This window comes from Zonotrichia leucophrys, chromosome 7 (assembly GCF_028769735.1).
Source record: "Zonotrichia leucophrys gambelii isolate GWCS_2022_RI chromosome 7, RI_Zleu_2.0, whole genome shotgun sequence".
In the NCBI taxonomy this organism is placed as follows: Eukaryota; Metazoa; Chordata; class Aves; order Passeriformes; family Passerellidae; genus Zonotrichia; species Zonotrichia leucophrys.
Window position 1 is genome coordinate 1,906,976 of NC_088177.1, and position 72,089 is coordinate 1,979,064.

The 72,089-nt window shown below is 41.1% G+C and overlaps 1 protein-coding gene across 3 annotated transcripts; it reads right to left on the reverse strand.

The window, feature by feature from the left end:
* Window positions 1–12,966: 12,966 nt before the first annotated feature.
* On the reverse strand, window positions 12,967–55,863 carry LYPD6 (LY6/PLAUR domain containing 6). Of its 3 annotated transcripts, none has more exons than XM_064718296.1 (5): window positions 55,761–55,863; window positions 24,490–24,649; window positions 22,170–22,268; window positions 15,257–15,387; window positions 12,967–13,488 (listed from the first exon to the last, which is right to left on the reverse strand). In XM_064718296.1, exons 2-5 carry the CDS (start codon window positions 24,605–24,607, stop codon window positions 13,303–13,305), a joined length of 534 nt encoding a protein of 177 aa, XP_064574366.1. In that variant the 5' UTR covers window positions 24,608–24,649; window positions 55,761–55,863; the 3' UTR covers window positions 12,967–13,302. The 3 variants fall into 3 exon arrangements, with proteins under 3 accessions (XP_064574366.1, XP_064574365.1, XP_064574367.1); XM_064718295.1 differs by lacking the exon at window positions 55,761–55,863 and adding an exon at window positions 51,104–51,257; XM_064718297.1 differs by lacking the exon at window positions 55,761–55,863 and adding an exon at window positions 40,415–40,481.
* Window positions 55,864–72,089: the final 16,226 nt, after the last annotated feature.

Genomic DNA, 72,089 nt, shown 5'->3' on the forward strand with positions numbered 1-72,089 from the left:
AGGAAGGTTCCAGGCTCCAAAAACAATCCCTGGGAGCAGCAGGGCAGGGATGCCAAGGCTCCTGGAACACCTGGAATTTCAGAGCCTTGCACTTTGGCTCTGGGCTGGAGCCATGGAGCAGATTGGGGGCTCAGCTCAGGTAGTTTGGGGCTGTTTTCATGGAAAAATGGGAATCCTGCAGGATTTATTCTGTGGGAATGTTCAGCAGCTCAGTCTGGTGAGGATCCAGGGATTTTAACCTGATTTTTGCTGTTATCCCAGGCAGTTTGGGACCCTTTTGCAGTGGGAATCCTTCAGGATTTATTGCAGCTCAGTCTGGATGAGAATCCAAGGATTTTAACCTGACCTTTGCTGTTATCCCAGGCAGTTTGGGGCTGTTTTCCTGGAAAAATGGGAATCCTTCAGGCTTTATTCCATGGGAATGTTCAGCAGCTCAGTCTGGTGAGGATCCAGGGATTTTAACCTGATTTTTGCTGTTATCCCAGGCAGTTTGGAGCCATTTTTATGGGAATCCTTCAGGATTTATTCCCCCTCATTCCAGGTCAGGATCCAGAGATTTTAACCTGATTTTTGCTGTTATTCTGGGATTACAGTTTTGGAGCCATTTTCATGGAGCAATGGGAATCCTGCAGGATTTATTCCACCTCATTCCGGGTGAGAATCCAGGGATTTTAACCTGACGTTTGCTGTTATCCCAGGCAGTTTGGAGCCATTTTTGTGTAGCAATGGGAATCCTGCAGGATTTATTCCATGGGAATGTGCAGCAGCTTGGTCTTACTGAAGATCCAGGGATTTTAACCTGATTTTTGCTGTTATAACAGTTTTGGAGCCATTTTTATGGAGCAATGGGAATCCTGCAGGATTTATTCCCCCTCAGTGTGGGTGAGAATCCAGGGATTTTACCTTGACCTTTGGTGTTATCCCAGTGAGTTTGGGACCCTTTTGCAGTGGGAATCCTTCAGGATTTATTCCCCCTCATTCCGGGTGAGGATCCAGGGATTTTACCCTGATTTTTGCTGTTTTCCCAGTGAGTTTGGAGCCATTTTTATGGGAATCCTTCAGGATTTATTCCAGCTTATTCTGGGTGAGGATCCAGGGATTTTACCCTGATTTTTCCTGTTATCCCAGGCAGTTTGGAGCCATTTTTATGGGAATCCTTCAGGATTTATTCCAGCTCAGTCTGGGTGAGAATCCAGGGATTTTAACCTGATTTTTGCTGTTATCCCAATGAGTTTGGAGCCATTTTTATGGGAATCCTTCAGGATTTATTCCAGCTCAGTGTGGGTGAGAATCCAGGGATTTTACCCTGATTTTTCCTGTTTTCCCAGTGAGTTTGGAGCCATTTTCATGGGAATCCCTCAGGATTTATTCCCCCTCAGTCTGGGTGAGGATCCAGAGATTTTAACCTGACCTTTGCTGTTATCCCAGTGAGTTTGGAATCATTTCTGTGTAGCAATGGGAATCCTTCAGGATTTATTCTATGGGAATGTTCAGGAGACTGGTCTGGGTAAGAATCCAGGAATTTTAACCTGATTTTTGCTGTTTTCCCAGGCAGTTAAGAGCCATTTTTGTGTAGCAATGGGAATCCTGCAGGATTTATTCCATGGGAATGTGCAGCAGCTTGGTCTTACTGAAGATCCAGGGATTTTAACCTGATTTTTGCTGTTATCCCAGGCAGTTTGGAGCCATTTTTATGGGAATCCTTCAGGATTTATTCCATGGGAATGTGCAGCAGCCTGGTCTGGGTGAGGATCCAGGGATTTTAACCTGAATTTTCCTGTTATCCCAGGCAGTTTGGGACCCTTTTGCAGTGGGAATCCTTCAGGATTTATTGCAGCTCAGTCTGGATGAGAATCCAAGGATTTTAACCTGACCTTTGCTGTTATCCTGGGATAACAGTTTTGGAGCCATTTTCATGGAGCAGTGGGAATCCTGCAGGCTTTTATTCCCCCTCATTCCGGGTGAGGATCCAGGGATTTTACCCTGATTTTTGCTGTTTTCCCAGTGAGTTTGGAGCCATTTTTATGGGAATCCTTCAGGATTTATTCCATGGGAATCTGTAGCAGCTTGGTCTTACTGAAGATCCAGGGATTTTAACCTGATTTTTGCTGTTATCCCAGGCAGTTTTGGAGCCATTTTTATGGAGCAATGGGAATCCTGCAGGATTTATTCCCCCTCAGTGTGGGTGAGAATCCAGGGGTTTTACCTTGACCTTTGCTGTTATCCCAGGCAGTTTGGGGCTGTTTTCCTGGAAAAATGGGAATCCTTCAGGATTTATTCCATGGGAATGTTCAGCAGCTCAGTCTGGTGAGGATCCAGGGATTTTAACCTGACCTTTGCTGTTATCCCAGGCAGTTTGGGGCTGTTTTCCTGGAAAAATGGGAATCCTTCAGGATTTATTCCCCCTCAGTCTGGGTGAGAATCCAGGGATTTTACCTTGACCTTTGGTGTTATCCCAGTGAGTTTGGGATCCTTTTCCATTGGGAATCTTGCAGGATTTATTCCAGCTCAGTGTGGGTGAGGATCCAGGGATTTTAACCTGACTTTTGCTGTTATCCCAGGCAGTTTTGGAGCCATTTTTGTGTAGCAGTGGAATCCTTCAGGATTTATTCCATGGGAATCTGTAGCAGCTTGGTCTGACTGAAGATCCAGGGATTTTAACCTGATTTTTGCTGTTATAACAGTTTTGGAGCCATTTTTATGGAGCAATGGGAATCCTTCAGGATTTATTCCAGCTCAGTGTGGGTGAGAATCCAGGGATTTTACCCTGATTTTTCCTGTTTTCCCAGTGAGTTTGGAGCCATTTTCATGGGAATCCTTCAGGATTTATTTCCCCTCATTCCAGGTGCGGATCCCGGGATTTTCCCTGCTCCCTTTTCCCTGGGATTTCTGCTCTGATTCCAAAACCCCTCCCTCCCCTCTCTCCATGAAATCTCTGTTATTCCAAGGATTTTATTCCCATTTTTTTCCTTCTGAAGGAGATTAAAGGAGTTGAGAACTGCAGTGTGTTGTGTCTTTTTTGCAAAATTCACATCAAGGGCTCTCCCTGCACACTTGGGGGAATTTTCTTGGAAAAATTGGGGAATTCTTCACAGGAATTGTGAATATTTGAAGATTTGATGTTGTAATTCCAGTTAAATTTGGGAATGTTCATTTTTGACTTTGGGTTCTTTAAATTTTGTCCTGTAAAGGCCAAAAAAAGCCATTTTCCAGTGGCTTTTCCTGAGGCGGAAAATTGGGAATTTTGCCTTCACCTCATGAATATTAATATTTATAAGAGTCATATTGTGAACATTAATATTCATAATTTTCGTATTAATGAACAATAATGTTCATAATATTCATATTAATGAATAATAATGTTCACAATATTCATATTAATGAACAATAATGTTCATAATATTCATATTAATGAATAATAATATTCATAATATTCGTATTAATGAATAATAATATTCACAATATTCATATTAATGAATAATGTTCATAATATTCATATTAATGAACAATAATGTTCATAATATTCATCTTGATAATCAATAATGTTCATAATATTCATATTAATGAATAATAATGTTCATAATATTCGTATTAATGAACAATAATATTCACAATATTCATATTAATGAACAATAATATTCACAATATTCATATTAATGAACAATAATGTTCATAATATTCGTATTAATGAACAATAATATTCACAATATTCATATTAATGAATAATAATGTTCACAATATTCATATTAATGAATAATAATATTCACAATATTCATATTAATGAACAATAATATTCACAATATTAATATTAATGAACAATAATATTCACAATATTCATATTAATGAATAATTATATTCACAATATTAGTATTAATGAATAATGTTCATAATATTAATATCAAAGAATAATTATGTTTTATGTCAGGGTTTGAGGGGAGCTCCAATTCTCGTTATTTTCCTAATTACAATTTTCTCATTATTAATCCCCAAATTATCTGCAGCTGTTCCAGTTGGGTTTTCCTCCCATCACAAGAGCCAGGCTGAAATTTCTCCTATAAAATCAAACTTCAGGAATACAAAATAAAATCATAAACTGCAATAAAATCAGAAAAACAATACTAATAATAATAACAACAATTAATAACAATAATAATAATAATAATAATAATAATAATAATAATAATAATAATAATAATCTGGAGGATTTTATTCCAAATTTTCCATCCCTTTGGGAGTTCACTGCTTTATTCCTGATGTGCTCCTGTCAGGATTTCCAGTGGATATTTTTATATAAATTTGAAATAATTTTAAAATAAATAAAAATAATTTTAAAAATTTATATAAATTTATATTTGATATAAATTATATATATTTATATATAATACATGTTATACATACATATATATTTACATATATATAATGTATATATTTATATATTTATATCTATTTTTATTAAGCTATTTATATTTATATATTTATATATTTATATATTTATATATTTATATATAATTATATATAAAATATTTACAGAAATATTTTTATATATTTATATCTATTTTTATTAAGCTATTTATATATTTATATCTATTTTTATTAAGCTATTTATATTTATATATAATATTTATAGAAATATTTATATATTTATATCTATTTTTATTAAGCTATATTTATATATTTATATATTTTTATATATATTTATATATATATGAAATATTTATAGAAATATTTATATATTTATATCTATTTTTATTAAGCTATTCTTAACTTGGGAGAGAGCAAATAAAGTGAGATTTAAATCAAATTAATACTCAACATTCTGCCAGGTGGAAGGAATAAAAATCCTGCAGAATAAATGTGGAAAAACATTTGGAAAAATCAATGTACAGTGGTGATGCTCAAATAATTGGGAATAATTAGGGACTGATAATAATAATACAATAATAATTGTATTATTAGGGAAATACAATTTTTATTCCTGGGACTGGATAAATGTAAATTCTAAAAAAATAATATTTCTTTTATATAAATATATTAATATATTTATGAAAGTATAGATCTCATATAAAAAAATCTCGTGTGTGTATATAAAATATGTAAATATCTAAAAATACATATATATATATATATAAAACACACTGGAAATAAAATTTCTATGCCTGGGACTGGATAAATGTAAATATTAAAAAAATAATATTTCTTATATAGAAATATATTAATATATTTATGAAAGTATAGATCTCATATAAAAAAATCTCGTGTGTGTATATAAAATATGTAAATATATAAAAATACATATCTATATATAAAACACACTGGAAATACAATTTTTATGCCTGGGACTGGATAAATGTAAATATAAAAAAAATAATATTTCTTATATAGAAATATATATTTATGAAAGTATAGATCTCTATAAAAATTTTAAAAAATATTCATATTTAAATTATAAAAAACTTATGTCAATATATTAAAAATAATATCTATATATAAAAAATATATTATATAAACTTCTATAAATATAAAATTATATTATAATAAATATACATTCAAAATGTAATATCTATAATAAAATGTATTATATGATATAATAAAATAATAATATATAAAAATAGAAAAGATATATATGTAAATATAAAAAAACCTTTATATGTCTTATGTTAAAAATATATCATTAAAAAATATATATACAATTATATATAAACCTTATCTATAAATATAAAAGATGTATATTGTTTTTAAAAATAGATATATTTGAATTTATATTTATATTTATATTAATTTATATATTGTATATGTGTACATATGTATATATAATATATAAAAATAGAAAAGATATCTTATATATGTAAATATAAAAAACCTTTATATGTCTTATATTAAAAATATATCATTAAAATATATGTAATATACAATTATATATAAACCTTATCTATAAATATAAAAAAATTATATTATTTATAAAAATAGATATATTTAAATTAATATTTATTTATATTTATATATTTTAGGTGTGTATATATGTATATATATATGTACATATATATACATATACATACATATACATACATATATACCCATATAAAATATATAAATATTTTTATATATTTTATATGTGTGTATATGTATATATATGTATTTTTAATATATTATTTAAAATATATATAATATACAATTATATATAAACCTTATCTATAAATATAAAAGATGTATATTATTTATAAAAATAGATATATTTAAATTAATATTTATTTATATTTATTTATATGTTTTATGTGTATATATGTATATATATGTATATATATACATATACATACAAATATACACATATATACACATAAAATATGAAAATATTTATATTTATTTATATATTTTATATGTGTGTATATGTATATATATGTATTTTTAATATATTATTAAAAATATATATAATATACAATTATATATAAACCTTATCTATAAATATAAAAGATGTATATTATTTATAAAAATAGATATATTTAAATTAATATTTATTTATATTTATTTATATATTTTATATGGGTATATATGTATATATATGTATATATTATGTAATAAATTAACATATATACATATACATACATATATACCCATATAAAATATATAATTATTTTTATATATTTTATATGTGTATATATGTATATATATGTATTTTTAATATATTATTAAAATATATATAATATACAATTATATATAAACCTTATCTGTAAATATAAAAGATGTATATTATTTATAAAAATAGATATATTTAAATTAATATTTATTTATATATTTTATATGTATATATGTATATATATGTATTTTTAATATATTATTAAAAATATATATAATATACAATTATATATAAACCTTATCTATAAATATAAAAGATGTATATTATTTATAAAAATAGATATATTTAAATTAATATTTATTTATTTTTATTTATATCTTTTATATGTATATTTATTTATTTATTTATTTATTTATTTATTTATTTATGCATTTTGAGTCTTAAAAATACCAGAATTTAATAGAGCAGGAATAGGAAAAAATGGATTTCTTTCAGGTTTTTTGTCTTATCCCCAAAAAACCTGGAGTTGAACCACCTTGAAGCAAGAAATTCATTAATTAATTTATTAATTAATTACAGCAGAATGAAAGGCTGCAGTGCAATTATTTAGGATTGCTTTGGTGACCTGCAGAAATTCCATTTCTTTTTCTTTTTTTTTTTTTTGCCTGCTGATCTTTGCTCCCTGTGTTTAAAATCCAGAAAATTCCAGGAAAATTGAGAATTCCTGAGGTGAGAGGAAATGTGTGGAAAAGGAAATGAGGGACTGAGGGGATTGAGAAAATCAGGAAAATTCAGAATTTAGGGACAAAACACGAATAATCCTTACAGGCAGGAATCCAAGAAATGCAAGAATTTAACTCCAACCTGTTCTTTATTAATTCCTGATATTATATTGATTATTAATTCCTCTAATTATATTTATTAATTATGGAGCTGATCCACAGCAACCCTTGCCTGGTCCCTGTCTCCTTTTCTTTATGTCCCAGCAGCCAAAAAATCCTTTTTTGGAGAATTTTATTGAATTATTATTTATTATTTAATATTTTTAATATTTTATTATTTAATATTTTATTATTTATTATTTAATATTTTAAATATTTTTAATGATTTAATATTTTATTATTTATTATTTAATTTATTATTGAATTATATTAAATTCCCCCTGTAAATAATGAATATTCCCATATTTTCCTCCCGTGGAGCTCCAGGTATAATGTATCAATTTATTTTATATATATTATATTAAATCCCTGAAATAATGATATTCCATATTTTTCCTGTGAACTCAGTATAAATTGTATCAATTATTATTTTATTATTTAATTATATTAAATTCCCCCTGTAAATAATGAATATTCCCATATTTTCCTCCCGTTGAGCTCCAGGTATAAATTAATTGTAGAAATTATTATTTTATTATTTAATTATAATAAATTCCCCCTGTAAATAATGAATATTCCCATATTTTCCTCCTGTTGAGCTCCAGGTATAAATTGTAGAAATTATTATTTTATTATTTAATTATATTAAATTCCCCCTGTAAATAATGAATATTCCCATATTTTCCTCCTGTTGAGCTCCAGGTATAAATTGTATAAATTGTAGAAATTATTATTTTATTATTTAATTCTATTAAATTCCCCCTGTAAATAATGAATATTCCCATATTTTCCTCCCGTTGAGCTCCAGGTATAAATTGTAGAAATTATATTATTATTAATAATATATCCTGTAAATAATGATTCCCATATTTCGTATAATTATAAATTATTATTTTATTATTAAAATACCAATTATTATTTATTACATTGTATAAACTGGTATTGGTAAGTTTTGGTATAAATTGTTTTATAGATAGATAAATAAATAAATAAATTTTTATATATAGATATATGATAATAATTAAAATATATAATAATTTTTATAGATAGATAAATAATTAAATAATTAATTATTAAATAATAAATAATAGATAGATAATAAATTTTATAATAGATAAATTGTTTTATAGATAGATATAGATACAAATCTGAGGAATTCCTGTTTATTTTGGGATCCCTGGATTCTGATTTTCCTCTCTGCTCTGGAAAATTTGGGATAAATTTTTTTATAATGAACACAATTCCTGTTTATTTTGGAATTCCTGGATTCTCTTTTCCCTCTGTTCTGGTAAAATTCCATATTTTCCATCATTTTCTCCCATTTATTGTTTTTTTTTATTTTTTCCCTGGCATTCCCTCTGGAATTATTTTATCAGACACCTCACAGTGAATATTTAAATGGAACATTTTTATTTATACAAATGTACAACACAATTTACACCTGTTAAAAAACAATTCAACATTTCAAAGCAAAATCCTTATAAAATAAATATAAAATATGGTGCAGCTCAGCACTGGGGGGGTTTGGAACCCCAAATTGCTGCAGACACTTTAATTTCATTTATTTTAAAGGAAAATCCAGGGAGACGCCAGAGGAGGGAATTTTTTTGGGGAATCTCCAGGTGGAATTTGCATAGAAAAAACAGATTAAAACTCCAAAAACCAGAGATGGACAGCAAAATTCCAAGTTTGGCTGAGGGGTGAGACCAAAAAAATGTTGATTTTATATTAAAAAAATCATTCAAAACAAACAGCGGTGAAGGTGGATTTTTATCAAGATGTTTATCTATAATTTATATATAAAATAGAATTATTTTTAATAATAAAAATAAACACACTGAGCTTTTCCTTGCTTGGAGAAATCCCCTGGAATTAAATGAAATAAATGAATTTCCAAGAAATCTCCCTGGAAATTCAATCCCAAGGCCACAAAATTCAGGAGAGCCCCATCCATCAGCACATTCCTGATTTTCCAGAATATTCCACATGGATTTCCCTGTAATTCCCCCCAAAAAAAAGCATTTTGAGCCTTAAAAATACCAAAATTTGATAGAGCTCAAGTTACCTTGGAGCAGGAATAGGAAAAAATTCACTCCTGGAAGAATAATTAATGATTCTTTTAAAAAAAATTAATTAAAAAACAGTTTAAAGCAAGTCCATGACACCCTGCTTTTATTACTGACTTTGCAATACAAAGTTGGTTCTTTTATAAAAGTGATGTAAACCATTTTTTAATATATATATTTATATTTATATATATTTTTGAGCATTTATTTTTGATCATTTATATATTACAGGCTCACTGATTTGCAAAGCTGGCAAGATTGGTGGATTTTGGAATTTTTTCCAGCATTTCCAAACCCTTCCTTTACCTCCAAAAATAAATAATGGTGTGAATGGAAATGAGGAATTTTGGGCATTTCTCTGGTGGAATTTATGAATTCCAGCATTTTTCTGCTGGAAATGAGGAATTTTAGGGATTTTTTCTGGTGGGGCTTGGAAATTCCAAGTTTTCCACTGGAAATTAGAATATTTTTTAGGGATTTTTCTGGTTGAATTTGGGAATTCCAGTGGTGTTCCAACGGAAAAGAAGATTTTTTTAGGGATTTCTGTGGTGAAAATCCTGCGATTTCCTGCTGGAAATGTGGATTTTTATGGATTTCTCTGGTTGAATTTAGGAATTCCAGCGATGTTCCACTGGAAATGAGGATTTTTTTGGGATTTCCCTGGTTGGAATTCAGGATTTCCATGGTTTTTGGCTGGAATTAGATTCAGGTTTTTTAATAGGATTTACTCTGGTGGAATTTAGGAATTCCAGCAGTTTTCCCCTGGAAACACAAATTTGTAGGGATTTATCTGGTGGAGTTTAGGAATTCCAGTAGTTTTCCCTTGGAAATTCGAATTTTTGGGGATTTCTCTGGCGAAGTTTGGGAATTCCAGTGGTTTTCCCCTGGAAATGTGGATTTTTAGGGATTTCTCTGGTGGAATTCCAGCAGTTTCCTGTTGGAAATGTGGATTTTTAGGGATTTCTCTGGTGGAATTCCAGCAGTTTCCTGTTGGAAATGCGGATTTCTCTGGCGAAGTTTGGGAATTCCAGTGGTTTTCCCCTGGAAATGTGGATTTTTAGGGATTTCTCTGGCAGAATTCAGGAATTCCAGCTGTTTTCCGGGTGATGGCATCTCCTCCTTTGCTTCCTCGCTGCCCATCCCAGAGGAGCGGGAGCTCCATCCTGTGTTAATTAGGGCGTGTTAATGAGCCGGGGGTTAATGAGCTGGGAGTGCCAGCGGGCTGTTCCTGAGGGAACGCGGACACAGGAACGCTTCAGTGCCGGTTCTTGGCCGGGTTAGGCCGGGCTTTACCCGGGTTAGGCCGGGCTTTACCCAGGTTAGGCCGGGCTTTACCCGGGTTAGGCCGGGCTTTACCCAGCTTAGGCCGGGCTTTGCCCGAGTTAGGCCGGGCTTTACCCGGGTTAGGCCGGGCTTTACCCAGCTTAGGCCGGGCTTTACCCAGCTTAGGCCGGGCTTTGCCCGAGTTAGGCCGGGCTTTACCCGGGTTAGGCCGGGCTTTACCCAGGTTAGGCCGGGCTTTACCCGGGTTAGGCCGGGCTTTACCCGAGTTAGGCCGGGCTTTACCCGAGTTAGGCCGGGCTTTACCCAGGTTAGGCCGGGCTTTACCCAGGTTAGGCCGGGCTTTACCCGGCTTAGGCCGGGCTTTACCCGAGTTAGGCCGGGCTTTACCCAGCTTAGGCCGGGCTTTACCCGGGTTAGGCCGGGCTTTACCTGACTTAGGCCGGGCTTTACCCGAGTTAGGCCGGGCTTTACCCGAGTTAGGCCGGGCTTTACCCGAGTTAGGCCGGGCTTTACCCAGCTTAGGCCGGGCTTTACCCAGCTTAGGCCGGGCTTTACCCAGGTTAGGCCGGGCTTTACCCAGGTTAGGCCGGGCTTTACCCAGCTTAGGCCGGGCTTTACCCAAGTTAGGCCGGGCTTTACCCAGGTTAGGCCGGGCTTTACCCAGGTTAGGCCGGGCTTTACCCAGGTTAGGCCGGGCTTTACCCAGGTTAGGCCGGGCTTTACCCAGGTTAGGCCAGGCTTGGTGCCTTTCCAGCCTCAGAGGTGTTTCCAGAATGGGCCGGGATTGTCCCCAGAGTTCCTGCAGCGAGCGGGGACACAGAGCGGGAATTCCGCGGTCCCAAACCCGGGATCAGCCAGAACCGGGATGGAGTGAAGGAGTCCAGGTTGGCTCAGCTGGGCCAGCGTGGCGCTGTCGCTGTCACTGTCCTGTCACTGTCCTCTCCTTGGCACTGTCACCATCCCTGTCGCTGTCGTTGTCACCATCACTGTCCCATCCTTGTCCCGTTGTCACTGTGGTTGTCACTGTCACTATCCTGCCGTTGTCATTGTTACCGTCACTATCGCAGTCCCTGTCCTGTCGCGGTCTCTGTCACTGTCACCACTGTCCCGTCCCTGCCCTGTCGTTGTCACCATCACTGTCTTGTCACTGTCGTTGTCATTATTACCGTCCTTATCACGGTTCCTGTCCTGTTGCCGTTTCTGTCACTGTCATTGTCACCATCACTGTCCTGTCGTTGTCATTGTTACCATCCCTAACACCATCCCCGCCCTGTCGCGGTCGCTGTCCCGTCGCTCTCGCTGTCGTTGTCATTGTTACCGTCCCTATCACCGTCCTGTCCTGTCATAGTCCCCGTCCTGTTGTCACCGTCACCGTCCTGTCGCTGTCGTTGTTACCGTCCCTATCACCGTCACTGTCCCGTCGCTCTCGTTGTCCCTGTCCCTGTCTCTGTCCCGATCCCTGTCGCTGTCCGGTTGCTGCTGCCGTCTCTCTCGCTGTCCGGTCTCTGTCGCTGTCCTGCGCTGTCCTGCCGTCCGTCCCTGTCACTGTCGGTCCCTGTGGCGTCCTGTCTCACTGTCGCGTCCTGTCACTGTCGCGTCTCTGTACTGTCGCGTCCTGTCGGTCTGTTGTCCTGTCGCGGTCTCGTCCTGTGCGTCCCGTCCGTCACTGTGTCCCTGTGGCGGTCTCTGTCTTCACTGTCGCGGTCCTCCTGTCCGGCTGTGCTGTCCGTCCCTGTCCGTCGGTCTCCGGTCTCTGTCACTGTCGCGGTCCCTGTCCCGGTCGGTCCTGTCGGTCTCTGTCCTGTCGCTGTCCGGTCCGTCTGTCGGTCCTGTCCCGGTCCTGTCCCTGTCCGCGGTCCTGTCGTCGGTCACTGTCCGTCGCTGGTCCGTCCTGTCCTGCTGTCCTGTCGCGCGTCCCTGTCCCGGTCTGTGTCCCTGTCGCGGTCTCTGTCCTGTCGCTGTCCGGGCCGTCCTGTCGGTCCCCTGTCCCGGTCCTGTCGTCCGCCTGTCGCGGTCTCTGTCCTGTCGCTGTCCGTCCCGCTGTCAGGTCCCTGTGGCTGTTCATGTCGCTGTCGCGTCCGTCCGCCGGTCTGTCCCTGTCGCGGTCCCTGTCCCCTGTCGCGGTCCTGTCCCTGTCGCCGTCTGCGGTCCGGTCCGCCTGTCAGGTCCCTGTGGCTGTCTCTGTCCCTGTCGCGGTCTCTGTCCCTGTCCCGGTCTCTGTCCCTGTCGTGGTCTCTGTCCCGGTCCCTGTCCCGGTCCCTGTCCCTGTCGCGGTCCCTGTCCCGGTCACTGTCAGGTCCCTGTGGCTGTCTCTGTCACTGTCGCGGTCTCTGTCACTGTCGTGGTCCCTGTCCCGGTCTCTGTCACTGTCGCGGTCCCGGTCCCGGTCCCTGTCGCGGTCACTGTCAGGTCCCTGTCGCGGTCTCTGTCCCTGTCGCTGTCGCGGTCCCTGTCCCTGTCGCTGTCCCGGTCCCTGTCGCGGTCCCGGTCCCTGTCGCGGTCAGCGTCCCGCGGCCGCGGCCGTGAGCCAGCGCTGTGCCAGCAGCGCCAGCCCGAGCGCGGCGGGGCCGAGCGGGGCCGGGGCCGCGGTGGCGCCGAGCGGGGCCAGCGTGGCGAACACGGCGTCCGAGGCGTTGCGCGGCAGCGGCAGGTTACAGATGCTGCCCTCGCAGCACGACGTGCACACCTGCACCGACAGACAGACAGACAGACAGGCAGGGAATGAGGGATTCCGGGCAGCAAAATGAAGGTAAAATAACGGTGCATTTGCAAAGGAGCTCCCTGTGATTTATTTCTCTTTTTTTCCCCCCTCCTGCCACTTTTTAAAAAATCCATCTCTTGAGAGAACATGATTTTCTCCTTTTTTTTTTCCTTTTCCTTTTTCCTCCTCCCTTTTTTAGCATTCCCAAGTGAAACTTAATTTCAGCTGAATTTACCCTCTGACCCAGCCAGACTTCTGGCACACTCTAATTACTCCATAAATTATAATTTCTATCATAAATATGATATAGATGATGGATAAATATTAAACGTATCATAGAATACAAATATACAAAATCAATTCTAATATATATATTGTATATACAAATATATATATACAAATATATACAAATCAATTATATACTATATATATGCAAAATCAATTATATACTATATACATATAATTATGCATTATATATACACTGTACATATTTAATATAATGTTACAATACATAATGTAATGTAATAATTGTGCATTGTTATATGTAGTTCTATATTTTTTATATTATATATTACATTTAATAGACAGTATTTAGTGTCTATACTATATTGTATGGTAAATTGTGTATATATACTTCAATACACATTTTACATATATGTAAAGAGATATATTTTTATAAATATGAAACATTTATAATATATTGTATATACTGTATCATTATATACTATATATCATGTATTGTATACTATTATATATTGTTACATATTACATTCAATATATTGCATATATTGTAGATATATGAAATACGTTGTATATTGTATATAATGAACATTATATATTATATACTCTACAATATCTATTGCATTTTATCTATTTTTACTATATGTTTTATATATTTTTCTATATTATATATTTTATATAACATTATTTCATGTTTCATATATATTTTAATATTATATATTGTGATAGATTTTATCCTATTTATATTTCTATATTTTCTACTACATTATATGTAATATATTGTCTCTATTATATATATATATAAAATATATGTAATATATTGTCTCTCTCTATATATAATATATTACATAATATATATAGCACACATTACATATTATATATTACATACTAATATATGGAATATATATTGTAAATTGTTATAGATTACATTATATCTAAAGTATTACAGTATACTGTATATATTGCATATACAATATGTATATATGTATATATATGTAATATATTGTCTCTATTATTAGATATATATATAATATATTACATAATATATATAGCACACATTACATATTATATATTACATACTAATATATGGAATATATATTGTAAATTATTATAGATTACATTATATCTAAAGTATTACAATACACTGTATATATTGCATATACAATATGTATATGCATATACACATATGCATATACATATTGTATATGCAATATATACAATATGTATATGCATATATACATATACAATGTTTATATGTATAAAAATATATACATATACAATATATATATTGCATATACATATATATGCATATACATATATATATAATTTATACATTATATATACATTGTACATTTATTATATACAGTATATATACTATACATCTATAACATATATTATAATACCATATTAAATTACATTACATCACGTTAATTTTTTCATTTTTATCTGTATCTGCACATCCAATATTTACAAAACAACCCCTAATTCTGTCATTTTTCTCTGTTTCTCCCACCTTGTACTCCTCGTGGCGGATGTAGGTGCAGCCCGTGCTCAGACACTCCTCCAGGGCCACGCAGCGCTTGGTGACAGACACGCTCTCCCCGCTGGCCCTCATCATGTGCTGGCTGAAGCAGTACCTGGTCCCTAAAAAAACACGGAAAACTCTTTAGCTGCCCAATTCCAGCAGGAGAAATAGGAAATAAATCTTCTATTTTTATCAAATAAAGGAATTTTTTCAAAAATACCAATTTTTGGTGTATTTCTTGTAGATCGTGTGCTGGCTGAAGCCTTGTCTCTAAAAAATGAAAAATACTTATCTGCCTAATTCCCATTCCCTGAGAGTCCTCCAGCAGGAGAAATAGGAAAGAAATGCTGGATTTTTATCCAATCATGGGATCTTTAAAAAATACCATTTTTTGATGTATTTATTGTAGATCATGTGCTGGCTGAAGCAGCACCTTGTCCCTAAAAAACACGGAAAACTCTTTAGCTGCCCAATTCCAGCAGCAGAAATAGGAAATAAATCTTCTATTTTTATCAAATAAAGGAATTGTTTCAAAAATACCAATTTTTGATGTCTTTCTTGTAGATCATGTGCTGGCTGAAGCAGTACCTGGTCCCTAAAAAAACACGGAAATCTCTTTAGCTGCCCAATTCCAGCAGGAGAAATAGGAAATAAATCTTCTGTTTTTATCAAATAAAGGAATTTTTTCAAAAATACCAATTTTTGATGTCTTTATTGTAGATCGTGTGCTGGCTGAAGCAGCACCTTGTCCCTAAAAAAAATGGACAATATTTATGTGCCCAATTCCCTTTCTCTGAGATTCCACCAGCAGGAGAAATAGAAAAGAAGACCTGGATTTTTATAAAATCAGGAAATTTTTTAAAATATACCATTTTTAATGTATTTATTGTATATCGTGTGCTGGCTGAAGCAGCACCTTGTCCCTAAAAAACACAGAAATCTCTTTAGCTGCCCAATTCCAGCAGCAGAAATAGGAAATAAATCTTCTGTTTTTATCAAATAAAGGAATTTTTTCAAAAATACCAATTTTTGATGTATTTATTGTAGATCATGTGCTGGCTGAAGCAGTACCTTGTCCCTAAAAAAACACGGAAATCTCTTTAGCTGCCCAATTCCAGCAGGAGAAATAGGAAATGAATCTTCTGTTTTTATCAAATAAAGGAATATTTTCAAAAATACCATTTTTAATGTATTTATTGCAGATCATGTGCTGGCTGAAACCTTGTCCCTAAAAAACACGGAAATCTCTTTAGCTGCCCAATTCCAGCAGCAGAAATAGGAAATAAATCTTCTATTTTTATCAAATAAAGGAATATTTTTCAAAAATACCATTTTTAATGTATTTCTTGTAGATCGTGTGCTGGCTGAAGCAGCACCTTGTCCCTAAAATACATGGGACAATTTTTGTCTGCCTAATTCCGTTTCTCTGAGATTCCACCAGCAGGAGAAATAGAAGACCTGGATTTTTATCAAATCAGGAAATTTTTAAAAATATACCATTTTTAATGTATTTATTGTATATCATGTGCTGGCTGAAGCAGTACCTGGTCCCTAAAAAACACAGAAATCTCTTTAGCTGCCCAATTCCAGCAGCAGAAATAGGAAATAAATCTTCTATTTTTATCAAATAAAGGAATTTTTTCAAAAATACCATTTTTAATGTATTTATTGTATATCATGTGCTGGCTGAAGCAGTACCTGGTCCCTAAAAAAACACGGAAATCTCTTTAGCTGCCCAATTCCAGCAGGAGAAATAGGAAATGAATCTTCTGTTTTTATCAAATAAAGGAATATTTTCAAAAATACCATTTTTAATGTATTTCTTGTATATCGTGCGCTGGCTGAAGCAGTAACTTGTTCTTAAAAAACATGGGACAATTTTTATCTGCCTAATTCTATTTCTCTGAGATTCCACCAGCAGGAGAAATAGAAAAGAAGACCTGGATTTTTATCAAATCAGGAAATTTTTTCAAAAATACCATTTTTGATGTATTTATTGTATACCATGTGCTGGCTAAAGCAGTACCTGGTCCCTAAAAAACATTGGACAATATTTATGTGCCCAATTCCCATTCCCTGAGAGTCCTCCAGCAGGAGAAATAGGAAAGAAATGCTGGATTTTTATCCAATCGTGGGATCTTTAAAAAATACCATTTTTAATGTATTTATTGTATATCATGTGCTGGCTGAAGCAGTACCTGGTCCCTAAAAAAACACGGAAATCTCTTTAGCTGCCCAAGTCCAGCAGGAGAAATAGGAAATAAATCTTCTATTTTTATCAAATAAAGGAATATTTTCCAAAAATACCAATTTTTGATGTCTTTATTGTAGATCATGTGCTGGCTGAAGCAGTACCTGGTCCCTAAAAAACATGGGACAATTTTTATCTGCCTAATTCCGTTTCTCTGCAATTCCACCAGCAGGAGAAATAGAAAAGACGACCTGGATTTTTATCAAAACAGGGAATTTTTTCAAAAATATCATTTTTAATGTATTTATTGTATATCATGTGCTGGCTGAAGCAGCACCTTGTCCCTAAAAAACACAGAAATCTCTTTAGCTGCCCAATTCCAGCAGGAGAAATAGGAAATGAATCTTCTGTTTTTATCAAATAAAGGAATATTTTCAAAAATACCATTTTTAATGTATTTATTGTATATCATGTGCTGGCTGAAGCAGCACCTTGTCCCTAAAAAATGAAAAATACTTATCTGCCTAATTCCCATTCCCTGAGAGTCCTCCAGCAGGAGAAATAGGAAAGAAATGCTGGATTTTTATCCAATCGTGGGATCTTTAAAAAATACCACTTTTTGATGTATTTATTGTATATCATGTGCTGGCTGAAGCAGTACCTGGTCCCTAAAAAAACACAGAAAACTCTTTAGCTGCCCAATTCCAGCAGCAGAAATAGGAAATAAATCTTCTATTTTTATCAAATAAAGGAATTTTTTCAAAAATACCAATTTTTGATGTATTTATTGTAGATCATGTGCTGGCTGAAGCAGTACCTTGTCCCTAAAAAAACACGGAAAACTCTTTAGCTGCCCAATTCCAGCAGCAGAAATAGGAAATAAATCTTCTATTTTTATCAAATAAAGGAATTGTTTCAAAAATACCAATTTTTGATGTATTTATTGTATATCATGTGCTGGCTGAAGCAGCACCTGGTCCCTAAAAAAACACGGAAATCTCTTCAGCTGCCCAATTCCAGCAGCAGAAATAGGAAATAAATCTTCTATTTTTATCAAATAAAGGAATTTTTTCAAAAATACCATTTTTAATGTATTTATTGTATATCATGTGCTGGCTGAAGCAGTAACTTGTTCTTAAAAAACATGGGACAATTTTTATCTGCCTAATTCCGTTTCTCTGAGATTCCACCAGCAGAGAAATAGAAAGAAGACCTGGATTTTTATCAAATCAGGAAATTTTTTCAAAAATACCATTTTTAATGTATTTATTGTATATCACGTGCTGGCTGAAGCAGCACCTGGTCCCTAAAAAACACGGAAATCTCTTTAGCTGCCCAATTCCAGCAGCAGAAATAGAAAAATCTCTATTTTTATCAAATAGGAATTTTTTAAAATATACCAATTTTTAGTATTTTTGTAGATCATGTGCTGGCTGAAGCAGCCCTTGTCCCTAAAAAACACAGAAAACTCTTTAGCTGCCCAATTCCAGCAGCAGAAATAGGAAATAAATCTTCTATTTTTATCAAATAGAGGAATTTTTTAAAATATACCATTTTTAATGTATTTATTGTATATCATGTGCTGGCTGAAGCAGTACCTGGTCCCTAAAAAAAGAAAATCTCTTTACTCCCTAATTCCAGCAGAGAAATAGGAAAGAAATTCTGATTTTTATCCAATCGGAATCTTTTAAAAAATACCAATTTTTGATGTATTTATTGTAGATCATGTGCTGGCTGAAGCAGCACCTTGTCCCTAAAAAACACAGAAATCTCTTTAGCTGCCCAATTCCAGCAGCAAAAAATAGGAAATAAATCTTCTATTTTTATCAAATAAAGGAATTTTTTTAAATATACCATTTTTAATGTATTTATTGTATATCATGTGCTGGCTGAAGCAGTACCTGGTCCCTAAAAAAACACGGAAAACTCTTTAGCTGCCCAATTCCAGCAGGAGAAATAGGAAATAAATCTTCTATTTTTATCAAATAAAGGAATTTTTTTAAATATACCATTTTTAATGTATTTATTGTATATCATGTGCTGGCTGAAGCAGCACCTGGTCCCTAAAAAACATGAAAATCTCTTTAGCTGCCCATTATCCACAGCAGGAAATAGGAAAAAATCTTCTATTTTTATCCAATAAAGGAATTTTTAAAAAATACCATTTTTTATTATTTATTGTATATCAGTGCTGGCTGAAGCAGTACCTTGTTCTTAAAAAACATGGGACAATTTTTATCTGCCCAATCCTTTCTCTGAGATTCCACCAGCAGGAGAAATAGAAAAGACGACCTGGATTTTTATCAAAACAGGGAATTTTTTCAAAAATATCATTTTTAATGTATTTATTGTATATCATGTGCTGGCTGAAGCAGCACCTTGTCCCTAAAAAACACAGAAATCTCTTTAGCTGCCCAATTCCAGCAGCAGAAATAGGAAATAAATCTTCTGTTTTTATCAAATAAAGGAATTTTTTCAAAAATACCAATTTTTGATGTATTTCTTGTAGATCATGTGCTGGCTAAGCAGCCCTGTCCCTAAAAAAACACAGAAATCTCTTTAGCTGCCCAATTCCAGCAGAGAAATAGGAAATAAATCTTCTATTTTTATCAAATAGAGGAATTTTTTAAAAATACCATTTTTATGTGTTTTATTGTAATCATGTGCTGGCTGAACACCCTTGTCCCTAAAAAAAAAACACGCAATTCTTCTGAGAGCCATTCCAGCAGGGAGAAATAGGAAAGAAATCTCTATTTTTATCAAATAAAGGATTCTTTAAAAAATACCATTTTTTGATGTATTTCTTGTATATCATGTGCTGGCTGAAGCAGCACCTTGTCCCTAAAAAAACACAGCAAACTCTTTAGCTGCCCAATTCCAGCAGCAGAAATAGGAAATAAATCTTCTATTTTTATCAAATAAAGGAATTGTTTCAAAAATACCATTTTTAATGTATTTATTGTATATCATGTGCTGGCTGAAGCAGCACCTTGTCCTAAAAAAACACGGAAAATACTTAGCTGCCCAATTCCATCGAGAGTCCAGCAGGAAATAGGAAATAAAATTCTGGATTTTTTATCCAATAAGGATTTTTAAAAATACCATTTTTAATGTATTTATTGTATACATGTGCTGGCTGAAGCAGTACCTTGTCCCTAAAAACAGGAAAAATCTTTAGCTATGCCCATTCCTAGCAGCAGAAATAGGAAAAAATCTGTATTTTATCAAATAAAGGAATTTTTTAAAAAATACCATTTTTAATGTATTTATTGTATATCATGTGCTGGCTGAAGCAGCACCTTGTCCCTAAAAAAAATATAGAAATATTTATGTGCCCATTTCCCTGTTGCCCCTTTCTCCTGTCCAAACAAGGATTTATCTGGGAATATTGGGGTGCCATGCCAGCCAGCCTGAGGGTTTTATTGCTGCTGATTTGAGCTCAAAGGAAGCAAATTCTGGGCTGATAACGACCCTGCAAACACAGCAGGGTCATCTCCTTCCAAAATAAACATTTCCCAAAGGGAAAAATCCCAAAACAACCCAGCTAAATGGGATTCACAGGAGCTGCGGATAATCCCGATGTTTTGTGATGTTTTTGTTTCTCTTCTTTGCCTCAGAAGAGAACTGAAGGAAGGGGAGATCTGGGCAGCTCAGATCTGGATATTTGAGTGTTTTATTAAAGGGTTTTTAAAGAGCTGTTCCCAATTTCAGACTCCAAGGGGATTTATGGGATCAAATAAAATACCAAAATTCAGCTGTGTCTGTCCTGAAAGTGGATTTGTGCTGTAGGGGAGGGAGGTGAACACAGCCAGAAACTGGTCCTGTATTCACCTGTAAGAGAAATAAAACTCTTAAAAACAATAAAACTCTTTAAAAAATCCTTCCCTGTGAGGGTGAGGAGGGGAAGGGATGGAATTCTCAGAGAAGCTCCCGGATTCCTGAGATCCAACCAGCAGGAGAAATAGGAAGGAATTGCTGGATTGGAAGTGTCCAGGGCCAGGTTGGATGCTCGAAGCTGGTTTGCTGGAATGGGAAATTTCCAAGGTTCTCCCATCAGCATTTCTCAGGTTGGGAATGAAATCCTGGAATCCCTGAGGCTGGAAATCCCACCGGGAACATTCCCAGCATTCCCAGCACTGCCATTCCATGGATTTGAAATCCCTTGGGAATGTCGATTCCCACTGTCCCGCTCAGCCCATTCCCATCCTTACCAACCTTTTTCCATTAAGAATTTTTCCCAAATATTTCATTCCTGGCTCAGCTTGAGGCCATTCCCTCTCATCCTGTCCCTTTTCCCTGGGATCAGATCCTGATTCCCACCTGGATCCAGCCAGAGAATTGTTGGGAATTGTCTCCGACTCCTAATTCTATTTATTTCCACCTGAATTTGAAGGAATTCCAGCAAAACCCTTGGGAAAACCTGAGCCTGACCTCCATCCCAGCAAACCCTGGGATGGTGGAAGGTGTCCATGCCCAGGGAATGGGATGAGCTTTAAGGTCCCTTCCCACCCAAACCAGTCTGGAATTTTGGGAAAGCAACACCAGCCTGATTGAATCCCCCAGCTGAGCCAGAGGAAAATGGAATAGCTCCGAGTCCTCAACCTCATCCACTGCAAGGAGACAGAAAAGCTGAGGGGTGAACCCCAGAATGCCATATTCCACATTTCTGGGAATAAGGGGCTCCGTTGGGTTGGGATGGGGCTGGGTTACCTCGGGGGCAGTAAACATCCGGAGCCCAGCGGTTGCACTCGTAATTATCCGAGGCCTTTTCGCAGGTGAAACACTTAAATCCGTGAGGATACGGCGTGGCTGAAAGGAATGGAAAATATGGAGTTAAAAAGGAATGGAAAATGGAGTTAAAATGAATGATAATGGAGTTAAAATGACCATATAACCATATATAACATTAATCTGGTTCTACACTGCTTTTCGGGAGAAACGCTTAAATCCACAAGGATATGGTGTGGCTGAAAGGAATGGAAAATGTGGAATTAATAGGAATGATAGTGGAGTTAAAATGACCATATAACCAATTATAACATTAATCTGGTTCTACACTGCTTTTCGGGAGAAACGCTTAAATCCACAAGGATATGGTGTGACTGAAAGGAATGGAAAATACGGAATTCATAGGAATGATAATGGAGTTAAAATGACCCCATTAATCTGGTTCTACACTGCTTTTCGGGAGAAACGCTTAAATCCACAAGGATATGGTGTGGCTGAAAGGAATGGAAAATGTGGAATTAATAGGAATGATAATGGAGTTAAAATGACCATATAACCATATATAACATTAATCTGGTTCTACACTGCTTTTCGGGAGAAACGCTTAAATCCACAAGGATATGGTGTGGCTGAAAGGAATGGAAAATGTGGAATTCATAGGAATGATAATGGAGTTAAAATGACCATATAACCATATATAACATTAATCTGGTTCTACACTGCTTTTCGGGAGAAACGCTTAAATCCACAAGGATATGGTGTGACTGAAAGGAATGGAAAATACGGAATTCATAGGAATGATAATGGAGTTAAAATGACCCCATTAATCTGGTTCTACACTGCTTTTCGGGAGAAACACTTAAATCCACAAGGATATGGTGTGGCTGAAAGGAATGGAAAATATGGAATTCATAGGAATGATAATGGAGTTAAAATGACCCCGTCAATCTGGTTCTATGCTGCTTTTTGGGAGAAAACAGCAATATTTTTTCTCCTTAAATCCGAATTTCTCCAGGTTTTCCTGTCAGTGCCAGCGGGTTGGTCCTGATTTGTAAAACCCCGACCCCCACAGCACATTCAGGTCGCTGTGGACTCGTTCCAGCTGTGTTTACCCAGCCAAAGCGCCCGGTGCTGACTTCAAAGGGAGCTAAAATGGCAGCTGGGAGCGCTCATTGCCCTGGAATCAGAGCTCACATCCAGCACTGCGGCTTTATCAGTGCTGATAACAAAATATCAGGTGGATTGAAGCACGCTGGGAATTGTCCCATGGAGGGACAGAGCTGCTCCTGTTCCGCAGCCCCACAGGGAACAAAACCACTCTGCTGAACCTCCAGCTCTCAGCAGCAGCCTCTGTCCTAATTTATCTCACCAAACCAGGCCTCATTCCTTAATTGCTCTCCTGGCAGCACTGCTGGGGCACTTTCAATCCCTGCTCGAGGTGCTGAGGCCTCCTCAGAAGCCAAATGGTGAACAGATCACATTTATCAGCACTTTGAACCTCAACCCTCCTCCTCATCACCCCCTCGCCTGGCAAGATGAGAGGCCTCAGCTTCTCCACGTTTTGCTCCTCTGGAATGTGATTTGGAGAATCGTTTACCCGGCATGTGAATTGTTTTAATTCAACATCCAATCACAGAGCCAGCTGTGCCAGATTCTCTGAGTCTGTCACGGGTTTTTATTATTCATTCTTATCGAGCCTTCTTGTGGCAATGTTCCTCACTTGGGGCTCACCAAATGTGGAATTTGCAGGCAAGCCCGACAAGGGAAGACATGAGGATCTTGACTCCATGTTTCAGAAGGCTGATTTATTATTTTATGATATATATTATATTAAAAGAAAATGATATATTGAAACTATACTAAAAGAATAGAAGAAAGGATTTCATCAGAAAGCTAGCAAGGAAAGGAATGGAATGATAATAAAATTTTGTGACTGACCTGAGAGTCTGAGACAGCTGGACTGTGATTGGCCATTAATTAAAAACAACCACATGAAACCAATCACAGATGCAACTGTTGCATCCCACAGCAGCAGATAATTATTGTTTACATTTCATTTCTGAGGCCTCCCAGTTACTCAGGAGAAAAGATCCTAGCAAAAGGATTTTTCATAAGATACGTCTATGACACCTTCTGATGTCTCCTTTCTCTTCCTTCACTATAGTTTTAGTATATAATTTCTTTTAATATAATATCATAATATAATATATCAGCCTTCTGAGAACTTGGGGTCAATTCTCATCTCTGGCCTTGTCCTGGGGACCCTCACAGTGACTCAGGGCGTCAGGGGGAGGTGACTTACTGGAGGGGTGGAGGTAGACGATGTCCTTGGCGGTGAAGTCGCGGCTCCGCGCGGCCGGAGCGCGGCCTGGCAGCAGGAACAGGAACAGGAGCAGGAGCAGCCTTGGTGGCCAGGCCATGGCCCGGCCAGCACCTGCTCATGCGGCGGCCGAGATCCCCACCTGGGCAGATGTTGGAGATTTTTTCAGAAATGGCTCAGAAGGCAGCTGTGAGGAGTAAAATTCTCACAGCCAGTTTCTGCAAACAGCAGAAGTTCTCAGGTTGTTTTTAATTACAAGTAAAAGTGACAAACATGAAGGCCTTGAGAGCCTTGCATACCAGAGTTCTCAGGCTTTCTCATAACAAGTAGATATTCTATCTTTGGCTGTTTTGGGAAAGTAAAAGTAAGTTTTGAGAACACAAATCTTGGTATTGGAAACAAAAGGAGGGGTTGGTGTGTTATCTCTGACCTATTGTGAGCTCGGGTTTGCAATATGCATGAACTTAATTAACACAGTTATAAAAAGTGATGGTTTGAGTGAATAAACGGAGTCAGATGCTGATCAAGAAAGGTGGGTTGCTCCCTTCACTTCAACAGGCAGAGTCACAGAATGCCAGAGTTATCCAGGCTGGAAAACAGCTCCGAGATCATTGGGTCCAACCTGTGACCGACACCCCCTTGTCCCACTGAGGGACAGAGCTGCTCCTGTTCCGCAGCCCCACAGGGAACAAAACCACTCTGCTGAACCTCCAGCTCTCAGCAGCAGCCTCTGTCCTAATTTATCTCACCAAACCAGGCCTCATGCCTTAACTGCTCTCCTGGCAGCACTGCTGGGGCACTTTCAATCCCTGCTCGAGGTGCTGAGGCCTCCTCAGAAGCCAAAGGGTGAGCCACGGCACTGAGGGCCACATCCGGCTGTCCTTCCAAACCTGCAGGGATCCCTCCAGCCCCTCCCTGGGCAGCCATTCCATGGCCAATCCCTCTTTCCTGGCAGGGAGCAGGGATGAGCAGAGCAAACCCACAAGGACCTGGCCACCACCTCGTCCCCACAACCCAACCGTGGAGCCTCCCACTCCTCTGGTTAATTTGGCATCAACAAACACCAAAATCCTAATTATCTGAGGCCTTTTCCAATCCCAGAGCCCCCCACTCCTCTGGTTAATTTGGCATCAACAAACACCAAAATCCTAATTATCTGAGGCCTTTTCCAATCCCAGAGCCCCCCACTCCTCTGGTTAATTTGGCATCATCAAACACCAAAATCCTAATTATCTGAGGTCTTTTCCAATCCCAGAGCCTCCCACTCCTCTGGTTAATTTGGCATCATCAAACACCAAAAATGTAATTATCTGAGGTCTTTTCCAATCCCAGAGCCCCCCACTCCTCTGGTTAATTTGGCATCAACAAACACCAAAAATGTAATTATCTGAGGTCTTTTCCAATCCCAGAGCCTCACACTCCTCTGGTTAATTTGGCATCAACAAACACCAAAATCCTAATTATCTGAGGCCTTTTCCAATCCCAGAGCCCCCATCCTGGTTATTTGACATCATCAACACCAAAATCCTAATTATCTGAGTCTTTTCAATCCAGAGCTCCATCCTCTGGTTAATATGGCATCAACAAACACCAAAATCCTAATTATCTGAGGCCTTTTCACAGGTGAAACACTTAAATCCACAAGGATACGGTGTGGCTGAAAGGAATGGAAAATATGGAGTTAAAAGGAATTGATAATATAGAGTTAAAAGGAGTGGAAAATATGGAGTTAAAAGGAATTGATAATATAGAGTTAAAAGGAATGGAAAATATGGAGTTAAAGGGAATGGATAATATGGAGTTAAAAGGAATGGATAATATAGAGTTAAAAGGAATGGAAAATATGGAGTTAAAGGGAATGGAAAATATGGAGTTAAAGGGAATGGATAATATAGAGTTAAAATGACCATGTCAATCCGGTTCCATGCTGCTTTTCAGGAGGAAACAGCAACATTTTTTCTCTTTGGATCCAAATTTCTCCAGATTTTCCTGTCAGAGTCAGTGGGTTGGTTGTGATTTGTAAAACCCCGTCCCCCACAGCACATTTAGGTCGCTGGAAAAGGTGGAGAAAGGATCTCCCTGGATTCCCAGGGCAGTGGGAAGCTGGCTGGTCCCACAGGACACCTCATCTCCACCTTCCTCCTCCTCACTGGCTGGGCCACATCTCCATGATCCCGCGAGGTTCCTCCTGATTTTATCTTGGCATTTTCTCTTGGAAAAGCCTCCATCTCAGAGCTACAAACAAAGTCACCATCGGATTTTCCTCATCCATGCCCCAAAGGGGTTTATTCCCTTTATTACGCCATTAATAAATAATTTGGTGTACTTTTCCCAAGTCCCTGGCTGATGGGAGCTAATAAAAGCAGAACCCAATACCCACTGTGGTACCGTGGCTGAGACCATCCCAACCCAGGCTGTGGGGAGACACCCAGGGGCAGACAAGGCTAAAAAATCATTAAATACACAGCTCAGATTATTAGAAACCCTTAAAAATTTATGAAAGCGCCTCAAAAATCAAACAGGACAGGAAAATCCTGAAAGGATGCGGCTGCTGAGCCCGGCTGGAGCCGACGGTTTCCTGTGGAATCCATCCAGAACACACAGGGCTGGGATGAGCTTTTCCATCCTGATCAACCAAAAGATCTGCAACACCCAGATAATTCCTGAGCAGCTCTGAATATGTGGTGGCTATTATCGAATAAATTTTATTTTTTGTTGATTTTTTTTTTCAGGAAAGATATGATAGGGTGTGCATGTCACCTCCAAATGTTTGTCCCACCGCAGAAATCCACCCAGGACCAGCAGCACAAAGGTTGTCATTGTCCCTGCTGTTATCTACAAACAGCTTTTTTATTAAAACACAGCAAAATCCATAAATAATATGAGGAAAAAAGATAACACACAGCCCAGTGCTTTAAACTTTGTTGCTTTAACTTTATGAAGAGGGAATTTTGGATTTACTCCATTGATCCCTCACAGCCAGGGGAGAATGAAATCCTGATTAGAGGCAGACAGGAAATAAAACAAATCTCTCCCAACCACGTGGAAGATGAAAGAAATGGGTCCATGTGGGATCTGGAGGCAGAATTTGGAATTTGGGACTATTTTTTTTATCCCAAACAACACCAGGAAGGCTTCACAAGCCCCACTCTTCATTTTAAGACATCAGCAGTTTGCAGTGAGACCATCAGGAGCAAAAATTGAGGATTTGATCCTGAGCTACAGCACCAAAAAATGAGGATTCACATCCCAAAAAGAGGAGCTCATCACAGGTCAACTCCAACTCTCATCAATAATTAAAAAATTATCAACATAAAGGACAAACAGTCACGGAATCAAGGTTGGAAAAGACCTCCAATATCATCAAATGCAACCATTATAGGGATATTTTAAATTAAAGCACAGCAAGGTTGAAATAACGGCAGGAATTCCTCCCAAAGAGACAGGAATTTGTTGGGTTTGCTCATCCGAAGCACAAAACTCTTTTGTTTTTGCAGAACTGATCAAAGCCTTGCAGTTGGATACGTTGGTTTTCCCAGTGTCCCTTTTGTGGGACCAACTGCTCACCCGGCCCCTCTCCAAATCCTGCGTGGCAGCACTCAGCCATCAGTTTGGAAAAGTGGCTGGTGTCAGAAACCCTCCCTAAAAACACCCACATCCTTCCCCTGCTAATTGCAAGGGCCTTAATTGCCAGCTCCTAATGAGGGGCAAGAAACCCCGAACGAACGGAGAGAATTCACTGCCCCACCCCCGTTTTCTGTTTGAAACAGGTTTAATTGCAAAGAATTACAATTTTAAAATCCTCTGGGACAGAAAATTGTCCAGAGCAAAGCAGGGCCAAAATTTAAAACCATGTAATTTAGGGAAGTCCTTATATGGCAAGCAGCTGCCACCATTATTGTCACCATTTGTCACCATGAGCACATCCCACCTGTTCATTCCATACACACACAGGTTGGGTAAAACCAGGAATTTCTACAAACATGGAAATACCCAGTGCCAAAAACCTAAATATTTAATATTCCATGAATATTTTGAGTATGAACAGATGGGGTACACATAGCTCTGTTTCATGGGGGGCAAATATTTGGTGACATTTAAGGTAATGACGATTACAGAGAGTAGGGTGGCAAAAAATATTATTGCATTAAAGTAATATTAAATACTTTAAAACTCAACATTCAATAATTATATAATAAATATTCAATTAATTACATATTAATTCAATGTTCAGCACACTCATTTTCTCTGGTGTTACATCACGCATAAAAATAAAATGTAAGGAAGGATATATAAATATAGATACATAGATATGATGTACTGTCTCCAAACATTTGACAAAAAATTTGGTTGATTCCCAAAATCCCAATTTTCTGCAATGGTGGATTCCCTTTAGGAATGCTATAAGCCCTAAAATGAGTCACCAAGGGCATAAAGGGTTTTTCATTCAAGCCCCTTTTAGTCCAGGACTTTCAGCTAAAACAGCCGAATTTTGTAAAAAACTTTTATTTTCAATAATTATTGGTGGTGCACCGCCTACTCCAGGGCTAAACCTCTGCTGGCAGAGCAGATATGAGGCATGGGCAGATAGTTTTTCCCTCAGAATTCTCTCCTCTCCTCACATGGATTTTGGGGTTTTAGAATGGGGGTTCAGGGGGCAAGATGGAGGAATCTGGGCATGTCCAGCCTTTCTCCTTCTTCTTCTTGGCCTCCATCTCCTGGGTGATGGTGGCACTTTGGGATTGGTTTGGAGTAGAAGCTCAGTGTCTAACACAGGTGATGGGTATTGGGCAGTAATTGTAAATATTGCACAGGCAGTTTTTAATATAAAAAGATAACACCACCCTGGGGCAGGCAGAGTGCCTGGACTGTCTTGCTGAGTGGATCTCAGCTGGACAGGAGAAAGAATTTTATAGATGAGGAACAATGAACAACCTTGAGAGCGAGAACTGAAGAGCTCTGACTCCTTCTTCGAGCACCGGGCTGGGAAAAGAGAATTTCTGACACATCTGGGGTCACTGTGAGCAGCAGAGAATCCGAGAACGAGTCCCAGGTTTGGGTTTGGATCATTTGGATCATGCAGGCAGTGTGTGACAGGGCCTGGGTGCTGACACAGAAATCCCATCCCTGTTAACTCCCTCTGCCCGGCCCCAGCAGCACCTCAGAGGTGGGAAGGCCATTCCCTGAGCGTGACACAGCACGAAGCACCAAGACTCCATCAGAAGGGTGCAAGAGAGAAGGATTTATTATAGGACATGTTGCTTTTATAGTTTTTCAAGATATTTACATTCACTCAACATACACATTCACTGCCCATTGGTTATAAGAAAGGAACAAAGTTCTCAGTGGGTGAACAAGGACCCAGGTCACTCTGTGAGCCAGCTGGAGTCTGTATCTCTTAACTTTCTCTCCTTCATCACCTCTCTCAATGGTGACAACCTTGGTGTCTTCCTCAGGAGAGATACAGGGCTCTCCTTATCACCAGGAGGCCTTGCTGGCTCACAAGAGCAGCACAGAATGCCTTTCCTACAGCTCCCATTTTGGATTACTCCGGCCTGGCCTTTGCCCCACCACGGTGCAAATGAGCCGTGGGAGGCCCTGAGCAGCCGCCCAGTTGCCCACTTGTCAGCTCTCATTAGGGAGGGGACATCTCGGCCTCGCTGGCACCGGCTCTGGGGACAATGGAAGGCCCCAACCCTCCCTGGAGAGGAGGCCGGATATCAGGGCTCTGGGTTTAGGGGAGAAGTGTTGATGGAGGGGACAGTTATTTTAAAGGATGGCTTTGTCCCTTCTGTCCTCCTCAGGTCAGCTGGCTGACCACGACCAAACCCCCGAGCTGGGCCTGCTGCAAGTTTGCAGTAAAAACACCATTCCAGGAAGGATAAAAAAAGGGAGTCAGACACCAAATCTTCCCATACAAACACTCAGCCAAAGCCAGGCAGGAAGGAATTCCTGATTCATGGGTATTTCTGTGGTTCTCCTCACACAAGCATGGCACAGGTTGTGGCATTCAGGGCCCTCCACCTTGCTCCAGGGGGAAATGGAGAATTTCCCTGCTCTCCCTGGATTTCCAGGGCAGTGGGAAGTTGCCTGGTTGGTGGGAGGCTGATGGTTGTCCCTCAAGGAGGAGGGATGATTCTGCTGACAGCTCATCCCAACCTTCCTCCTCATCTCCTCCTTGCTGTCTGGGCCACACCTCCAAGTTCCTACAAGGTTCCAACTAACTTCATCCTGACATTTCCTCTTATCCTTCCCCTTGGAAGGGCCTCCATCTCAGAGCTCCCTAAATCAACTCTTCCTAGCATGAAATAAGACAGCAAAAGTCAGCAAAAGTTCCCTGTCAGTGGGCAGGAGGCTTTCTGAGGCCTAAATCAGCAATCACAGCATGGCCAGGCAGTGCCATCTGTGAGAAGCCACCGAGGCTGTTTCTGTTCTGCAGGGCCATCCTTCCTCTGCCCTAGGGTGATCATTCCTCAGTGGGAAACGAAGCCATGGGAACTCTGAGCAGCCTGATGAGGCTGGAAGAGCTGTTCCTGGAGGCAGAGACTTCCCTCCAGGAATTCCCTCATGCACAGCCCCAACGTGGCTTTCCCAAATAACTCTGTATATTTTCCTCCTGCCTTTATTCCAGGTCACACAGGTTGGATTTTCCATGACTGAATTTATAATATTTGGGTTATTTTTCATCTCCCTCCAGCTTCCAAATCCAAGCCCAGCTCTCTGCCTGTGTCATCATTGTCCAAAGACAAATCAGAATGGCAATGGAACATTTTCCATCTGGCAGCTGTGCCGGATCCCAGACAACAATCCTAAGGACTATTTGCAACTTCTCCAGCTCTAATTGCCTTTTTCCCCCTTCCCCTTTATCCTGCTCAGCCTTTTTGTGTCTATTCTATTTATTTCTTTTGGTTCCCACCACACACGTCAAAAGGTTATGAAAAAAAAAACCTGGAATTTTATGAATTGCCTCCAAATCCAGCTTTTTTCCACGTGCTGTTTAGGGGATTTTCTTGGCAGTTTCACCCCAGGAATGGTTAAATGTGCGTCCCCCTCCCCATAAAATGGGACATGGTAAAGCTCTTGTATCCAAGGAACCTCTCAGAGCTCTCGCAGAGGGGTTCGCTGCCTCTCCTCAATTACAGCGAGCAAGAGTAATTAAACAATCAAACACAATTAGTGCACTAATTACTCCCAGGAACGTGGCCCATCTAATCGCCTTGGCTGCTAATTACAAAGCCTGGAGTTCATTGAGCTAAAAGCCCTGGACCTGGGGAAGTGAAGGGGGGGACAATATGTTCCCTCTCACGCCGCCTTCCCTCGGATGCAATTTAATCTTTCACAGGATGTGATTCCAAGGTTATTTTACAGCCAGCACTTGGCTTCTGTTTTCAACCTGAATCACTCATAATTTCAGTCCCACCAGTGAAACTTTTCTTAAATCCTTCCATCTTTTAATGATTAGGGGTAAAATGTCACTTCCATTCATCCTCAGGATAGTTAGGCTTCAGAAAAACACAGGGATGGAATAAATATATTTTACTGGAATATCTAAGACACTTAATATTTGGGATTAAGGACAGGGAAAAAAGGTGAACTTAAAATTCAGCCATGCCATGATATAAGAAAATACAATTTCTGCAAATTAATTGTCAAGCTGAGCAGGTGAAATATTCCAAGTCAGACAGAATTCATTCCTATTTTACTCCATGAGTGTGGTGCAGGGACACCAGCTTCCTTCCTTTAAATTACATGGAATATTCAAATCTGTGACCATGAACACCTCTGAATCAGCAGGAAAACGGACATGGATGATCCAACAAATCATTTCAAGAGCTATTCCTGGGTTTTTGCATGAGAGGCAAAAAGAGCATAAAGTCTGGAGGGATGTGGCAGACCAGGATTTTTCTCAGTTTGGGGATTTTGGAAGCCCCTCAGCACACAGGCTGACCTCAGAGCATGGAGAGCCCCCAGACAGCCCGGCTCCACACAGACAGGATAAGGAAACCATGCGTGAGCACAGAAATCCTGGGATTTTCCTGCTAATAAGAAGCAAAAACCCCCAGTTACTGAGTTCCGGTGGCCAAGGGGAGGGGAGCAGCTAAATTATTCCCTAAATAAATATTTGAGTTCAGTGGGGCAGCTGAAAGGGCTCCTCTTCCCAAAGCAGGGATGGGATTTCTGTGGATCACACATGGCCTTCCTCCTCCTCGGGAAACTCTCATGGCAAAAGGAGGAAGGGGAACGCACAAAATTAAATTTTGCTCCGTGTGGAAACAGCAATTGGGATCATCCTGGACCATCTTTCCTATTTAAACCAAGCAAGAGCATCCCAGTTACTGGGAAAAAGGGAAAGAACATTGCAGTGTGAAAAAATAAAATGCAACCAAAACAATGCCAAAAAAAACAAGGGAAATAATAAAAACAGGAGAATGTATTCCATTTTTATGACAAGAGCTGGAAAATCATCTAAGCTGCAACCAAGATGTGAAACCCTCAATAAAACACTTTTCTAGCCCATGGTTCAGCTTGTAGCATTTTAAACAGAATAGGATGAGGTTTTAAAGTTAAATTTCTACTAAGTCAAGAAAATTGGGACATCCTTGGGAGAAGGAGGATCCTCCGTATTTTTAAAGGGTCAGAGGAACAGCTCCTGAGTCCAAGGTCATGCTGGGTAAACTCCTGGAGCATTTCATTTGTGCTACAGCAACAAATATTTCAAGTAGTAAAAAATGACAAGGGAGGGTCATTGGGACGATGGGGAAAATAGGTCTCCAAACAATCCCATCGTTTTCCAACGGGCAGGATTCTGGCTCTGGCTGTGAGACTGTTACAGCGAATAATTGGGGGGAGGCCAAAGCAGAGCACCAAAGCTCCGAACCCTCCTGATTATTACAAAAATGAGTTCTACCCAATTAACCAAGCGTGCTCGGGCCAAATTAAACCCCAGCCCAGTGACATCTCCAGATCTAATTGGTGAAAAGGGCACTTCCAAAAGATATTTTCTTTCCCCCCCCCACATTTCCCTGCAATTCTGCATTCAGTATCTTTGCGCCACAAGTATTGATAAGAAACTCTTTGATTAGAGGCTGACGGGCACACATGAAAGGGGGAGCCTGTCCCTCCTGCGCCAAACTGTGCTTTAATAAAGCCAGACATCAATCTGCACCATTGTGTCCCCGCTCTCCCGATGCCTCTCCGGCGGGATTTGTGACAGTTCCTCCGGGACATCACCTCGCACATTTGCCATGCTAGATTAGGCACCGCAGCGAGCCCCGCGCGGCGCCACGGCTCGGCCCCGCCAACGTCACCTCACGCAAATGAGGCTTCATTGTTGTGAACGCAGCCAAAATTTCAGCCTTTTCCCCCTCTGAGGAGTGTTGTGACCCATCACTGATTGCACCGTTATTATTCCTTGCCTCTCCTCAATTCCACGATATTTTAACGAATCCCGGTTTTCCCAATTCCCGCTGTAACGCCGTGTTTTTCCCCCAAATAATTTACCATATGCACGGAGCAGTTCACAAACACCATGTGTCATTTTTCCAGCCCTGGAAACACAGGGACGAGGCCATGCAAGGGCTCCCTTCCCCTGGCAGTTCACCCAGAGTTCATCCCACTTTATTATTTCCCGGCCCGCAAGTGAATTCCCGTTGGCGCAAGGCACCAAAAATCCAGGGAAGCCACAAAAGGAGAGGACACTTAGGAGGACAACACCTCTGCTTCCCACATTTCCAAAGAGCACATCTCAAACCAGGCTGGAGAAGATGCCACGGCCAACCCTCAGGGAAATAACTGGGAATTGGGAATGGCTCGGCCATTCCCAGCTGTACAATTCCGACATCTCCATAAAATCTAATGACCAAGGACCCAAGCCTCCTACAAGGATCCTTTAGATAAGTACCTCATTCTCATTTTTATCTTGATAAAGTAGCTCATGTTTCTGTGAATCCAAATAAATAAGTGTTTCTTGCTCTATTTTATCATTTCTGCTGCCACCCTTTGCTCCATAAGGACTGTAACAAATTTTGCTGTAAATCTCTTTGCAGAAATTGCCATAATTAATTATATTTAAAGAGCAAAATTCACCCGATTTTGTATTTTCTATCCTGTGACACCAAATTTCAGGTATTTTCCTCCAAAAGCTTTACTCAAAGTTATTCTACTCCAGTTTTAATGTATGCTTTATTTTGGTATAAATTAGAAAAGCTACATATCATTAAATAATATGCAATAAACCCAAATGAGAACTGACTAATTAATGTACTTTCAGCTGTCTAGTTAATCCACAGAGTAAACAAATCCTTAATTCACGACAATTTTCATTAATTTTTCCAGAAAAACAAAACCCAGCCGAACCCAAAACAAACCCTCTGCTCCATAAGAATTTCCAGTGTTATTTGAATTCCAATTGCCACTTTTCCTTACAGAAAAAGCCATTTGATTCCTTTATTTTTCCAACTTGATGATGAAAAAAATTCTAATTAAGAGAAAACGCCTCCCTAGCACAATGGGAAGCTGTAAAACTCCATCTCCATTTTAGCTCCCAGGATGGTTTCAAACTTCCAACACCACAATGAGGGGTCTCAGTGGATATTCCTGAGATGGAAATTTTGGATTTCTCCCTGGTTTTTATCACATAAATGTCCTGGAAAGCTGAGTCCTGGTGCCTTCCCACAGAAAATTCTTTACCCTTGTGCAGAAAGTCACTCCTTTTCATTTATGTCATTACAATGTACAGATGGACAAAATGCTCTGAATAAATGAATTAATTTTAACTGATTTTTCTGATGCTAAAATGGACAATTTTGCTGTTCCGAGTTCAGCTTGGAGGAAACTATTTATAAAGGGCATTAACTGCAGAAAACTCCAGGAATAAAGCAGGAATGTTTCACTCCCTCATCATCCATTTCTTTGTATATTTAATTTTTAATTCCATCTTTACACAAGTTCATTATCCTTCCTGCATTTCCCTTGTAGATAAACACTGTCAATAAATTTTAATGTGTATTTATCACATAATGAAAAGTATGGGCACATCACAAAATAAGAATGAAAAATCCTGTTATATTCCACAGCTAAACAGGAAAATATCCCTGTGATCCATAATTGTCTGCCAGAAAGCTGAAGCACAAATTTATTTTTTAGTAAGAGTAAATAGATTAATTCAATTAATTTATTTAATTTTATTTAATATTAATATTTATTTAATAAAGAAAATAAACCAAGCTACTCAACAGTTCTGTCAGCAGAGAACCAGGCTCTCATTCTAATGGATCTCACCCCAAAATAAACCTTATAATTTTTAAGCAATGGCACAAAAGGATTATTTTGTTGTGGTTGTTTCAGGTTTTTTTCAGTTATTTTTTCAGTTATGGTGGGTTTTAGGGGTTTTTGGAGGTTCTTATTTTTTTTTCATCCAATTGCTGCTTCAACCCACCAGGAATAATTCCCTGGAGCTCATGGATTATTTGCTGTGTTTATCCAGGGTTAACTGCAAATAACAACAGTGCCCAAGTATAGAAAAAGTGAATTTCCCAGAAATTACAGTGCCTGGATAACAGAAACTTTTCCAAAATAACAGCATTTTATTCACAATAAGCAGAATATTTCTGGTTTGTGGCAGAAATAATGCTGGCATGAATAAAGCTTCCTAAAAATGGGCTCAGAAAAAAAGGGATGGGAAAATAATTGAGGATCTTCCAGGAATGCTCATGAGATAAATTCTGAGGGTCACGAGGACAACACTCAGTCCCCATGAGAATGGAAAACCCTGGTTTGGGTAATATAAAAATAAAAAATGAAAATAAGCATAAAAATCAGGGGAGTGAAGGACAATAAACACGGCCAGGAGCCAGGACAAAGGGCTGGACACTGCCTGAGGTCAGCAGGGAAACGGAGCAGGAGCGGAGCTGGGGAGGGGATGGGATGTTCAGGATGGAGACAAACCCAAGTGCTTGGAACAATTTTGATGGAGTCCCAGACTGGTTTGGGTTGGAAGGACCTTAAAGGTGATCCCTTTCTGATGCCTCAGGTTTGGCTTTTCTATGTTTCAGGCTCTGTGCTGCTTTAGTGAGCAGCTCTGAGGTTCACATTCAGCGTTGCTGAGCTCTGTGCACAGAGCAGGGAGACAAAACAATTCCTGCTCCAGCTGGGCACCAAGGACAAATGACCCAAATCTCAGCCCAGGAGCACAAACAGCTGTGGGAGAGGTTTTACAGCAGCTTCTGTGAGCCACAGAGAAGTTTGACAAGAGGATCCATTTTTACCCCTGAAAGAATTTTCCACCAAGGTCTTTGACATAGAAACCAAGAAAGGAAGAAGGATCAATAAGAGAAACCTGCAGTTGCCTATTCCAATGAGCACTTTGTTTGTTTCTTGTGACCAATGAGTGAACTTAGGAGTTTTGTAGGAATATATAAAAAGCACACATAAAAATATATACAATAAAATACAAACAATAAAATATATATAATAAAAACAGTTTGAAGCCTTCTGAAAATGGAGTGTGTTGCTTTGTATTGTCTCCATCTCAACTACAACAAACCCCGTGGGCTGGAGAGAGAAAAACAAGCAGGGTGGGACTGCAGGGGCTGAAGCTGGGATGGGACAATGAACTGCAAGGTGCAAATGGAGCAGAACTGATCCCAGGGACAGAGCCCGGGAGCGCTCGTGCATTTTGGGGCCATTTTGGTTCATCTTGGGTGCAGCCCTGGCTGGGCTCTGGTGCTGCCCAAGGTGGATCCATGGAGGAGATGCTGGGAATGAATCCCTGCTTTATTCTGTAGCTCTGTTCTTGGGCAGCCTTCTCCAGGCATCAATTCCACCCCCTGCCATGGCAGGGACACCTTCCACCATCCCAGGCTGCTCCAACCTGGCCTTGGACATTTCCAGGGATCCAGGGGCAGCCACAGCTTCTCTGCAAATTCCAGCCCAGCCTCTCCCCATCAGGAATTCCCAATTCCCAATGTCCCATCCATCCCTGCCCTCTGGCAGTGCGAGCCATTCCCTGGCTCCTGTCCCTCCATCCCTTGTCCAAATTCCCTCTCCAACTCTCCTGGAGCCCCTTTAGGCCCCCACATCTCTTTCCACCTCACCCCATAACCAAATGAGGAAAACAGAAGCTTTTTGTGGCACATCAATTAAAAACCGAACCCCTCCTTGGTGTTAATTAAACTTTAAACCTCTCCTCATCCGCCCTGCCCCGTGCTAGATCTGAATGTCTCATCCCCTTGGCATGACCAAGTCCACTTTCCCAAGGTTTTGTTGGAACATCACCAGGAATTCAGGAGTCTGCCAGCTCAGAGATGTTATCTTGTAAGAAGAATCCCTCAAAATCGTGCTCCAACTCATCTGCCTCAAACACTCACCTCCAGAACATGCTAAAAGCACAAAAGCTCCCCAAAATGTGCCCCCCTGATTTCACCATGGCTTCATTTTCCCTCATGAATCACCTGGAATTCCACAGGCCACAATCCATAACGTTCCCTGTGTCACCACTGACGTGTTCCATCCCTGTGATTTATTGGTTTCCATCAGATCTGATCTCTGCTCTCACCCTGCCCCAAATTCATGGAGGAATTTGTGTCTGACCAGGGAAATGTTGAAAATACTCAAACTTTTCAGCTGCTGATTTCTCACAAATTGACCTTTTCTGCCAATTATTTCCATGCTGACAGTAACAAATATCACTGTAAATAATGACCCTCCAAGGGCACCTCTTCCTGCTTTTCCTTGAGAGAAAAGAGGCTTCCAAGAAAATCATTCCACAACACTTCCGTGTTTGACCACAAAAAACACAAAAGAATACTTAAGACAAAATAAACCCATTTAAATACAAAATATTTGAACCAAAGTTTTGTATGGCTTTGTTTCCCAACTCAAGCAATATGCTGACATAATTATATTTTATTATATTTATTTTTTAGCCCTTTAATCATTGAGAAACCACCTCCAGAAGGGTGTAGGAATCTTGAGAATACCAAAGGATTGCTCCTGGATCAACACAGACTATGCAAGACAGAGCAGAGAGCACAACCTGGCCAGTTCACAACATTACAGAAAAGAAAAAACTTAAATTAAAACAGCCTAGACTAAAGCATGATGAAAATTTGCTCCCTAAAGCCAACAGACTAACTAGAAAATGGGCTAAAAATTAAAAAATCCACTGGTTCAGGGGATACATGGAAACAGGTGTGATAAAAGGAATTCCAAATTAATTTTTGTGCCACCATTTTAATTAATTTTTTTACATGTCACTGAGGCCTCATGGAAAAAATCCATGACATCAGGATTCCTTTAGGGAATGATGGCCTTTCCAAGGATATTATAGATTAAAATGTAGATTACTTGCTAATATCAATGACCAGGCTACCCAACAGTAAGTTTTTGGCACTGAAACACTAATTTAATTTCCATGATGTCTAATTGTGTAAATATCTCAAACCAATAATGGAAAAAAGATATTTAGAAAAAGAAATTTTCTTATTTCTGTGAACATTGAGCACTTCCAGCCAACTCAGGAGTGAGGTCAGGTCTGGTCACAGTTGGAAATGATGGCCTGCAGTTGGGAGTGCCAGTGTGGTTGCAATGATTATATATGAAAATATTACAATTTATTGTTACATCTAATTGAATATTATTATAACTACCCTATATTTTAATATCAGGATTCATATTATAAGATAAAAATCCAAGGAATCACGGAATGCTTGGGTTGGAAGGGATGTCAAATTCATCCCAATTCACCCCTGCCATGGCAGGGACACCTTCCACTGTCCCAGGGTGCTCCAAACCCATCCAGCCTGACCTTGGGCACTGCCAGGGATGCAGGGGCAGCCACAACTTCTGGCTTTAAACTGAGAGAGAGGAGAATTGGACGAGACATTGGGAAAAATCCTCCCCTGTGAGGGTGGTGAGGCCCTGGCCTGGGCTGCCCAGGCCCAGGACAATGAACTGCAAGATGCAAAGGGAGCAGAAGCCAGGAAGTCAGGAAGATTTGCTAATATACTTCAAAATAAATGACTCCAAAACCAGGTGGAAACCAGAAATTCCCAGGAGCAGACATTTCAGCTGCTCTGTTTTCCTTGAAATCAGCAGGAAATCCCACTGGCCTCAAATCCCAGCTCCAGAGGGACACTGAGGCCTGGAGTGGTGGTGATGCCTTGATACAATGCCCTGGAGCAGAGGCTGGGCAGAGCCCCAGAATAAAGCAGGGATTCATTCCCAGCATCTCCTCCATGGATCCACCTTGGGCAGCACCAGAGCCCAGCCAGGGCTGCACCCAAGATGAACCAAAATGGCCCCAAAATGCACGAGCGCTCCCGGGCTCTGTCCCTGGGATCAGTTCTGCTCCATTTGCACCTTGCAGTTCATTGTCCCATCCCAGCTTCAGCCCCTGCAGTCCCACCCTGCTTGTTTTTCTCTCTCCAGCCCACGGGGTTTGTGCTCCTGGGCTGAGATTTGGGTCATTTGTCCTTGGTGCCCAGCTGGAGCAGGAATTGTTTTGTCTCCCTGCTCTGTGCACAGAGCTCAGCAACGCTGAATGTGAAGCTCAGAGCTGCTCACTAAAGCTGCAAACTCTGAAAAATATAAAAGCTAAACCTGAGGATTCAGGGGGAGGAGCATCCTCCTGCAAAGGCTGAGTGGGAGCAGCTCCCTCAGGACCCAGATCGTGCAGAAATCTTGAAATCCACCCAAAATCTTGGCCCCTCCTACCGCCAGTGCAACTCTACACATAAACTCATAGCTGAGGCCACAGTTCTGAACACCATAATTCCTAAATTAATTATTTTGTGTTCCCAAGCACTGGAGCCCAACCAGAGCAGTCCCAGCTACTCCTTTACCATCCAGGTCCCTCATCTTCTCCAAAAAAACCCATCACAAATCAAAAAGTGATTTAAAAATCTACCTTTCTGTAGAAGGCAGGGAACCAAAGGACTCCAGAGCAGCAGGATAAGGTGAGCAGGACCAAACCAAGGACCAGGAGCTCCCTGAGCTCCTTCAAAGTCACCCAGCAGTGGGAGGAGCACCAGGAATTAATTAGGGATTAATTGATTAATTAGGGAACAATTTCCCACCTCTGCTCAGGTGTGTGCTCTTTGTTTACCAGAATCACCTGACCAAATGCATTGCCCCAGGTCAGAATGTCAGAGAAATAAATTAAAAAAATAAAAATAACAAAGAGAAGTTTGAACAGTTTGGTTTTGTGTTTATAATCCAGGCCTTCTCCTCTATGCAACAGAATTAACAGGTAGGGAGGAAAAGTCTCATCCCTCCACAGGGAATTTGTTTCTTCCACACCTTAAATCCTAAAATTTCACCCAGCCTGGCCATGAAAATTGTCTGCCTCAGAATAGGAAATAATCAATGTTTTAAGTCTTTGCTTTAGAGTTTTCAATAAATAATAATTTTAAAATACCAGAAGGGAAATAATAAAAATAAAGTAAAATTCCAAGGCCAGGTTGGACAGGGCTTGGAGCAACCTGGGATAGTGGAAGGTGCCAGTGGCAGGGGCTGGAATGGGATGAGCTTTAAGACCCCTTCCTAAATTTATGCAAGGCAGCCATAAATATGAACATAAAGATGAAAATATCCATTCATTCACCCCTCGTGGCTCCAATTCCCTGATAAATGTGGAGGTGGAGGCACCACTCTGGGAGATCAGGTGGATTTTCAGCCCCAACAGCCACAGATGGGACAGAGGAAAACCCAGAAGTTCCCCCCTGGTTTTGCTTATCCTCTGGAATCCTGATCACAGCTCAGAAAAATTCATTTTTCACCTCAAAGGGGAAGAGGAGAAATAAAAAATGTGCTGTTCAACCTTCTCCTGTTATGACAGCCTTGCAGATACTTCACATTTTTCATTTATTATCAGGGGCTGCTTTGTGGAGCTCTGTGCCAGAGATATGAGGTCATGGAGCTGGAGCTCTGACTCCCTGCCAGATCGAGCTGTGATACTAAAAGAAGCCAAAATGAGCTTCCTGTGCAAGACTGGGAACAAAAGAGCATTTTTCCTGAGGGTTCATAGGAACCTCAATGTCCAGCTCCAGGCACAGCTTCCATCTTATCACCCCATCAGCTCCCACCTTATCACCCCATCAGTTTCAGAGCAGAAACCCAGTGGGGGCTCTTTGGGATGTGTTTCAATCAGGGCACAGACCCAGAGAGGTTCTGGCAGGAGCTCCCGGCCCAGCCATTCCCAAGGAGCCGCTCGATTCCCACACCTGGAGCGCACGGAATGGGGTGGGAGATGCAGCCTCCAGCCACAGTGGGATGGTTTGGGTGGGCAGGGACCTGGGGATCATCCAGTTCCTACCTGGACACCTTCCACCACCCCAGGGTGCTGCCCTGGGCACTGCCAGGGATTCGGGGGCTGCTCTGGCAATCCCAGCCCAGCCAGGAATTCCCAATTCCCAGTGTCCCACCCATCCCTGCCCTCTGGCACTGGGAGCCATTCCCTGGCTCCTGTCCCTCCATCCCTGTCCCCAGCCCCTCTCAGCTCTCCTGGAGCCCCTTCAGGCCCTGCCAGGGGCTCTGAGCTCTGCCTGGAGCCTTCCCTTCTCCAGCCATCATCCACAATTCCATGTGCTGCTCTGGCCCAGCATCAGGATTTGGGAGACACCATGGGGAGAAGGCAGGGAGGGGTAAGAAAAGGAGATTTTGGAACAATTATTTTGCTGCATTTTGTCCCCAGAGAGAATCCCCAGTTCTTGGAGCTTCTCCGTGGCCTCCTCAGGACTCGCTCCAGAGCTTCTCTGTGCCAGGGCCTGCCCACCCTCCCAGCCAGGAATTCCCAGTTCCAACAATTCCCAGTGTCCCACCCATCCCTGCCCTCTGGCACTGGGAGCCATTCCCTGGCTCCTGTCCCTCCATCCCTGTCCCCAGCCCCTCTCAGCTCTCCTGGAGCCCCTTCAGGCCCTGCCAGGGGCTCTGAGCTCTGCCTGGAGCCTTCCCTGCTCCAGGGGAACATTCCCAGCTCTCCCAGCCTGGCTCCAGAGGGGCTCCAGGGCCTCCTCTGGATCTGCTCCAGCACCTTCTGATGTTGGAGAACCAACATCAGAACCAACATCAGAACCAACATCTCCACCCCAGAGCTTGAGGCAGCTCTGCAGGTGGGGTCTCACCTGAGGGATAATCCAAATTCTCGCCCCAGGATTTGCCACAGAAGGTCCCACCCATGAAGGGACTCAGGAAATTTCTCTCTCATCACCAGCAGCCAAAACCTGGTGATATTTTCTTTAAGCAACCTCAGTGCTCAATTTTACACATTAGAGACCCAAAACCAGCTCAGGAAGTGCTGTATTATCCAGCCAGGTGAGCTGTAGGAATGTTGGATTTGAAAAGAATAAGCAGATATTCAATTCTTACCCAAACCACTTCAAAATAACATGAAAAATCCAACAAACAGAGCTCAGACAGACCCAAGGGCGCTCACCCAGCCCTGCCAGATCCTGCTGACAGCTGCTGGAAGCACAGGGAATCTTTGCAGGACAGATCACCTTGAAAATAATCCCCTCTCCAGAGAGCTTCTGATACCCAACAGCACAAACTGTCCTCAGAGAAACAGGGGAAGGGCTGTGAGGAAAAATTTCCTTGGAAAAGCAACGATAATACGAGTTATGGAATGGTTTGGATTGGAGAGAATTCTCTAGCTCCAGCCATCCTCCATGGATGTTGATCAGAAAGAAAAACTGAGGATAAACACTGGCACCAATGAACACGATTATCAGGAATTTTAAACAAAAAATCTAAACTGAGTTTAAACTAAACTCAGTTTGGAATTGCTCTCATTTCCTGAAGATGCAGGATGCAAAGCAGCAGGCAGGTGTGGGATCAGCCTTGGGAATGAGGCATTCACTCTCAAACCCATCAAACTGTCCTTGGGACCATGAACACCAGTGGGAATTCAGATTCCATCACCTGAGAGTTTAGGAAACACCAGATTCTTCCCTGCCTCCAAGGAAAGCCACATTTTACTGCAAGTTACCACATTTTTAGAAAGAAATTACAGATGAAATGTGTGCTGAAGCCATCCCCACAACTTGCCCTGTTGGGTACTAAAAGCTCAGTTCCTCTCCTTGACTCTGAGCCAAGAATCCATGGGGAAGCTGCTCCACTATCCACAAAACTCTGTGGAAATCCCACACTTTAAATAAAGATGAACCAACATATTTGTCCCAAGACATTTTTCCATTCACACAAAAATGCGGCTGCAAGACTTAAAATCCCCTTCCCACAGAGGTTTCAGGTGTTTCATGTTCCCATAAAACATCCTGTGGATTGATCCTGGATACAAAGATAAATATCCTTGGATTGAGACTGGAATTGGAATTATCCCAGCAACAAGTGTGGTTATGATGTTGCTTCTACTTTTGGGACCTCAATATTATTTTCATGTGGCATCACACGGTTCCCTTCATGGTTTTGGCAGCCAAGTCAGGAAAATCCCTTCCCAAAACGCCCTCCCAGCCCAGGAACCCAAATGAAAATGGGAAAAAGAAGTGACAGACGCCCAGAGCTCCACACCTTGCACGGGGACAATTTGGTGCAGGGTCCAAAGCACCCAACCTGTCCTAATCACCTTGAGCTCATTAATTTACAAAGCTTTGGCCCAACTCTCGGGGCTGGCAGATGATCAAGCTCTTAGTGGATGTGGTTCAAACTAATCCACTAAAAGGCATTTAATTCCAGCGAGGAAATCAGGACTTTTCAATTATTAGAAGTGCTAAAAAGTTTTACTGCGAGCAGACTTTTAAGGTGAGGGGAGAAACGAGGCCCAGCTCCATCCATGGGGGGTTCCCACCTCAAATCCCACCTCAAATCCCACCCCATGGTTCCCCCAGTCCCCTTTCACTGCAGACAGGAAAAAACCAACTGGATCCAGCCCATGGTGTTGCTTATTTTCCCCTTTTTCATCCTTCAGATCCCATTTTCAGTATGGTTCCCTAGGGAAAAGGGGATTTTGTTCAAGTTACACAACTTCTCACTTCCATCAGGGCGTTTGGCCAGGCTGGAAAGGAAGGGAAGGTTGGGAAGTCAAAGAGCATTTTGTGATGGGAACATCCTCCAGCTACCTCAGCCAAAGAAACCCTGCACTCAAATCTAGTGATTTGCCCAATCATTAGACACCAAAAAAACCCAAAATCCCACAGAGAAAGGAAGAGAGAAAACTCCTAAGTGTCCCAACCATGGAAAAAAAAATGGAATTACAAACCAGGATAAGACCCAAAGTCGTAAAAATCAGCTTCCACAGACATGGGGCATGTGGTGTCCTTGGGGCCAGGAATGTTGCTGGGAATTTGCTGTTAAACTGGGTCATGCTCAAGATTTTTATTTTGCCAGTCCCAAAAAGCCAAGGCCTTGTTGTCTGAACACCAAACCAAACAGCACCAAATGTCATTTCCAGATACAATATTTTAGTGTATATAAAATTCAAATCAGGTAAATATTCATTCATTTAACAACACTCTTGGTTGCCTCAATTAAAAAATTTGCTGCATAGAGCAATTCCACAAAAAAACACTCCCTAGGATAAAAACCACTGAAAAACCACTTCTTTCCCTTTTACCACTTGAATATTAGATCTAAACCCAAGGTAAAAGCTGTTTAAAATATCTGTTATCTGGAAAAAATATGAAGATGGTGATATTAATTTTTTTAAAAATTGTTAAATGTCCCAAAGATGCTTTCTACCCTGTTAAATGTTTAAGCAGAGCATGGCTTGGCCGATACAAACTGAAAACAACTTAATAGCAGTGAAACTTTTGGGTTTTTTTCCATCCTTAGAACGCAGCTGGAAAAACAACTTTAAAGCCTTCTCCATCCTTGAAGGCCAACTGACCAATATGGAGCTGTCTGTATTTGTGTGCAGGTTTTATAGAGCTATAGAAAACAGATATTTTAGATGGATAAAATAGATATTTTAGGTGGATAAAATAGATATTTTAGATGTACTTTTTTGTATTTTTATCTATGGATGGACAGACCCAGCAGAGACAGGAGGTAAAATGAGGACGACAAGGCCGCTTAACCTTTCCTTGGGATGCGACGGACCCACAACGTTTTCACTCCCCACAAACCTCCCTTCATCCCTACCTCCATGGACACCCCAAAAACCTCTTAACCACCAAACAACCTCCTTGGAAAACCCCTCCACAAAATCCCAGCGGGCATCCCAAGGGCCCAGATTTGGGATTTACGGATGGCTCCCAACGTTGGATCCCAGCCCCGCGCTCACCCTCTGCTCCCGCGCCGGCGCCGCCCCTTGGATCTCCCTGGAGAGGGCTGGAAGCTCCTTAAGAGCATGAAGACATCTCAAGAGGGTTTAACTCCTAATATCTGCAGACTGGCATCTGCTTCCCCGGCAGTTTAGCCCCAAATGTACGTCTGGGAAGAAGGAGAGCCCGAAAAGCAGGCGGGATTTCTGTGAAATCCAGCCCTGCACTGGTTTGCCTTTAGAATCTTGTTATAGGAGCACAAGGATCCCAGGAAAACAAACTCCCTGTGGTGGAATATTGATGGTTGGGAAAGGCTGGGCGTGCACAAAAACAAAGAGCTTGGTAGGTGTAGAGAAAATAAAACGTGCAAAAATAAATTCAACCTCATTAAATATTTAAATATACACAATAACACAACAAAATTGGCCAAATTTGTATAAAAAACAGAGTAATATAAAAAAAAAATTAAAAACCTAGAAGTTAAAATGGTCTATTTTATTTCATATATTTAGATTTACCACAAGCCTTTATGTGGGGACGCTCAAACAAATTTCACTTCTACAAACACACAAATCAACTCTAAATAAACTGCGCGTGCAGAGCCCCCATTAAATCAATATTTGGGCTGTGGAATTGAAGCCAGGAGAGCCCACGGGACCCCATGACTCGAGCAGCAGATGCACAGAGCGAGGTCTGGAGATGCTGACATCTCATCAAGGGCTCCCATTCTTCTGGGGACAAGAGCCATTGTCCCCTGTGCCACCAGGGCTCTTTGGGAACGCTGCTGGAGCACATCTGCCCAGATTTATTTCATTAATAAATTTTAATCAGTGTTTCTTCAAGGTTTTTTTTAAAGTGTTTTATTCGATTCCTCAAAAGTAACCTCTGAAGAGTAACCTGACGGAATTTGCTTTGTTTACGCAAAAATTGTGTTTGTTGCTGTGGAACAATAAATAAATTAAAATCTGCAGGAGCTGGCAAAGAGAATTCCAGGGGTTTAATGGAAAATATTTTGGTTTGTTTGTCCTTCCCCTTTCTACCAACCTCATTTTCAGGTGACTTTTTTGTGGTATGCATTTGTGGCATAAATTCACCTTCTCCTCCAGACACACAATATTTACATTAAAAAATCCATCCTGCAGGTGATTAATCACCAAAAATGAGCTTGTCGAGCCCTTCCCTCCAGCAGCCAGACCCAAAAATCCCTGATTTCTGTAACAGGAGTGTGAATTTTGTGGCACAGAAGGACGGTGAGCTGAAATCACCCCAAGCTGCACTTCAGGAGCAGAGCTGGCAAACACTGGAGTGACCCTGAGAGGTGATTCCAGCTGGGAATCTCTGCCTGGACCAAGGAATAATAACAATGAAAGGCAACAGGGGCTGAGTTTAAAATTTCCAACTATTTCAGAGGAGAACATTATCGGTAAGCAAATCAATTAATTAATTACTAAGGACTAACAGCAGCAGTTCACGAAATTTCCTGAGAAAACAAATTTTTGAGGACTTCTTTAAAATTGCCCCGGGGCATTTAAAACTCACATTTAATAAGCTGAAAATGAGGCAAGATTAGGAGTGTGCAGCCTTCAGCATTTCTGGATATAAACCACCAGGAAAACATTCTCCTTCCATACTTCCTATTTTCCAGAGCCCTTTTATTCCCTGCACTGCAAACCAATCCTGAATCCCAATAATTTCCTCTGTTAATTTTATTTTTTTTTTCTTTTAGCACTTAACTCCCTCCTCGGGACAAACCCCAGGAATTCCTCAACCTGCCTGGTGCTGAAATATTTCCATTTTTCCAGCCAAATCCCTGCAGTATCCGCAGGGATCATCCCACAGCGAGCCAGGCACCTGCCTGAGAGCCGGAATTTGTCTGGAGATGAAAGCAGAGCCACACAAAAGCTCAGGGAGACTGATAGGAAATAATTGCAGGCAGAATTCCATGAGAGGAATTTATGTTATTCTATTCAAGGCACTTGTAGAGGAGGAGAATGCAAAAAAAAAAAAAAAAAACTACCCTAAATTTGATAAAATACAGGAGTAATTGGCATTAAACCAATAAAAGACATAAAAGAGAAACATGATAAAATTTTAATTATAAGTGAGGTAATTCCTGTCATCTTTTCCTATCCCATTTAGCAGTTCATGTAGAATATTTAGCAGTTTATAGAGAATACTTAGCAGTTTATATAGAGTATTTAGCAGCTTATATGGAATATGTAGCTATTTCTAGAGAGTACTTAGCTATTTATGTGGCATATTTAGCTGTTTTATAGAATATCTGGCAACTTATATAGAATATTTAACAATTTATATAGAATATTTAGCTATTTCTATAGAATATTTAGCAATTTATATAGAACATTTAGCAGATTATATAGAATATTTAGCAATTTATATAGAACATTTAGCAATTTTATAAAGAGTATTTGGCTATTTATATGGCATACTTGGCAGATCATATAGATAGAATACTTAGCAATTTATACAGAATATTTAGCATTTTATATAGAACATTTAGCAATTTATATAGAACATTTAGCAATTTATGAAGAGTATTTGGCTATTTATATGGCATACTTAGCAGATCATATAGATAGAATATTTAGCAATTTATATAGAATATTTAGCATTTGATATAGAATATTTAGCAATTTATATAGAATATTTAGCTATTTCTATAGAATATTTAGCAGATTATATAGAATATTTAGCAATTTATATAGAACATTTAGCAATTTATAAAGAGTATTTGGCTATTTATATGGCATACTTGGCAGATCATATAGATAGAATATTTAGCAATTTATATAGAATATTTAGCATTTTATATAGAATATTTAGCAATTTATATAGAACATTTAGCAATTTATAAAGAGTATTTGGCTATTTATACGGCATACTTAGCAGATCATATAGGTAGAATATTTAGCAATTTACACAGAATATTTAGCATTTTATATAGAATATTTAGCTATTTCTATAGAATATTTAGCAATTTATAAAGAGTATTTGGCTATTTATATGGCATACTTAGCAGATCATATAGACAGAATATTTAGCAATTTATATAGAATATTTAGCAATTTATATAGAACATTTAGCAATTTATAAAGAGTATTTGGCTATTTATATGGCATACTTAGCAGATCATATAGATAGAATATTTAGCAATTTATATAGAATATTTAGCATTTTATATAGAATATTTAGCAGATTATATAGAATATTTAGCAATTTTTTATAGAACATTTAGCAATTTATATAGAACATTTAGCAATTTATAAAGAGTATTTGGCTATTTATATGGCATACTTAGCAGATCATATAGGTAGAACATTTAGTAATTTATACAGAATATTTAGCATTTTATATAGAATATTTAGCTATTTCTATAGAATATTTAGCAGATTATATAGAATATTTAGCAATTTATATAGAACATTTAGCAATTTATAAAGAGTATTTGGCTATTTATATGGCATACTTAGCAGATCATATAGATAGAATATTTAGCAATTTATATAGAATATTTAGCAATTTATATAGAACATTTAGCAATTTATAAAGAGTATTTGGCTATTTATATGGCATACTTGGCAGATCATATAGATAGAATATTTAGCAATTTATATAGAATGTTTAGCATTTTATATAGAATATTTAGCAATTTATATAGAATATTTAGCTATTTATAAAGAGTATTTGGCTATTTATATGGCATACTTAGCAGATCATATAGGTAGAATATCTGGCAACTTATATAGAATATTTAACAATTTATATAGAATATTTAGCTATTTCTATAGAATATTTAGCAATTTATATAGAACATTTAGCAATTTATAAAGAGTATTTGGCTATTTATATGGCATACTTGGCAGATCATATAGATAGAATATTTAGCAATTTATATAGAATATTTAGCTATTTATATAGAATATTTAGCAATTTATAAAGAGTATTTGGCTATTTATATGGCATACTTGGCAGATCATATAGATAGAATATTTAGCAATTTATATAGAATATTTAGCTATTTCTATAGAATATTTAGCAGATTATATAGAATATTTAGCAATTTATATAGAACATTTAGCAATTTATATAGAATATTTAGCATTTTATATAGAATATTTAGCAGATTATATAGAATATTTAGCAATTTATATAGAACATTTAGCAATTTATAAAGAGTATTTGGCTATTTATACGGCATACTTAGCAGATCATATAGATAGAATATTTAGCAATTTATACAGAATATTTAGCAGATTATATAGAATATTTAGCAATTTTTTATAGAACATTTAGCAATTTATATAGAACATTTAGCAATTTATAAAGAGTATTTGGCTATTTATATGGCATACTTAGCAGATCATATAGATAGAATATTTAGCAATTTATATAGAATATTTAGCCTTTAATGTAGAATATTTAGCTATTTCTATAGCATATTTAGCAGATTATATAGAATATTTAGCAATTTATATAGAACATTTAGCAATTTATAAAGAGTATTTGGCTATTTATACGGCATACTTAGCAGATCATATAGATAGAATATTTAGCAATTTATATGGAATATTTAGCATTTGATATAGAATATTTAGCAATTTATATAGAATATTTAGAAATTTGTATAGAACATTTAGCAATTTATAAAGAGTATTTGGCTATTTATATGGCATACTTAGCAGATCATATAGGTAGAATATTTAGCAATTTATACAGAATATTTAGCATTTGATATAGAATATTTAGCAATTTATATAGAATATTTAGCTATTTCTCTAGAACATTTAGCAATTTATAAAGAGTATTTGGCTATTTATATGGCATACTTGGCAGATCATATAGATAGAATATTTAGCAGATTATATAGAATATTTAGCAATTTATATAGAATATTTAGCAATTTATAAAGAGTATTTGGCTATTTATATGGCATACTTAACAGATCATATAGACAGAATATTTAGCAATTTATATAGAATATTTAGCTATTTCTATAGAACATTTAGCAATTTATATAGAACATTTAGCAATTTATAAAGAGTATTTGGCTATTTATATGGCATACTTAGCAGATCATATAGATAGAATATTTAGCAATTTATACAGAATATTTAGCATTTTATATAGAATATTTAGCAATTTATATAGAACATTTAGCAATTTATAAAGAGTATTTGGCTATTTATATGGCATACTTAGCAGATCATATAGATAGAATATTTAGCAATTTATATAGAATATTTAGCTATTTCTATAGCATATTTAGCAGATTATATAGAATAATTAGCAACTCATAGAGAATATTTAGCAATTTATGTAAAATTAGGAAGCCCCTGGAAGAATTCCTCAGGAATACCCACCGATGGAGCAGCAGGAGGGATATTTTATGCCATCATCCCAAATCCATCCCAGCTTTGAGGCTTTCCCGGGTTTTGCAGCGAAGGCAAGGCCGGGGAGGAGGCGCAGAGAGCATCTGCAGCATCCCCTGGGAGAGAGCCCCGCTCTTAACTCCCTGCCCTGGCACCCCATAAATGGGAATATTGTGGATTCACAGGGAATCTCTGGAGCAGGGATCACGTAGGCACCGCTGGGCAATGAACAAACAGCCATTTATGCTGGGTTTGTCCCCGTTTTAACACGTGCCGAGGGATAAACCGCGGGTTTATTGGGCGTACAGATGTCCAAAATAGATTTTTATGGGGTTGACAATGCTTTATTGTTGGTGGGGAAGGAGTCCTGCCTCCAGACACACACATTTCTCCTGTGAAGCCCATCAGATTTCCACAGCAAATTTATAAAAACTCAGCCAGGGACAACAAAGTGGACAGGGAAGAGCCCACATAGCAGCCCTGGTGGAAAATGATGATTATTTCTGGGAACATATGGCCACGGAGGGATAAGGGCTCTGCTCCTCTCTGAGTAGGTCACACCACGCCACAAAAAACACAGAAAACTCACCAGGGGCAAAATGGGTCTAGGATGGAAAAAAAAAATAATGAGGAATTATTCACTTTGCAGGAAAAAATATGAATGACAGGACTTGCTGGAAATCCAAACTTTCACTTTGTAGGAAAAAATATGAATGACAGGACTTGCTGGAAATCCAAACTACCACAAAAAAAAAAAAAATCATGGAACTCAAAAAATCGTTTTTAAAAAAAATAGTGGTATAATCATGGGGTTTATTTGTGCTTTTGCTCTTGCTCTCCCATTACACCACAAGGAGGGATTGTCTGAGGTGAAAATCTCCCCAGAGTGGCAAAGAGCCACCAGAGATCCTACCTTGCCACCTGCTTTTATAGAGCCACCAGAAATCCTACCTTGCCACCTGCCTTTAGAGAGCCACCAGAAATCCTACCTTGCCACCTGCTTTTTATAGAGCCACCAGAAATCCAACCTTGCCACCTGCTTTTAGAGAGCCACCAGAAATCCTACCTTGCCACCTGCCTTTAGAGAGCCACCAGAAATCCTACCTTGCCACCTGCCTTTTAGAGAGCCACCAGAAATCCAACCTTGCCACCTGCCTTTAGAGAGCCACCAGAAATCCTACCTTGCCACCTGCTTTTTATAGAGCCACCAGAAATCCAACATTGCCACCTGCCTTTAGAGAGCCACCAGAAATCTTTTTAGAGAGCCACCAGAAATCTTTTTAGAGAGCCACCAGAAATCCTACCTTGCCACCTGCCTTTAGAGAGCCACCAGAAATCTTTTTAGAGAGCCACCAGAAATCTTTTTAGAGAGCCACCAGAAATCCTACCTTGCCACCTGCCTTTAGAGAGCCACCAGAAATCCAACCTTGCCACCTGCTTTTAGAGAGCCACCAGAAATCCTACCTTGCCACCTGCCTTTAGAGAGCCACCAGAAATCCTACCTTGCCACCTGCTTTTTATAGAGCCACCAGAAATCCAACCTTGCCACCTGCCTTTAGAGAGCCACCAGAAATCCAACCTTGCCACCTGCCTTTAGAGAGCCACCAGAAATCCTACCTTGCCACCTGCCTTTAGAGTTCCCAGAGAGAACTCCGGGATCTTTTTCCAGAGGCAGATCCCAATTAGCAGGGCAGACACGGCACCTCTCACCCAGGGCCCGCCCCAGGGCTGAAATAACAGTTTGTTTTCGAGCTAAATATTATTTCTTAATATAGGGGAAATAAATTTTCAATCATCTACATCTATTTTCCTGTCAATGTGAAGATAATGTTCTTAACCTGACAGATCTGTGGCTTTTTCTCGTTCAAAAGAATGAGGATAATATGTTGATGTTCTCATAAACAAGACCATTTTGTAGTTCATTGCTTTTATTCATCTTTATAAAATATTCTTGTATTTGTCAAAATATTTCTGTGGCATGTGACAGAAGAAACATCAGTAGAAACAGGATGAATTGCATTATTTTTCTGAAGTTTTCAGTGTCTATTGGTAGAATATTGAGTAAATCTACTATTAAATGTATAGTAAGCTCCACTAAATGGGTCTCCCTGGGTGAGTTTTGTGGAGCCAGAGCATCAGCAGCTCCAGCAGACACTTCCAGCTCTCCCCAGGGCCCAGCTCGGCCCTTGGATCCCTTGACCCCCAGGATCTGCTGTGCCCATCCCATCCCATCAATCTGACAGACACGAGGAGAAGGAAAAGGAGAGGGGTCAGAACTTCCTGCCCTCAGCTCCTAAAAATCACCTTGAGGGACATCCAGCATTTATTTTTAGTGCCCCTTAAACCCCTTTATTCATCCAGGCCGTGAGAAACTGGATTAATCGACAAATCGCGGGATGCAACTTGGGTTTCCATCGGAAAACTCCAGCCCTGTTGGATGAGCAGAGCTGAAAGCAAATAATTTATTCAGTTTCCAGGCTCTGTTGTAACTTATCCTTCAGTTTTACACCAGAGAGTGGCAGGAAATCAGCCCGGAGATCAGACACGCGAGCGCCCAATAATGGAACCGGCGGATCGCTGACGCATAAATAAAGTTTTAGATTTACAGGGAACAAGCCTCCCACTGTAACGTGGCCAGGAGGGCTCCTCAGATGTTTTTATGTCAGCACTGGCCTAAAAAATAAATCCAGTGGGAATGGGAAGGGTTGGGTTCCCTCCCTGCTGGCACCTCCTGGGGCCATGGGGAGGCAGTGGGGTTAGACCTGAGGGCAAGGCTGGTTAAACCCCGTCCTTGGTGTTTGCATAACTAATGAGAGGATGTTGGGAATCGTTTTATCCCAGCTGTCCTAATGAGCTAAATCATTTTGGGATCATTTTTGTCGCCCAGGATTTGTTTTCAGCTCATTCCGCCGCCGAGACAACACGGATCTGGTGGAGAAACCTCATCCCCAACCCTGATCCCCCTCAGAGCTGGACCCTGCAAGCTCAGCACTGACCACAACCAGGCAAAAATATCAAAATTTGTATTTTCCTGTGCTGCTTCCAGACCTGGAATGGCACCCCTGGGTTTCCACAGCAGGAAAATAACGCATCTGGGATGCGTTATTATTAATAACGCACAGCTCTGGGATCCGCGGGATTCCAGGAGCTCGGAGCCAGCCTGACCTCCTGACACCACCAGCGCCAGCTCTGAGCCAGCCACGTCCTCCCATCCCACTGTAAACAGCTTTTCCACAGCAATAAAAGCAGGGAAAAATCCAGCCCAGGTTATTCTGAAGGTGTGCTAATAGTCACACCGGGAATTTCCATCCACTTCCCACTGGGATCTCTGTGGATTACAACAATTCCCACTGAATGAGCTCTCTGAAGCAACAGAATAATTATTTTTTATATAGAAAATACATTTATTATGCCAATTCTGTGCACTGGAAGTTCCCAATCCATCAGCCCAGCAGCTGGTGTGGCCTGAAAATGAACCTTGAAGTGATTTTAAAAAATGAACCGCAGCCTGGGCTCCTGTCACTGGAAAAATCAACCAAAATGATGGATATTCCTGCAGGGACCCCCACAATTTGGGCAGGTTTTCATACCTGCCCCTGTGCATTGCCAAGTAAAAATTCCCAAAATACAGGAGAAATTATGTGGATATAGAAAAGAATTATCCAGCCCATTGTATTGGCAGGTGATGTTTAGGAATAGATTGTAATAATTATTAGGACTTTGGTAATATTCCCTCCACTGAAGCAGGAAAGAGCACGTAGACTGCCTACAACTGGAAACACAATTATTTATCTATGAAATTCATTTAATTTTTAATTTAATTTAATCCAAACCAAGGCTGGGTGGGGCTTGGAGCAACCAGTGGAACATGTCCCTGCCCACATCAGGGTTTGGAATAGGATGAGCTTTAAGATCCTTTCCAACCCAAAATATTCCATTGGTTTTCCAAGAGCAGCATTTTTAATTAACAGCCAAGAAGAGCAGGAAGCTCTTTAGCAGCAGCAGCAGCACCGTGACTTTCTTTTACTCCCAACAAATAGAATTATTCCCTTTGCTTTCCTTCGGAAAACAACCTGTCAAGAGCCCCATTTCCATAAAGAGGCTCTCAGAATTAAAATTAAAAATTAAAAACAGTGATAACCGCACCGGCAGCCTCCTGCCAAACCCAGGCGGGGCAGGACCAGCCCGGGAGCGCCTCCATCACCAGCAGAACCCCGTCCTGTGGCTGGGACCCCAAAACCGGGAATTTGGGGGGACAACGGGGGGTTTGCAATGGAAAGGAGGGTTCCAAACTCATGGAAAACCCCTCCGGCTCCCCCGAGGCTCATCCCGGGATTCATCCCATGGGGAGCCGGTTCTGCTCCTGAGGGGGTCCCCAAATCCCGCTGGAATCGCTGAGCCAGCGCTGAGCGAAGGGAAAATGGGATTTTTTTCCCTGGAACCCCACACAGGCACGGGTTTGTTTTGCTAAGCACGTGTCAACCCGAGTGACTTCCCGGCTAAAAAAAAAAAAAATAATAATCGCTTTTTCCGCTGTAACAATAGGGAAAACAATAGAGAAAGGAATAGGGAAAACAAGAGAGAAAATAATAGGGAAAGGGGGGAGAAAGAAGAGGTTTGGGGGAGTTAAACAGAGACGGGGACGCACCTTTGCCGCACGGATTTTCCAGGCGCTGGCTCAGGGATTTTCCATCGCTCCCTCGGCGGCCGGGGCAGCCCGGGAGCCGGGAATGCTGGAGCAGGGAATGAAGATCGGAATGCTGAGCTGGGAACGAAGGATCCGGAATGCTGGAGCTGGGAATGCGGGATCCGGGAGTGCGGATCGGGAGTGCGGGATCGGAATGCTGGAGCAGGGAATGAGGATCGGAGTGCGGGATTCGGGTCGGGATCGAATGCTGGAGCAGGGAATGCTGGAGCAGGGAATGAGGGATCCGGATGCGGAGCAGGAATGCGGGATCCGGGAATGAGGATCCGGAATGCTGTAGCCGGAATGCTGGAACCAGGATGCGGATCCGGGAGTGCTGGATCCAGGGGTGCGGGATCCAGACACGCTGGAGCCGGGAATGCTGGAGCCGAGGATGCGGGATCCAGGAATGCTGAGCGGAATACTTGATCGGGAGCAATCGGAATGCTTGATCCAGGGAAGCAGGATCCGGGAATGCTTGATCCAGGAATGTGGAGCCGAAGCCGAGCAGGTGCGGAGCGGAATGCCGGAGCCAGGGATGCGGGAGCAGGCTGCGCTCGCCTCCCTGCCGGGAATGCCGGCTCATGGAGCGGCAGCGCCCGCTCCGCTCTGCCGGCAAGGCGAGATTGGGATCTCCGGCGGGCAGGGAATTGTGCTGAGCTCCGGCTTTCCTTGGCGCTTCATTAAAAACGAGATTTTATTCCGGGCTGGCGTGGACAGATCAAACAATCAGCCGGTTATCCTGCTCGGCTTTGCTCCAGGAGGGAAGGAAAAAAACCCTATGGATGGCAGAGGATGAGTTCAGAAGCACGGGGAGTTAGGAGCTGAGAATCCTGCGAGCCGGGAGCGAGCACCATCCCGGAGCGAAGCAACAGCATTCCAGCCTGTGGAATGTTAAAAAAACCTTATTCCCATTTTTTTAAAATTTTTTTCCCGGTTCTGCTTTGCTGCTGCCGAGTGTGCCGGGAGCTGCGGCTCCTGCTCCGGCCGGGAGCGCCTCCCTTGGGCTGAACCAGCGGCCGATCCAGCCCAGCGCTCCCAAAGCCTCAGCCGAGCCAAACCGCGGCCGCCAGCCCGCGGGGATTCATCTGCTGCCAGCCCGGCTCGCTATCGCTGCTGCTCGCAGGTTTTTAATGAGGTTTATCGCGGCCGAGTCACGTCCGTGTCCCGGCAGGCTGAGCTAAAAACCCCCACCCGTATTTTCCAGAGCGTGACATCACATCCCAGCTCGGCTAAGTGGCTTCCAGATAACAGGCGATGCCCCCTCCCCGAGAATTCCGAGATAAAAACCTCCAAGAAGGGCAGTTTGCACACACGGGGTGAGGTTTAGCAGCGCAGCTTAACTCATTTCGGGGCATTAATTAGTCATGCAGAAAGTATTCAAAACACCGAGTATTCAAAACACCGGGTATTCAAAACACCGAGTATTCAAAACACCGAGTATTCAAAACACCGAGTATTCAAACCAGAAAGTATTCAGACCAGAAAGGAAATATTCAAACCAGCCCAAGCACCGATTCATAAAAAAGGCATTACTATGAGATCAGCCCCGAGCTGCTCGGAAAAGCAGGAACGCTCTTGGGAGAAGCTGCAGCTCCTGTCTCTCACTCCCAGCACACAAATCAGGGGGCACCACCGGTCTTTCCTGCTCCTGCTTCCTCTTCCAGCGTTTGTGGGAAGAGCATCTCCAACAGGGAACCTCCCTCACGCAGCTCTGAGAGGTTTCTGACCGCTGGGTTGGGAGCGCTGCCACACGTTCTCTTCTCTCCTCCCACCTCCATAATTTCATTTATCGTCCCAGAATCCCCAAATATCCTGAGCTGGCAGGGATCCACAAGGATCATCCAGTGCAGCCCCTGGATTCCCCAAAAATGTTGTCCAAACTGCTCCTGGATTTCTGGCAGCCTTGAGGCTTTGCTCATTCCATGAGGAGCAGTTCCAGTGCCCCAAAACCCTCTGGAGGAAAATCCTTTTCCTAAAATTTGCTCTGTTGGCATAAACATCGATCACTCCCTGAAAAAGCTGCAAAGTCTGACTCAAACCTGTGAGCCGGAAAATTAATTAATTAATCACAATTAAGCGCTTAATTAAGCATATTAATCACTTAATTAATCACAAAATTAATGAATGAATCACTTATTATTTACCTACATGGTATCTCGGAGATGGCCATGTTTTCCTCTTTGGGTTAATAAGGCATAAAATTAATTTTAAAAATTCCTTTTTTTAGGCTTTTGCATGAAAATTGCTGTGGAATTGAGCACTGAGTCAGAGTCAAGGACAGCCCTTCTCAGACCACCATGTCCCAAAAGAAAAAATTAGAGGAATGAGGCCTAGAAGAAGAGGCAATGAATCCAGAGGTTTGGGAAAAGGGAGTGAGGAACAAATCTCTGTGAGGGCAGGGAAGGCTCCCTGGGCTGGTTTGGAGCAGGAACTGCTGGGGCAGGAGATTTAAATGCAGATCTGGGTGTCAGGAGTGAGTCAGGGCTGGGCGTGGGGGCCGGAGCTCAGCGCTGAGCATGGAGAGGGCAGAGCTGGGAATTCCTGTGGGATCTCAGGATCTGAGTCCTGGGATGCCGGGCCTCCGAGACCACCCTTGGGGGGCTCGGGAGTCCTGGAATGTTCCAGAAGTGTCTGGTGGCTGGACTTTGATCCCACACAGGAGACGACACCTGTATGAGGATAAGAGGACTTCACCGGGGTGAATGGCGAAAGATTAGTTAATTAGAGGGTGAGACACAGGGTTTAGGATTTCTGTACAGGGGGGTTTAGAGAAGTAAGATGGAGGAATTGGGGCGTGTCCTGTCCTTCTTCTTCTTCTCCTCCATCTTCTTTGGCCACGGTGGCACCTTTGGATTGGTTATTACTGAGAGTGCACCGAGTAATAAGAATAAATGGTATTGGGGAAAAATGATAAATATTGTACACGTAACAATGGGTATAAAGATACGTGGCTGCCCCGGAGGGCAGACAGTGTGCCCATGGCTGGCTGCTGAGCAGAGCTCTGTTCGGCTGAAAGAAAATCTTTTAGATAAACAATTAATAAACATAAAAACCGAAAGAAGAACTGAAGCCTCTTCTCGTCCTTCGATACGCGGGCTGCCCCAAGGCCACCCCGGGCCTTTCCAGGCCCCTCATACAGCCGAGAAATCCGGACAAATTCCCTTTGGGAAAGAAGGAACAGCAGCCCCAGAGGCAGGGCAGTGCTTGGGCCAGCAATTCCAGAATCCACACTGGGCTGGGCTGGAAGAAACCCTAAATCCCATCCCAGTGCATTCCTGCCATGGCAGGGACATTTCCACTGTCCCAGGTTATTCCAGCCTGGCCTTGGGCACTGCCAGGGATCCAGGGGCAGCCCCAGCTCCTCACCTCCCTCACAGGGAAGAATTCCTTCCTAAATCCCATTTAATCTCCCCTCTTTCAGTCAGAGGGAGCATCTCCCTGGGTTTTATCAGGAGGCACAGCAAATATTCAGTGGTTGCCTACAGAGGGAGAGGCAGCCAACCCATCCCAAAAATAGATGGGCAGGGAAAGGAATCTCCTTTCAGAGGTTGGAAGAGTGGGACAGACCCTCCTGACTCAGCTCAAATCATCCATCAGACCCAAAACCCTCACCTGACGCATGGGATTTATTAACACACCCTAATTATCTCCGTGTTTATCCCCACAGATCTCATGAATAGAGCAGAACAATCTGTCTACTGCTCTCAGAGCTTGTGAATCACCTCCACAAATCAGGCAGAACAAAACAAGGAGATTTACTGAGAAGGAGCAGTGAGACAGCACTGGGAAGATGAAAACTTTGACAGAAATTACAAAATCCCAACCCAGAATCAGGATTAGAAGGGCTGCAAGTTTTGGGGAAGGCAACAAAAGCCTTGTGGTCCTGCAGGGAGATGAGGAGGTCAAAATGTCTCATTGAGAAGGTTCAGACCCAAAACCCTCACCTGATGCTCAGGATTTATTAACACACCCTAATTATCTCCATATTTATCCCCATGAATAGAACAGAATACTCTGTCTGCTGCTCTCAGAGCCTGTGAATCATCCCCACGAATCAGGCAGAACAAAACAAGGAGATTTACTGAAAAGGATCAGAGACAGCATCAGGAAGATGAAAAGTTGGACAGAAATCACAAAATCCCAACCCAGAATCAGAATTAGAAGGGCTGCAAGTTTTGGGGAAGCCTTGTGGTCCTGCAGGGAGATGAGGAGGTCAAAATATCCCATTGAGAAGGGGTTTAGATGGATCAATTTATCAATTTATCCCACCAGGACCCACAGGAGTGAACCCCTCCCTGCCTGGGTGTGCATGCACAGAGGGATTTCAAACCTTGGTGGGAAGCCCCGTTGTGAAAAGAGCTCATAAAATCACGTCAGTCACGGAATAAATGGTGAATCCTTTTGAGACTCCCGTACAGAGGGGAGGATTAAAGGAGCAATTGATGTCAAGCACTAGAAAAACAAAAAGCTGGGTGATTCTTTGGGAAAGAGATTTCTCTCCTCTCCTGAGGAGCAGCCAGGCCCCACGGGCTGAGTCTGAGCCCTGTTTGGGGTGGCATTTACAGAACAGCCCAGGAAGGGTGGGAACCCTGGCTCCTGCTGGGAATTTCAGATTTCTGTGCTGGGAATTTCAGATTTCTGTGCTGAGAATTTCAGATTTTCTGTGCTGAGAATTTCAGATTTCTGTGCTGGGAATTTCAGCCTTTCTGTGCTGGGAATTTCAGCCTTTCTGTGCTGAGAATTTCAGACTTTCTGTGCTGAGAATTTCAGATTTCTGTGCTGGGAATTTCAGATTTTCTGTGCTGGGAATTTCAGATTTTCTGTGCTGGGAATTTCAGATTTTCTGTGCTGGCAGGCACTGACCCCCAGGAGAACACTGCACTGACCTGAGGCCGTGGAGAAGCTTCCAGAATGGAATGGTGGAACTGGGATTGTGGGTGTGGAGTTTGGATAGAAGTGTGTGATAGCACAGGGGGGAAACTCAGAGTTTAAGGGTTTAGAATAAATAAATGTATATAGAGCAAGGTGGAGAGTTTTGAGTTGAGGCTGGTCCTTCTTTACCTTCTTCTTCACCTTCTCCTCGTTCTTCTCCTTCTTCTCCTCCTTCTTCTCCTTCTTCTCCTTCTTCTTCTTCTCCTTCTTCTTCTTCTCCTTCTTCTCCTTCTCCTTCTTCTTCTCCTTCTCCTTCTCCACGGGTTTGGGTGGTTTTGTGTAATTGGATAAAAAAGTCCCCATTGCAGGCCATGAGTGATTGGTTATTGGGTTAAATTGAAAATAATTGAGGTGCCATTTCTTAATGGGACAGTTTATCCTTGAAAGGCCTTGTAGAGAGAGACACAGCTCCATTTTTGGTGTGTCAGAGTGAAGTGCTGCAGAACTCAGGGTTTGTGAGACTGTAAAATAGATAAGAACTGATAAACACCTGAGTCCTAACAAGAAACCCCATCTCACACATTTAATCCTGACCTTGGCAAAAAATCAAAGATTCCACAGGTAAGCACTGGGGTGAAACTGGGAAAATCCCACAGCACCAAAATCCAGTTATTAACAGCAATTATGAACTCATTAATTTAAAAATATCACACGAAAGAACGAGCGCCCAGAGAGGGCAACCCTGATGACAAACCCTGGCCTGTCCTGCTGCCAAGGGACATCTGCTCCTCCAGGAACGGCTCTGGGGGCTGTGGGCACTCAGCAAAAATAGAATTTCATTCCACACCTCTGCAGACGCTCCCTAACAGGCCAGGAATGAACTTCCCCAGGATGGGCAGCTCAGCCCTTGGCTGCTGGGCCAGCCTTCAATGGTTTGCATTCATTTTTTCATTTCTGGCTCGGGGTGGTTCATGAATGCTCAGCGAGATCAAAGCTGATTTTTTTTTTTTTTTAGCACAATCAGCTGCTGGAAATGGTGCCTCAGATTCCCCATAAACACTGGGGAAAGAGCTAAACTGGGACTGGAATAATTTCATTCTGTTTTCACCAGACTCAGTCCAGTCTAGCACAAAGCTGGGCTTTATCTCTGACTCAGATTTATCTGTGTCAGATCATTCTGCTGTTAAATAGAACTTTTTATTACTATTTACAGCTCTCCACTATCAGCATCAAACAGAACATCAGACTAAATGAAATTTTGCAGTATCCCCGTTTTTAAAAGCCTCCTGCCACTTTTAATCCCATTTAAACCTTTGCTGAAAGAGCACCCAGCATTTTTGGTGTTTCTGGGAAAACAGTTTGGTTATTTCAGGTAGTCCCTGAAGGGGGAATGATTTTCCATAAACTTTTTGGATTTAGACCAAGATTTTGGAGCACAAAGCACCTTTGGGTGTTGGAGCAGCCCTGAGGAGGAGGATTTGCTGGATGAGAGGATGGATATGACCCAGCCCTATATGACCCAGCCCTATGTGCTAATGGAATCCCATAAATCCCGAGATTTTCCAAATTATGGCCCTCCAGGCATTTCCTAATTCCTCCAAACCTCAGGAATTGAGGTGTTTGTGTCCTGACCCCTGGGAGCATCGCCAAGACCCAGCAAGAAAGGGCCCAAAACCGACACCAAAATATTAAAATTTATGCCCAAGAAACGCCATCAAAATATTGAGTTCGGACACTTGGGGCTCAAAATTCCCCACCAAAACTCTGCCAAAGGAAATTCTTTGGGAGAAGATCCCACAACAACATGGAATGGAGGTGAATCCCGAGTTTCTGGTGTTTTACAGGGAAATTGCAAATGTGGGGTTGAGTTCCTGCATGCCCGAACAGTCCTGGGTTCCACCTGGAATTAGTGACATAATTAACATTTCATAACTTTCCACAGATACTCACAGCCAGGAGGAGCGGTTTAAAGACTGCATTTTCCAGTCCTGCAGAAGGAATAAAAAATAAAAATAAAAATAAAAATAAAAATAAAAATAAAAATAATAAAAATAAAAATAAAAATCCGTGGTGTTGCTGGTCTCCAGCATTTCACTGCTTTCCCAGTGGTAAAACTGGGAATGTGTTATTAAATCCCAGCATTTTAGGAAGAACGGGATAAACTGGGAATTCCTGTCTCCCTCATTCCACTTCCTGCTTTAAGAGTCATTTGAATAGAGGAAAAAATCTGATCATTATGAATTCTAATTTTATCCAGCTTAACACCCCAGCAAAGCACCTCAAAAATAAAAGGATTTCAGCACATCCCTTAATTTTCCAATATTATTCCCAAATACAATTCCTTGTGAGAGAAACTGGGTGATAGAACAAAACTTTAAACATCTCTAGTTCAATTTAAAAAAAAAAAAACCAAAACAAAACAAAACTCAAATAAACAAGGAAATATTCCGGGGAAGAGTGAGGTAAGAAAGACGGGCAGGTGAAGGAAAGTTGGAGGGGAAAAATAGGAATATTTCAAGGGCACAGGGGCAACAAAACAGGGAGAAACAATTCCAGGCTTCCCAAAGAAGGTGTGGGGATGTGGAAACGTTCGAGGATGGGAGCTGGCGGTTTTGAGGTGTGTGGTCTGTTTGAACAACACCCCAAATTTCTAAACTCCGCTCTTAATGTGCCCAAGGAGAGCGAGATTCCAGCCAACAGCTCCCAGGGTGTTTTTCCTGCTCTGCCAGGCTTTGCTGGGCCAGGAAGAAAATTCCAGAGGCAGGGACTGAGCGTAGAAATCCATCTGTGAGGGCTTTTCCTGGATGGAAAATGCTCCACAGAGGGAGCACTCCTGGAGCAGCAGCAGCTGGAAAAAACATGGAATGAAGAATTAAAAAAATATATATATAATTAATGGTGTAAAAAGGGGTTATTTTTTTTTTCCCCACAATATTATATTTTTTTTTTTTTTGCCAAAGAAGGAAGACAAATGGCAGGAATGCAAGAGACCCTGCTTGCCTCTGATTGCCCGCCAGGAGCACCAGGGCTTCAATTCCTGGAGTGGAAACCAAGCAGGAGCCTAAGGAGAGCTGGGGGTGGAGGCTCCATGGAATTTCTGGTGGAAAATTTGGAATACAATGGAAATGTATTCCAGCCACTCTTCCTCTCAGATTGACAGAAAAATCCAAACACCAGAAGCTTCTAAGTTTTGGACAACTTTTGAGGATTTTTCCTGGTTTTCCTCTTTCCACCTGGAATTGAAGTACTCCAGCAGTAAAATTCAATTAGCACCACCCACAGCTGTTCCAGCCCTAGAAGTGCCAGGTTGGATGGGGCTTGGAGCAACTTGGGAGAGTGGGAAGTGTCCCTGCCCATGGAAGGGTATTCCATCCACTTTACCCCTCCGTTGCGACAACCCAAACACCAGGAATTCTAAGTTTGGACATACTTTTGGGATTTTTCCATAGGTTATTCCTTCCACTGAATGAAGTACTCCAGCAGTAAAATTCAATTAGCACACCAAGCTGTGATTTCCGCCTGGAAGTGCCAGTTGGATGGGGCTTTGGAGCAATTGAAGTGGGAAGTGGTCCCTGCCCATGCAGGGTAATGGATCAGCTTTAACTTCCCTTCCACCCCAAACCATCCTGGGATTCTGTGGAAATAAAATAAATATTTCTAATTTTTCCCCTATAATTAAATTCCATCCTCCATTTTTTTTGAGATTTATTAGAAATAATAACAAAAGAAGAGAAAATCCATTGGAAATCCTTTGCCCCCTTTTGAGTAAGATTGTATGTCCAACTGACATTCCTTTCCTTTCCTTTCCTTTCCTTTCCTTAATTTCCTTTCCTTTCCTTTCCTTCTTTCCTTTCCTTTCCTTTTTCCTTTCCTTTCCTTTCCTTTCCTTTCCTTAATTCCTTGAAATTCCTTTCCATTTCCTTTCCGAAATTTCCTTCTTCCTTCTGAAATTCTTCTTCTTTTTCCCTTCTTTCCTTTGAAATTCTTTCCTTTCCTATTTTTCCTTTCCTTGAAACTTTCCTTTTCCTTGAAATTTCCCTTTCCTTTCTTCCTGGATTTGCCCAGGGCCAGCCAGGGAAAGCACTGGGGACACCCAGGGGGAAAGGAATGGGAAATATTGGGGGTAAAAAAAATCAGAAAAAATTGGGGAAAAATGAGGGAAAAATTGGGAGAGACATCTGTGCTCTTCCTACATTCTCAAAAAACATAAAAAGCTTCCCTTGCTGATGATATCAGCTGGCTTTGAAAGCCCACAGCAGATTTATTATTTCCTTTGGGAAAAAAAAAAAACCCGCACTTTGTTCTTCCTACAAGCTCATTCCCAGCAGCTCCAGCGTGCCAAAAGGAGCTGCTCTGGGAAGGGGCCAGGAAGATGGAGACAAAGTGGGGGACCCCAAGCACAGACTATTTATGGGCCAGGGGAGGAAATCCTGGTGCAATTTTGGACGTCTGCGTTTGCTGTGGGTTGATGAGAAAGCCCCAGAGGTCTCATTAATTAATGAGATGCCACCCCAAGATCCCACCTTTGTTTCCTTCATTTTCCTCTAAGCTGGCTGAAAAGGAATCTTTGTGAGGGAGGATGAGGTAAACTTTCCTTTCCTTGGGATTTTTCCTCCTGAGAAGCTGGGAGGCCTCAGGAACAAAATGCAAACATTGATTATCTGCTGCTGTGGGATGCAACAGGTGCATCTGGGATTGGTCTCATGTGGTTGTTTCTGATTAATGGCCAATCACAGTCAGCTGGCTCGGACAGAGAGTCTGGGACAGCTGCCTTTGTCATTCTTTTCTATTGTATTCTTAGCCAGCCTTCTGATGAGATCCTTTCTTCTATTCTTTTAGTATAGTTTTAATGTAATATATATCATAAAATAATCAATCAGCCTTCTGAGACATGGAGTCAGATCCTTGCCTCTTCCCTCTTCCAGGGACCCCTGTGAACATCACCACAGGAGATGGAGGCCAAGAAGAAGAAGGAGAAAGGCTGGACACACCCAGATTCCTCCATCCTGCCCCCTGAACCCCCATTCTAAAACCCCAAAAAAATCTATTTTTTCACCCTGTGATAAATTCACTATCATTCTACTTACACTGTTGTGGCTTGCAGATCTCCATGTAAGGTTGGTAATTGTTTTTTCCAAGGTCTGAATCGAAGGCACAGGGGTCTTAAATCCCATCCCATTCCATTCCCCTGCCATGGGATGCCTTCCCCATCCCAGGCTGCTCCAGCCTGGCCTTGGGCACTGCCAGGGATCCAGGGAAATCTGGGAATTCCCAATTCCCAATGTCCCATCCATCCCTGCCCTCTGGCACTGGGAGCCATTATCCCTCCCTCTCTTTTATATTTACAATATTATATAACACATAAACTATATTTATAACCACAACTTCACTTTTTTTTCTCCTCAATGAATTGCAACTTCCAGGGAATTTCAAATGAGAGCTGTGGCATTGCAGCTGTCCCAAGGAATCCTCTCATCTACCAGGTGAGCAGGAAAAACTTGGGAGGATTTCTAATGAAGGATAAACACAATTTCTGCTCTATAAACACAATTTCTGCGCTACAAACACAATTTCTGCTCTCCCTTTGGTGTCCCGGGCGCGGAGCCGGGCTGTCTGCTCCTCACAGAAACCAGAGGAGCTGGAAAATTGCGCCAGGGCAGAGATAAATCCTCAGTGGGAGCAGCCGGGATCCCGGGAGCAGGAGGAATGCGAGATGAGATCTCCACAAACGCTCCCCGATAGTAACTGGGCAACACAGGGCCTGCGCCATCCACTGAAACCCAGCCTTGCCCCGCAGAGCATTTGCAAAATGCATTTCCCATTTTTTTTTCCCCTCTTGGAATGCACAGATATCTTAAAAGAATCCTAAAAAAATTCAGATTTAATTATTTTTTTTAGTGCTGCTTTCCCCATTTTTTTGCCCTCTTGGAATGCACAGATATCTTAATCCTAAATTATCTTAATCCTAAATGTGCCTTTGTGGTTCTTCCTGCAAAATGAAAAAAAATTCAGATTTAATTATTTTTTTTAGTGCTGCTTTCCCCATTTTTTTCCCTCTTGGAATGCACAGATATCTTAAAAGAATCCTAAATGTGCCTTTGTGGTTCTTCCTGCAAAATGAAAAAAAATTCAGATTTAATTAATTTTTTTTAGTGCTGCTTTCCCATTTTTTTCCCCTCTTGGAATGCACAGATATCTTAATCCTAAATTATCTTAATCCTAAATGTGCCTTTGTGGTTCTTCCTGCAAAATTAAAAAAATTCAGATTTAATTATTTTTTTTAGTGCTGCTTTCCCCATTTTTTTCCCTCTTGGAATGCACAGATTTCTTAAAAATAATCTTAAAAGAATCCTAAATGTGCCTTTGTGGTTCTTCCTGCAAAATTAAAAAAAATTCAGATTTAATTATTTTTTTTAGTGCTGCTTTCCCCATTTTTTTCTTCCCTCTTGGAATGCACAGATATCTTAATCCTAAATGTGCCTTTGTGGTTCTTCCTGCAAAATGAAAAAAATTCAGATTTAATTATTTTTTTTAGTGCTGCTTTCCCCATTTTTTTTTTCCCCTCTTGGAATGCACAGATATCTTAATCCTAAATGTGCCTTTGTGGTTCTTCCTGCAAAATGAAAAAAATTCAGATTTAATTATTTTTTTAGTGCTGCTTTCCCCTTTTTATTTTTCCCTCTTGGAATGCACAGATATCTTAAAAGAATCCTAAATGTGCCTTTGTGGTTCTTCCTGCAAAATGAAAAAAAAATCAGATTTAATTATTTTTTTTAGTGCTGCTTTCCCTTTTTTTTTTCCCTCTTGGAATGCACAGATATCTTAAAAGAATCCTAAATGTGCCTTTGTGGTTCTTCCTGCAAAATTAAAAAAATTCAGATTTAATTATTTTTTTTAGTGCTGCTTTCCCCATTTTTTTCTTCCCTCTTGGAATGCACAGATATCTTAATCCTAAATTATCTTAATCCTAAATGTGCCTTTGTGGTTCTTCCTGCAAAATTAAAAAAATTCAGATTTAATTATTTTTTTTAGTGCTGCTTTCCCATTTTTTTTTTCCCTCTTGGAATGCACAGATATCTTAAAAGAATCCTAAATGTGCCTTTGTGGTTCTTCCTGCAAAATGAAAAAGAAATTCAGATTTAATTATTTTTTTAGTGCTGCTTTCCCCTTTTTATTTTTCCCTCTTGGAATGCACAGATATCTTAAAAGAATCCTAAATGTGCCTTTGTGGTTCTTCCTGCAAAATGAAAAAAAATTCAGATTTAATTATTTTTTTTCCAAATCTTCACGACGAATCTCAAACGGTGAATATGATTTATTGCTTCCTTGGAAGTGGAAACCTGTGGGAGCCAACCCCCTTTTCTCACTTTTTTTCCCTGCTGATAATTTTTTTTGGCACGTTTTCAAGCTCATTAGCTGCCACTTGAATGATCCTGTTCCTAAAATAGCACCGTGGAAACTCATTTTCTCCGGACTATTTTCATCCCAGAAAAAAACTTTCATCACCGGGATGACTTCACTGCATGAAAAACAGAAAGGCTGAAAAAAATAATTCTCCGTTCAGGGATGGTGAATGCTCAGGAAAACAGCAGGAATTGTGGCTCAGGAATGGGAGAGGGAAGGGTTTGGATGGGGAATGGGGATGAGATGAAGCTCCCCAGGTCTCATGGAAATGTCCCAGGCCAGGCTGGACAGGGCTGGAGTGTCCGATTTTCGGCTGTTTGGGAAAGGCCCGGGGTGGCCTTGGGGCAGCCCAGGACGAGAAGAGGCTTCAGTTCTTTTCTCGGTCTCGGTGTTTATTAATTGTTTATCTAAAAGATTTTCTCTGGGCCCGACAGAGCTCTGCTCAGCAGCCAGCCATGAGCACACTCCCTGCCCTCCGGGCGGTCACCTATCTTTATACCCAAAGTTACGTGTACAATATTTATCATTTTTCCTCAATACTTTTTACCCTTATTGCCCAGTGCACTTTTAGTAATGACCAATCCCAAAGTGTCACCATCACCACAGAAGATGGAGGAGAAGAAGAAGAAGAAGGACAGGACACGCCCCAATTCCTCCATCTTACTTCTCTAAACCCCCCTGTACAGAAATCCTAAACCCTGTGTCTCACTCTCTAATTAACTCATCCCTTCACCATTCACCCCGGTGAAACCCTCCTGTCCTCATACAGGTGTCGTCTCCTGTGTAGGATCAAAGTCCAGCCACCAGACACTTCTGGAACATTCCAGGACTCCCGAGCCCCCCAAGGGTGCTCTCGGTGACACCTCAGTCCTGAGGTGCTGAGATCCCACACTGGAGCAGCCTGGGACAGTGGAAATGTCCCTGCCATGGCACGGCTGGGATGGGATCAGCTTTAAGATCCCTTCCAACCCATTCCACGTTCCCAGCATGGTTTTGGGCTGGGATTCAATCCAGTTCAACGTGGATGGATTCACTGGAAAGGGACAAAAGCTCTGGTGATCCTGATCCTCCTGAATTCCTTCAGCCTCACATTCCTCCTCTGCTTTTCCCTGTTTCTCCTCGGCACGGCTGGGATGGGATCAGCTTTAAGATCCCTTCCAACTCATTCCATGTTCCCAGCACGGTTTTGGGCTGGGATTCAATCCAGTTCAACGTGAATGGAGTCACTGGAAAGGAAGAAAAGCTCTGGTGATCCTGAATTCCTTCAGCCTCACATTCCTCCTCTGCTTTTCCCTGTTTCTCCTCAGCACGGCTGGGATGGGATCAGCTTTAAGATCCCTTCCAACCCATTCCATGTTCCCAGCGTGGTTTGGATTGGGATTCAATCCAGTTCAATGTGAATGGAGTCACTGGAAAGGAAGAAAAGCTCTGGTGATCCTGAATTCCTTCAGCCTCACATTCCTCCTCTGCTTTTCCCTGTTTCTCCTCAGCACGGCTGGGATGGGATCAGCTTTAAGATCCCTTCCAACCCATTCCACGTTCCCAGCATGGTTTTGGGCTGGGATTCAATCCAGTTCAACGTGAATGGATTCACTGGAAAGGAAGAAAAGCTCTGGTGATCCTGATCCTCCTGAATTCCTTCAGCCTCACATTCCTCCTCTGCTTTTCCCTGTTTCTCCTCGGCACAGCTGGGATGGGATCAGCTTTAAGATCCCTTCCAACCCATTCCATGTTCCCAGTGTGGTTTGGATTGGGATTCAATCCAGTTCAACGTGGATGGATTCATTGGAAAGGAAGCAAAGCTCTGGTGATCCTGAATTCCTCCAGCCTCACATTCCTCCTTTGCTTTTCCCTGTTTCTCCTCGGCACGGCTGGGATGGGATCAGCTTTAAGATCCCTTCCAACTCATTCCATGTTCCCAGTGTGGTTTTGGGCTGGGATTCAATCCAGTTCAACGTGAATGGATTCACTGGAAAGGAAGAAAAGCTCTGGTGATCCTGATCCTCCTGAATTCCTTCAGCCTCACATTCCTCCTCTGCTTTTCCCTGTTTCTCCTCCCTGTCCTGCTCCCCAGAGCCTTCTGCCCTGCAGACACCACATCTTCCCAATCCATGGATTATTTGGGGTGGGAAAGAGGGAGAGACAAAGGGGCTGAGCCAGCAGAGAAGGGAAAACACCAATATTACAGCGACTTGTGGTGGTCGCTGAGGTGAGAGAAGGACGAGAATCTTGTTCCTTGATCAGAAGGCTGGATTCTGATATTATTATTTATTATTATAATAGAAATAATTATATATTATTTATTTATAATCAATAAATAATAAATAATATATAATTAATATATTATATGTATTAATTATATATTATTTATTATTTATTGATATATGGTATATAATACATTATAACTATACTAAAAGGAATAAAGAGAGAGCTTGCAGAGAGCTGCTCAGCTAAGAATAGAATAGAAAGAATGAATAACAAAGTTCTGTGTTCCAAATCCATCCAGCCCAGCCCTGGACACCCCAAAAATTCATCCCATTTTCTCACCTTCCACCTCCAAATCCATCCAGCCCAGCCTTGGACACCCCAAAAATTCATCCCATTTTCTCACCTTCCACCTCCAAATCCATCCAGCCCAGCCTTGGGGACCCCAAAAATTCATCCCATTTTCTCACCTTCCACCGTTCCACCTCCAAATCCATCCAGCCCAGCCCTGGGGACCCCAAAAATTCATCCCATTTTCTCACCTTCCACCATTCCACCTCCAAATCCATCCAGCCCAGCCCTGGACACCCCAAAAATTCATCCCATTTTCTCACCTTCCACCGTTCCACCTCCAAATCCATCCAGCCCAGCCCTGGGGACCCCAAAAATTCATCCCATTTTCTCACCTTCCACCATTCCACCTCCAAATCCATCCAGCCCAGCCTTGGGGACCCCAAAAATTCATCCCATTTTCTCACCTTCCACCATTCCACCTCCAAATCCATCCAGCCCAGCCCTGGACACCCCAAAAATTCATCCCATTTTCTCACCTTCCACCTCCAAATCCATCCAGCCCAGCCCTGGACACCCCAAAAATTCATCCCATTTTCTCACCTTCCACCATTCCACCTCCAAACTCCATCCAGCCCAGCCCTGGACACCCCAAAAATTCATCCCATTTTCCCACCTTCCACCATTCCACCTCCAAATCCATCCAGCCCAGCCTTGGGCACCCCAAAAATTCATCCCATTTTCTCACCTTCCACCTCCAAATCCATCCAGCCCAGCCTTGGACACCCCAAAAATTCATCCCATTTTCTCACCTTCCACCATTCCACCTCCAAATCCATCCAGCCCAGCCTTGGGCACCCCAAAAATTCATCCCATTTTCTCACCTTCCACCTCCAAATCCATCCAGCCCAGCCTTGGACACCCCAAAAATTCATCCCATTTTCTCACCATTCCACCTCCAAATCCATCCAGCCCAGCCTTGGACACCCCAAAAATTCATCCCATTTTCTCACCTTCCACCATTCCACCTCCAAATCCATCCAGCCCAGCCTTGGGGACCCCAAAAATTCATCCCATTTTCTCACCTTCCACCTCCAAATCCATCCAGCCCAGCCTTGGACACCCCAAAAATTCATCCCATTTTCCCACCTTCCACCGTTCCACCTCCAAACTCCATCCAGCCCAGCCTTGGACACCCCAAAAATTCATCCCATTTTCTCACCTTCCACCTCCAAACTCCATCCAGCCCAGCCCTGGACACCCCAAAAATTCATCCCATTTTCTCACCTTCCACCATTCCACCTCCAAATCCATCCAGCCCAGCCTTGGGGACCCCAAAAATTCATCCCATTTTCTCACCTTCCACCATTCCACCTCCAAATCCATCCAGCCCAGCCTTGGACACCCCAAAAATTCATCCCATTTTCTCACCATTCCACCTCCAAATCCATCCAGCCCAGCCCTGGACACCCCAAAAATTCATCCCATTTTCTCACCTTCCACCTCCAAATCCATCCA

Bases quoted from the DNA above. Each gene is read 5' to 3' on its own strand.
- LYPD6 (XM_064718296.1), bottom strand. From the start codon at position 24,607: ATGGCCTGGCCACCAAGGCTGCTCCTGCTCCTGTTCCTGTTCCTGCTG. The intron at 22,269-24,489 runs GTAAGTCACCTC...CATTCCTTTCAG, and splicing joins CGTCTACCTCCACCCCTCCA to CCACGCCGTATCCTCACGGA. The intron at 15,388-22,169 runs GTAACCCAGCCC...GTGTTTTTTTAG, and splicing joins GGATGTTTACTGCCCCCGAG to GGACCAGGTACTGCTTCAGC.